This window comes from Leguminivora glycinivorella, chromosome 1, assembly GCF_023078275.1.
Source record: "Leguminivora glycinivorella isolate SPB_JAAS2020 chromosome 1, LegGlyc_1.1, whole genome shotgun sequence".
NCBI lineage: Eukaryota > Metazoa > Arthropoda > Insecta > Lepidoptera > Tortricidae > Leguminivora > Leguminivora glycinivorella.
The window spans coordinates 20,792,426-20,864,514 of NC_062971.1; the positions used below are offsets into that span (position 1 = coordinate 20,792,426).

Sequence of the window (72,089 nt, forward strand, 5' to 3'; positions counted from 1 at the left end):
AAAAAAACGACTACGAAAGGTTTTTGCGGATCATATTTTAGGATTGTGTATACAGTATAATCGCCAGGAGCCTGCTTGATATTTCAGGGTAACAATTAAGTCCCTTTATCAGATCCTTAGTTAATCATTAATCGTAATTGCATCGCAATTTTGCAATACCCTACATTTTGAGTTGTTTAGTTAACAGAGAGGTGTCAAAATCAAGCAGCTTAAATACGCTTGTAATTAGATTATTCCCTTCACACCTACTCGTAGCAGCAAAAGCGAATGTGAATTAGATACATACTGTACACTTTAGTATTCATGTAAGCAAAGGTCTGCTCAAGACAGACGTATACACGGTGGCCACTAATTAGCGCTGTCAAGGGACATTGCGGTTCATCCCTTTTGCATAACGAGTAAAGCGAGGCGACCACACGGCAAACTCATGCAAATGTGCGGTGCAATCAGAAAGTGTTATTACAAGAGGCCCTGAACCGTGCCTCGCTAACAGGAAATAAAAATTGAATTTGCTCCCTCATAAGTAAATGAGTTAAGGTTCATACGTCATGGATTCGGTTCGAAATCTGATCAAAGTATACAAACATCTAAATTCTAAGGATCGGCGCAAATCGTAACGAGAAATCCGATTATCATCGCGGGAGTACATGTTGGTACAATTACCAGTAATAATATGTTATTTAGGGGCTATCTATTATTTAGGGTGCAACATTGAAAGGTCGCTCAGTAAGTAGTTTTATTACATATGTGGTTAAGAAGTAAAATAAATTCACGAGCATTCTGGCCTAGGTAATAGTGCCCCTGCCTGCTGATGCGATATCCTGGGTTTGAATCCCGGTAAGAGCATTTATTTTTGTGATGCTGATGAGCACAGATATTTTTTTCCTCAGCCATAGGTGTTTTCTATGTATAGAAGTATTTGTATATCATACATATACCTACTCATATAGCGTCATCTGAATACTTTCAACAACATAAGCCTTATTGAGCTTACCGTGGGAATCAGTCTATCTGTGTAAGAGGTAATATACACCGTATTTTTTTTTGTTTTCCGTTAATTCGACATGTAGGTTCATTATCAGGAACCATCCTGTATATCACTTTTAGTTAAATTCGCAAAAAAATTTTTTTCGTCATTTTTATACATAATAAATGAATTTATTAGTATGAGAGACTTAAGAATACTATTCAAGTTAGTGTCAAGTGATTGGCGGTACATGTCAAAAAAAATAACATTAGGAATTGGTAAAGGCTGTCACACACGTGTTCAGTAATTATATTTTTTTAATAACTCGACGACCGTAAGAGGACGCTAGTTTCTTAGAGAAATTAATTGTATTTGATCTAAATAATCTTCCATTAAAGTTAACGGAATTCAATAAAAACAGGGTGTATATACATAGAGAGATATAAAAAGAGAAAATATTGGGCTCGTGTATTTACTCGCATTAATACGAATTAATACGTTTGTGCGATCGCAGTGTGAAATCTCATCAAACAAAACCCTTATGACATTTGCATTAATTAATTAAAAATACATTTTTAATGAACATACAGCGCGACTGAAAATTACTCGATGAATATTAAATGATTTAAATGCAGGATATTGTCACTCGGCATGGCTATGTAAAGAAAATATGTGACCATAATTAACCTGTGAAATAATTACATTTAAATGTAATCAACTGTTGATTACATTTCTGTAATGCAGATTTACTCATAAGCAGGGCCCGTAACTTTCATGCTTATGACATAAATTTGACGCTTTGACGGCACGCTGCATATAGAATGATTTAAGAATTTTTCCCCTCACTAGCTCGGAAACACGTGTTTTGTCCTTTAATACCAGCGAGTAAAAACGCATTTTATCCACTAGTGGGTAAAGTAATTTGACCTTGAATAAAGTCAAATTAACTGCTTTAAAATGGATAAAACTAGATGCCTAAAGAGCTCTCAAAAATGACCCCACGAATATTGTGCCACGGTGGGCGGGGCCTCAAAATTGTGCCACGGAGCTTGTCAGTGCGCTAATGGCGGCCAGTCGGAACAGTCGTAGTACGGCATATTTAGAATATATGTTTACAAAAAGAATATGCCGTACTGTTTTTTAATATTGCTAATCGTTCCAACAAATACGGAGAAAAATATGGGATTAAGTTTCATGTGTAATTTGGCGAGGATCATAATTATTTCGATTTATTTTGTACGAGCTACTTTTGTATGGGGATGATGTTATGCAATATTTTTAATAGCCATTGATATTTAAAAACTTTCATTTTTGTATAATTTTATTAATATCGCGCGACCATGTTTGCCTGCCTGCTGTGCGGCTGACATAGGCCAGTAAACTTGTTTAAACACACGTACGTGTCAGTGGCATAGGAGTTCGATTATTTTGATCACAGACCTTGTGTCACCGGCATAGTGGTTTAAATGGCCAATCTAAACACATTCGTGGACACGTATGGTATGGCATACGCGTAGTCATTTGTTTCCTTTGGTCTATGACAGATGACATCACTAAGCGTCCCTAAACGTGTTAATTTAGAAAGTTGTAGAAAAGAAATAGACGTGACCTGTGGTCCGGTGTCAGTACGGCGTATTATGATCTTGGAACCACTTTTCGGTTGGCATTTTGTTTGAAAGTAGTGTTCTATGTTATTATCTTTCGGTGGTGACATCTAAGTAATTACATATGTAAGGGCCGGTTTTTCAGTCGCCAGATAAATATATCTACCAGATAAAGTTATCACTATCCTTTTCATCACACGTATAAATTACAGTGACAGCTGACATTTATCTGACAGATATTATTTATCTGGCGATTGTAAAACCTGACCAGCCCTGAAAAGGTAAAATTTATAAAATGAAAGCCTACGTTTAACAACTGTTAACAATAGATGACAACTGACAACAACCTGAACATGACTGTACATTGATATACAGATATAAATTGAATTTATATAGCCATAAAAATACTTATTATAGCGGAATACGTGTACGACATAATTATTATTTTCATATGTAGGTAGGTTGTTACTTCATAACAACAAATTAATTATGTAGTTATTTTTTAATATGCATAAAGTTAAAATTATTTCTGCTTGGTTCTTTAATGTATGACATAAACCCATCCCTTTTCGTGTCAAATTTTAGTCAAATATGAACCGCGAATTCTTAGCTGCCAGGCAAGAAGGTTTTTAGCCGAATAAAATCACTGATTGGTAGTTAGTGACATTATATGCATTTCAGCTACCTTATCTGTGTGCATTAGTATAAAAGAGATGACTATTGTTTTGTTTACCAGTTTTGATTACAGGGCCTGTAAACGTATTGTCTTGTGTAAATGTAGGCGTAATTGTGTATGTGTGCTAAACGGTGCCAAGAATTTGAACGGTAATGTTCTTAAAAGCGGCTTCCATTGGGATAAAAGTAATTGAATCTAGTAATTAAGATGATTTACTACCTGTGGAACTACTGGAAGCAGTGATAAACGCATTTTTTTGCGTTGTATTTTCCTCGCTATAGTAAGGGGAAAAGTTTTGTGTTACACTCTGGTGCAAATGTATTTTACTTCTCGTGTGTTAAAAAACTCGCAAGTTCAAGATTCTATTCTCGAACCACTCGCTTCGCTCGTGGTTCAACTATAGAATCCTTTCACTTGCTCGTTTTTCAATTCCACACTCGGCGTTAAAATACAACTTTGCCCTTGTATAACAAATAACTATTATTTATTAATTAATCATTATTCATCAATCAATTTAATAATGACTTCAAAACTAATCTATTCATACGTGAAATTATTAATAGCTACTTGATAAGCGAAAAGTAAATTAAATTATTTGTTTATTTTTTATATATACATTTTATTAAATAGTTTTATTACCATATTTCAATAAATCATAATTAAACAAAACGATTTTTTTCCTTTTGTACATGATTAAATGGATTAATAAATAATTATTAATTATTACAATAAACTATTTGAATCGTCCTATATGCAGCGTGACGTCAAATTCGTTACGGGCCTTGCTCATAAGTGTATGTATAAAATGTAAGTTATATTTAATCTAAAATTAATTTGGATACAATATAAAATACTTGATTACTGTAAAAAAAGGGAATTGAAAATTTTAGTCCTTTTCAATTTCACATAGCATTCCAATAATAATTATTGAAATAACCTAGATAGGTCCCTCCCATAACGGAACAATAGTGTTCCGGACCTTCCGCAGGCGTGCTCAGGGGCGAAGCCAACACGTGGGACCCTTTTGACACTTTAATGAGATGTAATGGATACACCAAGCGGATACTACCCTTGCCCGTGTCATGGGACGCACGCAGAGGCAGCACCCGCCAGAGTGCAAGGACCATTTGAGAGTTGATGGAATCTAAGATTAACCGAGCTATTGGATTAGCAATGGATTATGGGATTAAGAACTGGACGCCTGCCTAAAAGACACAGAAATACGCACAAATAGCGGCATCCAAAAAATGGCTCAAGGACAATACCGGTGTCATTATTATGGTGCTGCCACACTGATTGTTATAAATGTTATATGTGAGAGGAAGAGCGCGATGGCGCGCCGTCCCTGTCACACCATGTTATACATATAACATCCCAGTGTGATTATGATCAATGAAGTTTCTCTTATACTCCAAAACCAAGTATCTTTTCTCCTAAATATAATTTTACCATTAAAATGAAACCTCCAAGTTTCTGAACATAAAATTAAACCGTCAACTTGTTTGCAGGTGGACAAAATTGTCCTTGTTGGATTTTGCATTTAATTCCTGATTCCCTTCAAGTTTATTACTTTCACAGACTGTTTTCAAGTTTATTTTTGAAGCCAAAAATACAGTATCCAGGGCTTTTGTTCGCCAGAGTCACGATCTAAATAGTTACGGCAATTGATTAGTTTTAGAAATTTTGCTAATTGTTTAGAAAAAACAAAAATAATATCCATTAAGCTGCAGTCTGCAAAGTATTTTTTTTCTTTACCGATATATATTATACTATATAATATATAGAACAAAATATAATAATATATATTATAATTCAGCGGTCTTTCTTTTCACACCTCCTAAATAGTTAAATTGATATGTTCAGAGACTTATTTAGCGATAAGACCACCTGTCCTGTGCCTATATGTCTCCATGTGTATTTCTTTGAACATATTATCCTCTTGAGTCCCGGACAAAAAATGAGTATGGTGCATTGGGGTAATTTCGAAAGTCGTCTAATTTCGAAAGTCCAATAAAAATCACCATTATTTCCATCCTGTCAAGATTCCCCTTTGGAAATTATCCAAGCATTTCTGTGTTTCAAAATTACACCAATGCACCCTACTTACACCCGCATAAAAGTCGAGTCCTTTGTATAGGCATGAGCGGTTGAGGCCTGATCTTTTAATCGCTTATTTTTAGGTCTAAAATTTGTCGGATTTTCATGGCATCACAACATATAAAATATAAACAACGCGCGATTTTTGTGAAATAACATTTCTTTCATTACACGCGATAAAATCCGTTTCCATAGTTTATTTCATAAATAAATTTCTTTAAAATATTTTTTCGCCCACAAACATGTAGCAAATTTCATCGAAATTATTAAGGGCCTATATTCCACGAAAATACACAGTTTTATATACAAGAACTGCTTTTTAGACATGTAAAATATCAATCTAACTTCAATCTAACTCGCGTTGTTTGTCAGGAAACGGAGTTGAACACTAAACTATTTACAATCGAACGTCATCACGTCGAATTACACGGTCTTATTTACATACCTTAAACACAATAAATACATTTTTATTTACACCATGAATTTTAATATTTTCGGATTTTTGTACAAAATTCTTGCCAAGCTACCGATAGGTGAGCCTGGTTGCCTGGTAGTAAAATTTGCACCTTCTACATGTTCTCTCCAACGAGATAAGACACGAAAGAGCAGCGCAGAATTTGTAATGTGTCTTTTGAGCTAAAATCCTGTTACGGCAGTTTTAAACTTAGACGAAGTAACTACACTACGCTTAGGGAATGCTCCCGGGAATTCCCGGTACCGAAAGTACCGGGAATTCCCGGGATTTTTGAACTCTTTGGGTACCGGTACTGATGTTGTAAAATCCCGGTTCTTCGGTACTTTTCGGTACTGAAAAATGGACAAAGATTACAAACTAAAACGAATTTAATCACTTCAAAAATTTGAACGTAAACGACGGAATATCCATTTAATGGTGTACAAATGTAATGAAAATAGTTTCAAACGCGTTAGACTCGTCCCGCTCGGTATTCATCGGCTATGATCGAACCTCGGCGTCTTTACGTAATCAAGATATAGATCCCAGATACATTCAGCTCATAACCACCATTTATCAAAATAGTACAGCCGCCATAAAACTACAGTCCTCAGGTTCCTCATTTTCTATTCAAAAAGGAGTCAAGCAAGGAGATCCGTTATCGCCAAAACTGTTTACCAGCACACTTGAACAAGTCTTCCAGAAGCTTATGCCGAGTTGGGTAGATCGGGGCCTTATCGTCGGGAATTAGAAGGCTAATCTTCGATTTGCCGACGACATTGTTCTGTTCTCCTCAACTGCCTCCGAACTACGATCAATGCTTCAAGACCTCAGCGACGCAAGCCTCGAGGTTGGACTTCAGATGAACATGTCGAAGACCAAGTTCATGACCAATAATAGCACCGCATGTAGGATTGAGATAAATGGAGAATCGGTTGCATATGTCCAGGAGTACATCTACTTGGGCCAACTAATTTCTTTCCAGGTGCGACAGGAGAAAGAAGTCGAAAGACGGACTGAAAACGCCTGGAGGAGGAGGGACACCACGCTGCGCTCTAAAAAAAATAGTCGACGTAGTTCAGAAAGCGGCAAAGCTGAAGTGGTACTGGGCCGGTCATGTCAGCCGAATGCCGAACGAGCTATGGGCCAAGATTACCACAGAGTGGCAGCCCAGGCCAAAACGGGGACCCAGCAGACCACGTATGCGATGGCGGAACGAGTTGGACTCCTTTTTGAAAGAATGGCCGAGGACTGCACAAAACCAGGAGGAATGGAAAAAGCGGTGGGAGGGCTTTGGCCAGCAGTGGGACATCGCAGGCTCTTAATAATAATAAAACATAATGAGATGTTTGTTACACCATACTCTTGAACGTAGCCTCCCGAACATGGTCACCGCTTGGCCAATCCTGCATCAAGCGAGAGATTGTTGGATACGGTCGACCTAAGGTAGCAAAACTTATCGACGACTTCCATTTTATGTTTTATTCGTAATTTTACAACAAATGTACTAGTAAACCCTCAGTACCGAAAAGTACCGAAGAACCGGGATTTCCCGGTTCTTTCCCAGTACCGGAAATCTCAGTCCAGGTTCTGGGACTGGTACCGGTTCTGCATTCCCTAACTACGCTCTACTCGTACTACTTATGACTGCTTTGACTGAGTAGGTGTAAGGTGTAACGTAATATTACTTATTGCTTAACAATATTGTTTACAGCAGTCGAATTTATCACTAAGGTGCTGTATTTTCCAGGTAATATTATAGTGTAGAGGAGACAAGTCATAAAAAATAGTTTGAGTAAGTGATGCAGTGAGATTAATAAGTTATGACAGTATTAATTCACACAATAATACGCTTTGTGTATATAGCTAACTAAACATAATATAGCACTAAGTATAAACTACATTATGCGTGAAGAAATAAAATATTGTTTTTGGAAAGATTAATGGAAAATTCTATAAATAAAAAGTTACTAGTATGTAAAATATTAAACAAATATTAAAATAAAAAGAAAGTTTTTGGAAAGAGAATAGTAGGTATACTTATTTAAAACGGAGTTAGTTAGAATACTAATATGTTTGTTTTAACTTAAATTTAATAGTTATACCTAGAACTGTTTCTTACCTCTGCATAAAAAACTGTTTGGAAAGATTACTAAGACATTTTTAACTATAAAACTCTCGTGAGACTCAGACATATTTAAAAATATATTATATGTCGAGCGTTATATCGACTTAATACGTGAGTACATACAACATACATACAATCACGCCTGTATCCCATAAGGGGGTAGGTAGAGCACATAAAATTACTAAAGCTTCAGTGCCACTCTTGGCAAATAAGGGGTCGAAAGGAAACGAAACTTTGACATCGCAGTGACAGGTTGCCAGCCTTTCGCCTACGCCACAATTTAACCCATCTCCCACAGCCTGTGCCTGTGTTGCCTGTGTGGTGCCGGGTTAAGAATTTCACCACCCCCTTTCTTCCCGTGGGTGTCGTAATACGTGAGTAACCCGCTTAAAATATATTTTTAAATATTACTAAGACATGTTCGAAAATAATCTCATCCTTGTTTGTCAGAATCAGATAAATTGCGTTGGCAAGCACATACCCGATGCACGATAAAATGCTACCTCTGAAATATCGACGAAAACAGATTTTACATGTAGCGGTTACTTACGAGATAAAAAGTGAACTTTTACACCATTATTTTTATTGCCTTAAATAAAACTTATAACGGGACTTAATCGCGTAAACACTTACATTTATAAGTATTTATGTTATGTTCAATTCTTCATGGTCAAGGGTAGACTGGCGAGGAATTGCATCAACATCTTCTAGCCGCGCGAGTTTTTCGAACTACCCGCACCCGTTCTTGATTATTCGGTTTTGCGCTAGGGTTGTCACTTTGCCTTCACAACACAACACTCACGATATCATTCGGTGTGTCCATAGGTGTTTTTTCACGCTTACATTTGCTAATATAATATAATGCCCTTTCCCTCATTCTAAAAAACACCTAACCACATACCGACTGATGAGCTACCGTACACGCTTGATGAGTTAGACGTATATTCTTAAAGATTAATAAAATTATTAACATGAGCTAGGTTTCTGTTCATCATTTATCTAATTGACTAAATATCCAAAAAATAGTATAATTTTTTGCATTTAAATTTTTTGTTTACTTCTACATATACTTTCCTAATAATGTTACATAATAATTATAACAAAAAAGTGCCTTGTAATCAGTTATTTTTGAAAATGTCGGTAAATTTTTATTCCTGCAACGAAACTATTTCGAGATTCCTGCAACGAATCTATACTAGACTCAATTCTGCGTTTCTTTCCGCACGTATGGTAAGTCTCTACCAAATTTCCAACAACCTATTTTATTTGGCTTTATTTCAGCAATGTCGATATCAATTTGGATCAAATTTTATGCGCAAATCTGAGTAAAATCATTTCTTTGTTCGAATTATGGAATGAAGAAATTTTGCATTGTTGAAAACTTTGGTTGGTAAGTTCTCAAAGTATTGTGGCGCCATATTTTGGTGAAGTTACTTTTCGTATCAGATTTCTGATTGTTTTATAAGATTTGTTAAGCCTTAACAGCAATAATATAGCTGTTACTACGAACAATGTGATCACCATGTCGATCATTTAGTAGGAACAGCTACCTATATGGATAATAATTACTTATGTGATTGCGAAAATAAACTGCATTTTTACATCATTATGTTAGTATACTTACGTTGTGTTAGTTTAGCGATTTATCGTATCAATTACAATTAAAATACATATATAAAAATAACTAGGTATATTAAAATACGTACATACAATATGTTTCAATAAACTCTAATAAGTAGCCGACAAACAGCGGATACTTTATGTTAAGATCTCGTTAACACCCTTTGAGTACTGAACCACAAAAAGCTGTAGTGTGTTGTACATTAAGGATACATTTAGCACTCTTATATAATACTCGTACACACATGGCTTCAATGTCCACACCGTGTGACGTGTTTTATTAGACAGAGATCTAAAACTACGAAAATATCCTATAATTTTTCTATCCAGGCTACTAAAATCAAACATTAAAAACCTTCAACTATTTAATTTTGATATTTATTAAATGTCGTTATTTCTTAGTCCTAGCTGTTTTTGGCCTAAGTCCCCGCCCGCCCGCAGTAGTCACAGGTGACTGACCTATCTATGCTGCGGCCATAATATGTGGCGACACTCGCATATAAGTAAAGCAAAGTAGGAAAATGTGTATATTGAGATTAATAATAGACCTCAAACTCGCTCGTAAACGGTGTTATTACATGTCTGCATACTGATACGTAATGAGCTATTTTACTGCCCTAGGGCGGTAAAGTGAATACCTGGGTGGGGCCTTCCACGACCTGTCAAAAATTACAAGATGGCGGACGAATGTTCGAAATGTCAGCGTAGGTATTTCAATACATTTAGTTTAAAATTTGGTTAGTGTTGAAAAACATTGTATATCACGGGCGGATTACAAACTCGAGTTATTAAACCAGCTTCAAACAGCCTCTCGTTCGTAATCCTTCACACAATGTAATATTCCAAACTGGTAATCCTATGACAGTTTTTTGACTGCAGCGCTTGCTAACTAATTTATTCATAAATATTGTTTTAATTTATAGGGTAGCAATACTTCAGACCATATCATGGTGCTCACTTCCAGTGACATACATCCGACTATCCATCTCCATTGGCCCATTCGTGTCACGTAACGGAACCTATTCGAAGCGGTACAAAGTACAGCTCTCCTTGTTCACGAGGCACCTAAAGGGTTTTATTTCAGCTCTGGGAAACATGTGAGCACTCAAATGTTTGTTTGTTCAAATAAAAGGAGAGAAAATGTCAAATTGTTTTTCTTTCGCCGAGAATATGGCATTCAATATTTGAAATAAATACCTAAATGCTTATATACAATACCTTACTAGATCATTAGAAATGAAAAGTAAAATAATCGCATCGAAGTGTCGGACTATTGGTGCTCTTACAGACAAAACAATTCTGCAAAACTGTATCGAACTCATGTGTGTTAACCTCTTTTGAGTTGACCTCAAATAATAAATGTGTAAATGATTTCTTGATTTTTTGATTTTGTGTTTTTGATGTGCCTTCTTGAGCTTACCGTGGGCCTCAGTCAATCTGTGTAAGAATGTCCTATAATATTTATTTATTTATTTTATTTACATTTATTTATTTATTTTATAATATGTTGTAAAAAATAGTTTTCTCAAGAAAATGATACGTGTTAAGAAACATGTCCTCAGTAAAAGTTGTACAGTTTCCAAATTGACAAATTAAGTTTTCTCTAACAATTTTGTCCATTTTAAACATAGTTAGTTATGGAATACGCTGCCTATATTTGAATTGTAAATCGGAATTTTCCCCTAAATTCGGTTTATTCCTGACAAAAGAACTCATCGCTTCCGACTAATTGCCCAAATTAATCCAATTCAGTGTCAGATTCAATAAACAAGTGAATTTAGAAATTTGAACTTTTTAGAACTTCTTCTCTTTCAGATTATTTACGATTTTTAGATCAATAAATAGCATGTATTTTATAAAACAAAATATGGCAAAAAATGCCGGATTAATAATAGTATTTTATGCAACAGGCGTTTAAAGGAGGTCAAAAAAGACGAGTGGCGTTGGGTAACAATTTGAGGCGAAGCCGAAAATTGTTATTGAGACGCCACGAGTATTTTTTGACTCAGTTAAACACCGTTGCATACAATACTTTTTCTACGACTATGCACTAGTTTTTAATAGTTTTCTTGAATAACTTTCGTGAAATTCACACTGTTTCCTCTATTTTGACTCAAAGGTTTGCACTGTCAGCTCGGCTGCCCAAAGCCTTCCCGCGCACGCCCGCAGTGTCGTTATAAGGCGTTGCCATGGTTACAGAGCCAAACAATGCGTTTTCAGTTTTTTCGATACTGCGTGCATGCGCGGAAAGCCGGCGGACGCAGGCTTTGGGGAATAGACCTTTATGTAGGGTTTTAAAGATCTGTGCACGACCCTGTAAATGACGAATAACAGTTCGGGAGTAGAAAAAACGAGTTAAAACATTACAATGATGTAACTAACGGCAACATGTGTGTCGGCCAACGTATACGATTAACTTCCGTTTTAGTGATTAAAATTTAAGTTGAACTCGTGTCAGTTTAAATCAACATACTAATAAACTGAAGACAATCATCATTATCACAGATCAGGAGTGTGTTTATTTATTATTGAATGACAAAAATAAATATAAATATTGGGGGACACCTTACACAGATCAACTTAGCCCCAAACTAAGCAAAGCTTGTACTATGGGTGCTAAGCGACGATATACATACTTATATACATAGAAAACATCCATGACTCAGGAACAAATATCTGTGCTCATCACACAAATAAATGCCCTTACTGGGATTCGAACCTGGGACCGCGGCTCAGCAGGCAGGGTCACTACCGACTGAGCCAGACCGGTCGTCTAAAATGTTCTCAAAGAAAATGAAATGCTTCTTTTACGAAAATAATATAATATAATATAATAATTTAAGTATATTTACATAATTATATAAGAAACTAAGACTAAACCTTAAAAGCTAGCTAATGTCTAAAATAGGCCCTTGAGGCATTGTACCAAGGATACTGGCGACATTTCCTCGCTGTATCGCAATGCTGATACGTTGTGCGAGGAAGTCGCCAGCTCTTCGGTCACCAGTTACCTCAACCAGACGCTTCGCGATTTCTGTGAACAACTTGTTCGCGCTGGGGCCCCATGGACCTAGAGTTTCTACACCAAAGGGTACAAAAAGGTATTCTTTGCCAAGACTTTTGTATTTATTACGTAATTCTTTTACTATGTAAATGTGATTTTCTGTATCCTCAGACGTCACATTCCAAATCTTAGAGGGAGAATGAAACCAATATTAAGTGCCGAAAATACCTCGCCTCATTTCTTTAACAAATACCCAAGTTTTCTTCAAGTGCCTTCCTGAAAGGATGTCCTAACTTACGTAGAATCAGTATATTAAATAATATTTTCTTTAACTTTGTTGGTTCTGGGTTCTTAATACGTAATTAAAAATATTTGACTACCAAATTTTTAGCATTCTTGATTTATTGAAATATGGCATAAAAATGTGGTATGTTAAAAATGTATATTTAAGTATATCCCGGTCATACTATAGACGTCATAATTAAACGACGCAACGGAGCCACGCTGTGACGTCTTCGCCCAAATCAATTGTTTAATTTTATGTTTATTGTTCTCTTTATTTTCTCTCTTACTGTAATGTCATGTAAACATGTTTTTTTTTTTTCTAATAAATAAATAAATAATGAGGAAAAGCAAGCCACTAAACTTGGAAATTATACTAAATTTACTTACCTACTTATGTTTCGGTTAGTTCTAACAAAACTGGCGCCATAATGTAAGAAAAAAAAATGTTTAAATCGGTAGAACATTTAGTAATTATGCAATAATAAGTATCGCACATACAGAAAGTAAGCTGGTGGTAGACTCAGTAAAATTTCGTATAAAGTAAAAGATATTTTAAATGACTTTTCACCTTACGAACCGCAAAACTAAAATGGCAGAGAAAATCGCTTAAACTCCCCACTATAATGTAACGTCATAACAATTTATGTCACGGCTGAGCTTCCCCTATAGTTCACACCCAAGTACGATATGAGATATGCCGCTTTCAGAGCAATGCTATCAGGAAAGGGGCGTCACCTTTAAAAATATGAACGTCGTTTATGTAAGGCTCACTCTGCTGAAGTAAGCGAAATTAGGGATTCTGAGTTGCATTAAAATAAATGATTATTTGCGTACTAGGTATTAAATACTCGTTTAAACTAAAAAGTAATGTACTTGTACGTGCCTTTTAAATCAAATAATAGTAAAAGTTCACTAAAACAAGGCATCCCTTAAAATGAAATAATACATAAATAGAAATAAGATATGTGAAAAATTGTTAATTTAATGCATACTGTCCTAATTTAATGCATTACGAACATTACACAACAGTCAGACACATATATTGATTTAAACTAACACGATCTTCACTCATATTATTAAATTAAAATCCAGTGATTAGCAAGTGTAAACGTGAGAAAACTTCCCGTCCCATACCATCGGATGTCGTGAGTGTTGTATGTAGGCAGAGTGGCAACCCTAGCGTAAAAGTGACTGATGACAATCAAGTGCGGGTAGTTCGAAAAACTCGTACAGCTAGAAGATGTTGATACAACTCACAGCCAGTCTACCCATGACCACGGACGTAATGTCATGTCCGAAACGTCGGGTTAAATATAAAACGTAAGGTTTACGCGATTAAGTCCCGTTTTAATTTAATAATATGAGTCAGACACATATCTTATTTTTAGGAGTAATTTTTGATCACCATTCAAAGATAAACCCCTGCTTATGAATTTACTCGTACTTAATAGGGTACAAAGTATTTTTACCCAAAAGTATCTGCCGGTATTTTTATTCCGCACTAGTAGGTATCCGAAATACGTGAGACTTTTGCATAATTCCGGCGCGCATTATCCGGCCTTTAGCAGGCTGGGGTGTCGGTTTGGAAAGGCGCCATGTCCTGTAATACTCGTAAGGTAAAGTACCTTATCCCAAGACATGACGCTAGCGACGTATATTCTTAAAATATCTACTTGATTTTATAAAGTGCCACTCCTCATAATTCGAGTACGAGCTTTATCTAAAAAACAAAAACGTAAGTAGCATGCGATGTATTTCATAAAGCGTATAACCTAATACCTAGGTAAGTATATTAGATAGAGGGTTGGTTGGTTTTTGGTAACACGATGATATTTAGATTTTTTTTATTTAAATACGTATTTTTGCTAGAGATTACCTAACACGAAAGAGGAACGTAAGTTTTAACACACGTGTAGGTACGTGTAATATTTAGGTACAAAGATTTTTTATTATTTTATAATGAATTACGTCCGGACGTACTATTTATCAATAAGCAAAATTTTGCTGGATGAATACAATTTTGTTATGGACTGCGCTATGACTACTGTCATTTCGAATTCAACAAAAAAAAATTGAAAAGGTAACATAAATTATATCGTCATTATCGTCATTCTTGATCAGTCAATAATCTCAGACTCATCAAATCAGCAAAGTGGTGTTAATACATCATAATTTCTACCTATGCTTATGCCCGTACTGCGCCTGTACGAATACATCTACTAATATTTCTGATAATTTGACAGTCTACGCTTATTTGAAAAGTGACAGTAGCTTTAGCATAAAAGCTTGTCATACACATTGTTCAAAATTCATGTGAAAATGTCTTGTTCCGTTGTAAAATACGTAACTATGGCGATAAAGTGCGATTTCGCAAGTCACGGCACATTAGGAGCATATTAGACTTCCGGGAAAAGGCATACTCACTTGCACAAAGATGAATAACTTTACGTCAGCTATTTTATATGGTGTTCAGTCTTAACTACGTTATAACAGCAATTTCATTCCAAGTTACTCGTTAATCCTAAACTTAAAAATCAAAATCATGAAAAGAGTGTTCAGGTTTTCCATGTAGGTTTGCAATAATTGCAATGCACAAACACCCCTTGAGTAACCGGCGTGCATGGTCTATGGTTACCGCCTACTTTAAGCGGACTATATTTACCACTTGCATCTAAAGAAGTATAAAGAATCATTATACTTGTATCGTTTTGGCTTTAGGAGATATTTAGGACGTACATAATTAAGCTACCTAGTTAAATACCGACTCGGACAAACATACATAAGGTAACTGTCAACATAATTATTTAGGGTCGTCGTACTTTCTAAAGATCATACATATACTTATCCTTATAGATAGTAAGAGGACAAAGGTCACTACGGGACATAAAACGCCGCCACTAACTTTTGCCTAACTTTATGAGGTGCAGTAATTTTATTTACTACCCGTATATTCTGGGTCTCTTTTATTTTACTTGATACAAATTGTTGAAGCTTAGATAGTAAAGAAGCTAGTTTATTTCCAGCAAAAACTGTACTCTTTTAAAACACTGGCAGTTTTTTATTGAGGTTTCTAGGTATCGTATGTATAACTTCAAGTTTAGAATAGAATATATTAGGTACTTCACTAGTCTATTAGACCAAAATTATTGTATTTCTAGTGCGTAGATAAGATACCTTATAAGAGAGATTAGACAGGTTTCCCTTATGGTGACGAGTTATGAATTTCTCTATAGGTACCCTTCCCTCCCAGGTATCATAGAAGTCGACTGTGGGATATGGGTTTAATTATGGTGTGGAAAAACTGGAACCTTAAACGAATTATGTCATTTTTTAACCGCCGCCCCAAATCACAAGCAAGGTGGTTCTCAATTCGTCTGTATGTTTTTTTTAATGTTTGTTCCACGATATCTCCGTCGTTACTGGACCGATTTTGAATTTTTTTTTGAGTGAATGTAAATGCATACAGATTGGTCTCATTTTTATCAAAACCTAGTTCTGATGATGGGATCCTGGAGAAATTGAGGGAACTCCTCAAATCTGAAAGGCATACATATGGTGATTTTTGTGTTTTTAAAGGAACAGCATGCATTTACGTACGGAACAGTGACATTTGGTGCAATGGAACTGCTGATGATGGTCTGAACGGAACTCCTCAAATCTGAACGGCACACTTATAGTGACTTTTGTATTTTTATAAGAACAGCATGCACTTACGTCCAGAACAGTGACATTTGGTGCAGTGGAACTTCTGATGATGATCAGAACGGAACTCCTCAAATTTGAACGGCACACTTATAGTGGCTTTCGTATTTTTATAAGAACAGCATGCATTTAAGTTCAAAACAGTCACATCACCAGGGGCGTCCCCCAAGGATCCATCTTAGGGCCGATTCTTTTCATTTTATACAGTGCGGACATAATAAGGCACATCAACAATTGTAAATATCACTTATATGCGGACGACTTACAAATGTACATTTCGTTTAAGCCTGAACATACTAGCATAGCTGTATCAAAATTAAATCAAGACCTAAATAGTGTTGCAAACTGGTCTAAGACAAATTGCTTGGTTCTGAATCCCTTGAAATCAAAATTCTTAGTATTAGGTACGAAACAGCAAGTGGCAAGTACAATAATGCACAACCCACAGGTCCGTACCCTGGATGAAAGCATTTCTCGTGTGTCAGAAGCCAGAAACCTGGGAGTAATTATGGACGAGAGACTGCAATTTGAAAATCACGTTCTAGAAACTGTTCGTAACTGTTTCTACCGTCTCAAAGTCCTGTATAATATTCGAAACTATTTAAGTGTAGACATGCGAATAAAGCTCTGTGATACCCTCGTATTGTCCAAATTAAACTACGCTGACACTGTAATTGGAAACTGCTTGTTATCCCGTACAAAAATCCAACTACAGAGGCTTCAAAATGCCTGTGCCAGATTCTGCTTTCCGATTCCACCAAGAACACACGTGACACCGTTTTTGAATAGTGGGAATATGCTCAAGATGGAGGCCCGTAGAAAACTACATTTTGCTTCATTGTTGTTCGGGATCATAGTTACCAAACAGCCATCTTACCTTTACGAAAAACTAACTTTTTCCAGTAAACATGTAAGGCACGCCTCCCGCCTAATCTGTCCAAGACATAGGTCGGCTAGTTTCCGTGGCAGCTTCCGTTACGCAGCCACGCGCTGCTGGAACAATCTCCCTCCACCAATCAGAAATGCCAGTTCCTTATACGTTTTCAAATGTAAGCTAAAACTGCACTTACTCAAGGAACAAGCTGACTCGGCCTAGCCGACCGACCTGTATCTACATAATATATCTTCGCCACCAGTTTTTGTAACTCCTTAGTTTTAGAGTGTATGTATATATTATATTATTTAACTATATATGTATTTATTAGTAATAATATATATATAAATATGTATATATATCAGTTTTCATACAACTATCAGCTGTTCATTATAATGTATACTGTTTCTGTTTTGCTCTCCTTTTTACGTTTTGTGTTGTTATGTGTTTGTTCTAAGTGTCACTGGGTACACTGAAAATCAGCGTCGTAACACTATCAATGTGCCGCGACAAATGCTGAGTGTTATCCTTTTCCGAAACCACCCTCAGCACTGTAACTTCATTCATTTTCCTAGATTTAAGCCTACTTTGATGTTGTTGTAAATGTGTTTCGAATAAAGTCTCATTCATTCATTCATTCATTCATTTATTTATTTGTTCTCTTTGTTATGCTTACATATTGATTTTTCAAATTTTGTCAAGCTTGATTTCTTATAATCGGATATCGGATTCATGAGGAATTGCGGAAACTCTTCAAACCTTAACGGTATACGTATATTCATTTGTGTTGCCATCAAATAATCAAAGATTTACATTAAAAGCAGTTTTAAAAAATCACATTTCTACATAACCTAACATTCGGGAGTACCTTTCACCAGAACCCCAAAAGTGGCGGTTTATTTTTCTTAAAAAATATTTTAAACCTACCCTTTGCAATGCGTTGCTTGACTTTTTGACATCTATCAATAAGGATAGTTAGATTATGTCCCATAATGACATGTCATCACCGCCATCAAAAAATAATGAGATGATTACTTTTTTATGGTACTAACTCTGAAACTAGGCGAAAACCAGGAAAGTTTACATGACAGTTTACTATTGAAAAGTGGTCAGAAATAAGCTGTAAAAATTATTTGTTGTTACAGCGTGTATGAATCACCTACTGACTCAATCACATTTCTAACCTTTAGCAGAGATAAGTACAACGCTTGGCACACAGCCAAAGATGTACCTCGCGTGTAATTAAACGCATTTTTGGTCGCTATAAAAGTCTAGTATTAAAATGAGCGCGTGAAATCATTGGCCAATGTATTGGATCGTATTCAAAAGGCACTGCGGATATTTTTTAACCACGTTATTCGGTAAGCACGTGATTGACAGGCCGCCCTAGGTGTGCGTCACATATTGCTTATTTGACAGCTGGTAGCCCCCAAATAATATGAAGGTGTCATCACAGAAATGTTCATACATATTCGCTACACATAGGGCGTTCGCTTAATTTACATTTTCTCCTCAACCAACTTCGATCATAGGAATAAATAACAAAGATGCCGATTTTGTCACAAATATTTTAGATTTAGCGTGTTTTAATAAAAGTATCTACATAACTATCGCGTTTTAATAACAGAAATTTACTGGCGTGTGTAATGTTGTGCATTATATAAGATAAGATTGACAAGGGTAAGAATTGATATAAGTCAAAGACCAACATTATTCCAAACACAATTCCGGGTAATAGGGTGTTAAGTGACTAGGCAGAAGTTAAAACAATTTAAACCTCGATTCAAAGTTTACTACTTATTACATGTGGCAGATTTTTTTTTATGTATACGTAGAATATAACTATTTTAATGTATAATCGGCCAAGTTCGAGTCAGACTCGCCCATCGAGGGTTCCGTATAAATGTAACTTACCTATATTTATGAATAAAAAAATAGCACTGTAGTACGACGATTTTATTTACCTAACCTTATACCCACTTTTTTCGGCATGAACGGATGAACATCTAAGAGATCCTATAAAAGAAAACCTTTACCCCGTTTTTCTTTTATACACAGCAGCTTTAAATTTCATGATATTTCATAATCTCAACAGTAAATATACTGCATTCAAACATAAAAAGCTCTCATAGGCTGACAATTTACTGTTAATTAAGCATGTGTTTGCCCACGCGAGCGAAACAATGTTGACAAACGATTTCATCTCATTAAAAATATCTTATGATTTTCAGTTTTTTAAAGTCATTTAAAATAAGTGATTTACACCTCATTCATTTCAGATTAATTTCTTACAGATAGTTATTAAATATAAAAATATACAGGGTTTTTTTACGCCGTCCAACATTGGGATAGGAAGACATGACATGACATAGAATTGTACTACAATATTTTATAAATAATCAGCTTTATATATATAATGCTACTGAAAGTCATCACTCAGTCCTCACGTTTTGATAAAGTTAAAAATGTAAATATCTTAAGATTTGTAGCACCACAGACACTCGAAAGTACTTCAACATTTAGTAAAAAATTTTTACTAAATATCCACCATCTAATATTTTATATTCGTTGTCTGGTTTTAAAGATATTCAGACATAACTTTTCTCCTACAAATGTATCATGTAGGGTGACCACACTATGAAACTATGTGTAAAAAATTAAATACGTAACTAGGTGATCTAAAATTTATAGAGGTAGGTTGGCATATTTTTTACTAAATGTTAGTATATAAATATTATATGTTAAATGAATACATTCACTGTTTTCGTTGGTAGTTTGTGAGAACTGAGTGAGCACATGTTAATGACTGTATCTTTTGATTTATCTTTTTACAAATTCAGAGATTCGTTTTACAATTGTTTTAGAACTTTTACTAAATGATCAGCATATTTTATTTTATTTTCGTAAGGTGCTCACTCAATCCACACGCACACAAATTTATGTTCATTTAATTTTGGCTGCCACGTGACAGGCTTAGCCTAGTGTGGGACCACAGGAAAAATAATGTACCATTGTAATAATTTCTTATTAATGATAAACTATTCTTATATATTTCTTATTCTTATATATTTTTTTGTAGTCAAAATCTAGAAGAGTACTACGAAAACGTGCGCGTGATACTCGCTGATTAGCAAAGTACTTAATCTTCAAAATTTTGAAAACCATGGATTTCCTTGCATTATCGACTGATTTCATCGATAAAATTATATTTATTTTCCGCGGAGAAATAATAAATAAAATGGCAGTTGGCAACCATAGTTTAAAATTACAAAATTGGAATAACTTTGTTTAGTGATTAATCCTAAATGGTTACTTGTTTTATCCATTACGCACCAATTTCATCCTCAGAGACAGCTGTCGGCGAGAAGTAGGTACGAGTAACGGTGGCTCATTATTTTTCCGCTACATTATTCATCGTGTCTCAGGGAAGGATACTGGGATAATACTCTTGAGGCAACGCACAATATCGTAGTAAGGTAGCTGCTGGTAACCCAAATGGCATATCTCGAGATTGTCTTTGTCTCCAGTAATTGATTGAGTTTCATAAATTATGAAGGCTATTTCTCCTGAGAACATGAAATCTGTTTGTATTTGGGTGCTCCGTGATTTTATTGGAAATAACTAGTCATTTTATATAGTAAGTAGACACTGTGCCTATTTTTTTACAAGTATTTTATAAAATAGTAAAATATAATACTTAGCACAAATAATATCGTAAATATATTTCAATATAGTTAATTGTTGCAATTATTGAAAAATTATATTACTTACTCCCGTTTTCTAAAATTACTTAGTTTATTTGAATATGATTACGTCGACACAATAATTAATAAAATTCATAGGAATTCCGAGAAAATACGATGGAAGACAATTATGCACGATTATGTCAGGGCTAATCGCACGATTAATAACATTAAAAATATATAAAAGTTCTAAAAGAAAATAAATTCGGTCATCGCACCCTTAGGGAAAGGCATCGTCGACACTTTGTAACAAATTTAAAATAAAAAGAATATGCACCTTTGGAGCATGCATAAACAAAATTACAAATTTCAAATTTTATGTTTTATTTTTAACAAGGACGACGACGAGCTAACATGTAACATGCACATATACATAAAAAAATCGATATAAATTCTTTTCGGTTTTTGTTTTCCAAAACAAAATATCTTTTTTGAAGATGTTCATATGTAACAGGTTGTACCTTTTATTATCTTTAGGGAATTTACGTTTACAAAGAAAAACGAAATAATGAGGTTGGTTCCTCTAGGTACAAACGGCTTAAATGAAACCTTAGAAGGTTTATTTCATTTTCCCGTGGTTATTTTTAAAGAAAAGCTCCTAGAAATAGAAAAAAGGTAAAATAAATACCCATTGGTCGTTAAAATTACTTAGTTCAGATTTACAATGAAAGTTCGTACAATCGACTACAAAGAGATGTATCCACTTTTTCACCTTATTACAATGCAATAAGGTGAAAAAGTGGATATACATCTCTTTGTAGTCGACTGTACACTCATAAGTCATAAGAGCTATTTTTGAAGTCGCTAATACAGTATAATCCTAAAAATCCTACTAAGAGTAGGAGGTTTCAACGTGACAAAAGGTTTACCTACCGGCATTGTCGTGAAATCCTTAAAGCAATACAAAATCATAGGTGTCCACATTGCGACTTTTGTACGGCAATATCTCCCTTCTGTCGTTACAAAAATCCTTAGGGACAGTAACGAGCACTGGGATACGTGCCTATCATTGTAACTGTGTAATCAAATCTAGTCTCCATATGTATATGTTACCTTTTTAGATACGTATAGCACGCATAGCACGATATCACACATTTACTATGGAGCTGACGACAATATTACCTAAAGACACAAAAGTAGTTTAAATATTAATATTCATACTTATCTTATACTTTTAAACGAGCAATTCTTGTATATTTATTTATTTATATATACCGACGATCTCGGAATCCGCTCTAACGATTTCGCTGTGTTATGTGGGGGTTTTCGGGGGTGAAAAATCGATCTAGCGTAGCCTTAGATCCCGGAAAACGCGAATTTTCGAGTTTTCATGAGTTTTTCTTTTGGGTTAGTAAACGTAAAATATGGTCGTTAATTTCGCCGCGCGCGTATCGATTCCGCTTAGCTCAATCGTACGAAGTCGGTCTAATGTACGCAGATAGATCGTAGATGTCAGGGTTCCGAATCCCGGCCAGAAATTAAGTTTTTGTTTTTTGTCTTTTTTTTGTTTTTATATTTCTAAGAGTGTTTTTTTATCTAAAGACGTGATATATTAAAACAGAAACGAGCGAAGCTCGGTCGCCCAGATATTTTAAATTATATTCATAAAATCAAATAACAATAACAGAACACTTAAAAATATGTATTTAAATAACTTACCAAAGTCAGTCACGGAAAAAAGTTTACATATGCCGTCACATAAAACGACCTTAAAAACTGTGACAATAAATACCTACTAAAGTACGACCACAACTTACCTATCATAACATCAAATATTAGTTCAAGAAAGTAATTTTAACTGAAGACCGATTTTTCGCAAAGTTCTCACAAAATGGCCTAGGTCAAGCGTGCTTGAGCGCACTCCAGAGAGCTACAGTGTAGCCGCGGTAAATATCGACGGCGCTAGATTGCGTAGAACATTATCACGGGCTGAAATAGGTTAGTAAGATTATATGAATATAAATATTTGGACAATTTTTATAGTAGAGATTCAATGTATGAATCTACAATGCGATTTGTGTTAGAGGTACGTTTTTTTCATCAGATTGTTATTCAACGTAAAATATCATTATTTTTGTGACTGAGGCCTTTTTGCCCCATTTCTGGGCAAAGGCCACCCACCTCTATCTCCCTTTCCACTTTTCCCCGTCCTAAGCAAGTCAAAGTCATACATACAAAATAAAATGAAATTCCTGCTCCGTCTACCTATTTAAAGGCCTTTATGTGTCTTCTGGTGCCGCTCATCCTCACGGAGTTTGCTCGGATAACTGAAATTTTATTACTTTCACTTCTAGCCAAAAAAATATTTGCGAGTAGGTATGGCCCATTTCGTGTTCAATTTAGATGCTGTTCTTTTCAAGAAACTGTTATTCAGTCCCTGAGGCTCCATCACATGAGATGACCAATGGTGAAACGAGGCTCTTAGAGGTCTCCTGCAGCTCGATGGTACCTTGCTTATTTTTAGCTCTAGTAAAAGAAAAAGCTTAAGATACGACCATTTTTTTTTTAATATTGTGACCTTAATGTAACGACAATATGTATCAAAACCATAATAAAAGGTTATTGATATATAAATAATGAATATAATGTTAATGTTAACATGGAACTGACAATATAACTAATACAAAAAATCACAGCGTGTTTATAAAAGTGTAAAATTTTCGATTTCCCCGTAATAGAAAGTTTTGTAGTGCACAGTGGGTATTTGCTGCATCGTAGTCTCTATTGAGAATGTTCGAGTAAATGTTGGAATTGTTTTGTTTCAACAAATCGCCAACTGAGTCTTACGTCGCTGTCGAAACTTGGCTCACTTGAACACTACTAACGTTGCACGGTATTTCAATTAAAAGGAGAACATGTAATTTATAAAACCTGCAACGTTAACGAAATTTACTTCTGTGCGCATTAATTGGTTCTGTTCTTCAATTTTAATTACAACACACTGTATTCGCACTGTATTCTGCTCGACATTGTAATTAATATAATAGTACATTACTACAGAGGCCGGGACAAAGGGGGTTGCCGGCCGAAGACATATACACAGCCGAGCGCAGCGAGGCCGGATAGGTCTGAGGCGGGCAACCCCATTTCCTGCCGAGGTATGTATAGTGCTTTTCTCAAACATGGTATGAAATAAATAAAGTCTACTGAAAATAGTAACTTTGGATGGCTGTATCTCCTAAACGGTGCGTCGTAGCGCAAAAATAATCGAATTTTCGTTCCCCTTTGATGCCCCGTATACGCTTATAAAAAAACAAAAAGTTAAAAAAAAACGAAAAAAAAACGAAAAAAATTTTTTTTGTATGAAAACGCACCCAAAAATCAAATATTGTCTAGGGCCCGTACCAGTTGCAGTCGGCACGTCTATAAAGCCCCTTATAGTTTTTTTTAATTGGCTAAATACCTGGATGTTATGTCACAATTATCTGTGTTTGGAAATTAAAAAAAGAAGACTTTGCCGGCCTTGGCCTGCAAGGTTTGTATGAAATTCCATTATCTATCAATCGTCCTAACCGCACCTGCAACGTCATACTTCGCTGCCAATTATATTTAAGGCACATAACATCAATATTTCATACCATGTTTGAGAAAAAGTTTTTTATCACCCGTGTGGTGACGGGCTAAGAATGTCATCACCCCCTTTTTCTCCCATGCGAGTTCTAGAAATCGATTGTCAATTTGGGTTCAATTGTGGCTTGGGCGACGGCAACAATCTATCACTGCAATATTTACAATTTCGATTTAGAATAGCTACTTAAATAAAATACTCGACTAAAAACACATAAAGATAACTACTAAATACGTAAATCTTTGCTTGTGATCATCAACAGATTATCCACATGACCTATTTTCACACTCTTCCGGCAAACCTGTGGTAAGGAATAATTAATGAACTATAATGGTATCATTTATTAAGCAAATAGGCTGCGAACATTCACGCCCCGCCTCTGCGCACGAAATTGTGTTTAAAGAACATAAATAAAGACATATTAACAAGTAATGAACATGGCCCGGCAACTACGTTAAGGGTAACATTAAATATCTGGGTATATTTTTAATATTTTTTTTGTTTTTCGGGTTTTCAGCACAGTTTTGACTTCAATTTAGTGTTGGATACTATGATTTTTTTTTAAATGGCCGTGTTTTCGTAACCTACATAAATATACGGCCTCACGTCACGTCGGTACGGCTTGACGGCATAATCGGGCCACATATTTCTGAAGGTTACTTTATACACGGCTATTTAACATTTTTGTATCTAAGGTACAGCAGGGCAAATCTCGACTGGGGGGCCATTGTAACTAATCCATTTTTTCCATTATTACAATATGATGTTGGGTTGTATATGTATCTACTGAACACGCCTACCATATATAACCGGTGGACACTCTATTTAATAATGCAAACATTGTAAAACATTAAAAAAATGGACCAGTTACATTTGTCCCCCAGTCGAGATTTGCCCCGCTGTAACTTACTCGGATCGATATCGTATCTAATTTTTTTACTTTCAATGTCATATCAAGGTTGAACAGACAGATATCTAAACAAAGTGTATTATTTCAGCTTCTATTTATACCGGGGCATTAATAATTCGCGAGATAAACCCGAGTAGTGAGTGTGCACCAACTGGCGCGTAATTTACGATGCCGCTATACCGTTATCGCCATTGGTCGAGACGCAGTTAATCTATTGGTATACTGCGATGCTGCGAATTGAGGATCAAATTTATATTACACCGTAGTAGAACTAACAAGGCTTGAGTTCTCTGGGTTATCGATATCTTGAATGCTGCTTGTAAAATGATGAACCATGGGGCTTTACTAGTGTAAACACACCTTTGTTATTTTACCGAAATCGCAGCATACCTGTGCAGGCAATTGTTAAGCCTCAATATTATTTTTACGAGGTGCCATACTGAGCAAGTTTAAGCAAAAACTTCCTTACTGTCCTGCTGCGGTAATCGTTTTTTTTTATTAGTGTAAACATAATCCATAAACTTCAATTGTAAAATAACTGAAATAATATAACTAACGAAAAACATACACGACAACGTTGTCAATGTATGCTTGAAATAGTTATTTGTTATACAAGGGAGCAAAGTTGTATTTTAACCGAGTGTGGAATTGCAACACGAACTAGCGAATGGATTCTATGGTTGAACCACGAGCGAAGCGAGTGGTTCGAAAACAGAATCCTGAGCGAAGCGAGTGGTTTAAAAATAGAATCCTGAGCGCAGAGAGTGTTACAATCACACGAGGTAAAATAACTTTGCATCCCGTGTGTAACAAATAACTTTTCACCTCACTAAATCGAGGAAACACGCAATAAAAACAACTGGAAGTAAGTCAATTTGCATTTATTTACAATTTCCACGATGCACCGACCGACACCACAAAAGTTTCAAATTAAGAATCAAGCAGAAAAATCTATTTGGGTGCGTTCCGTTTCACGCGTTTTGAGATTGCAAAGTTACTTAAGGTGCGTTCTGCATAAGTACAATGGAAGAGTCAAAAATACAATTTCTTGTACGATTTCAAGTGTTTTATGGTAAAATCATGTTATAAAATTGTTTGAATTTTATGTTTTTAACCGGATACAATTCGATATGAAATTATTTTTACGTTCGCATCACATGATTTGTTAAGACAATTTAAGCACTGGAAGAAAATTGTCCTGTCTGGGATATGCCTTTACAAGAAATTACCTCTATATTTAAAAAAGTAACTAATGTCACGTTCGGATTTCAAATATTCTTTGCACTCTTTTGGATAAAATGCGATTTTGCTATCTGTTTTTAAAGAATAAAAAAGTCCTTTCCGAGCTAGTGAGGTGAAAAGGTATGTATATTATATTTTTTAAGATTTCTGTCGTTGATTTCATTAAAATTAATGAATAGGAAATTCCATCGTGTGTCACTCGCAATGAGACGTGGCGTGAAAAGCTGACACTCGAGGTTTAGAAATAAGGTTGGTACCTACTTTTGGTCATTATTTTTTTCTTTTCATACATGGTACAAAAAGAAGTGGTTGGTTTGAAAATTGTGTATTTATTATAATATTGTATACCTAAATGAAGTGACAAGCGTATTTAATTCTTTAATATAACTCTAAAAGGCGCAGTTTGTACTTGTGTGGCCTCTGACCGATGTTGTTAGCATTGTAACATTTTTAATTTCAAACTTGGATAAATCCACTCTCCTTTTTAGGAATTAACTCGTGTAACTATAACTACTGTAAAGGCGTAAAAAGTTTAACCAGAAACTCGCCCATTTGGACGTTTTTAAAATACGCTACACGATGATGTATGTAAAAGTCATAACTTTGTAACTTTTGGTTCTAGTGAGTAACAATGAGGCACACTGACATTTCATCCTGCCAAGTGCCTAGTCATGTCACTGTCATTTATTTGTGTGTGTGTGTGTGTGAGTGTGAGTGTGAGAGAGAGAGAGAAAAAATATCATCTTCTCGCTCTCACGTATGAAATTATTTATCTGTGCAATGGACTAATAAGGTGGCGCCACCTTTGAGTGTGCCTCCCAATTCAGATGCTATTAACATTCTCCATTTCTTTTTACGCTATCGAGTAACGTTTTTAAAAACATCACACAGAATAACCTAAACCGCATCAGCAAGTTATTTATATAGGATTTACATACTTCATACTAAGAATCGTACCTCGATTTTATTCAATACTATCATAAATAACTACACTGATGATGCCTACAATTTTTTTTTTTTTCAAAATGTGCATTAAAATGATTTTGTTCACCTTCCAGGCCATCTAGTTTTAAGCCTAAAAGGCCATACAATTCAGAGGTACGCTTTTGTATGGGCTTTGTCAGTCCAGTATTAACCCTTAAATTGCCACTCTATGACCGCGCAGGATTTTTATAATGAAACTTGGTGTTTTGGGTTCAGTTAGGGTAGATTAAGGGAAAAATATGTGAAAAAAAAACATAACAAAATTGGAAATGGTTTTTTTTAAGCGTCACTTACAAATGAATTGCCAACTACTGCTTACCATAAAGACTTCACTTTGGACGGACATTGCCAACTACACATGCACATTGCTAACATAGAAAAATAAAACGTAAACTTAATAAGTTACACTCAACATTGTCTGAAACTTCACGTGCTACCTCTTTATGTCCGGCGCAATATCTCTGACGTAATCTACGTTATGAAAAATGCTCAAAACTATGTTGACTGTCCGGATCTGCTGTCAAGCTTGAAGTTCCCACTTCGTAGTCCCCTCATGCCTTGCGTCTCGCACTAAACGAATGTTTCATATCCTCGCCGCTAATACTACTTCAGAAAAAACTCCTTTATTATAAGAGCCACTAAATATTTCAATCAAACTTGATTTGATCATGACCCCATCGATCTGATCTGTGACAGTTTTACATCAGTACGCAAACTACTGACCCAAGACTTCTCCCACTGTTAACTCTCAAATAACAATATAAACAGGTTACTTTTTTTTCCTTTATTTTATTGTTTGCTCTCAATCATAGTTTAAACTAATATAGATATGTATTTTTAATTTTCTGTAATTTTGCACGCATGTACTTTGCCCAGTTTCTATCTGTGGAAACTTGTTATTGGCTGGTTGTTTCTACGTTAAATATAAGCCTTATAGTAACTTCATCTGTGAGTTTTCCTACTAAATAAAATAAAAATATAGTCCAGGAAAAAATAAACAGGTACCTACACTTTTAGCAGGAGAAGATTTACTGCTGCAGTCATCTCTAAAAAAAACTCTCTAGCAAAGATTCTCATTTTTTCTTCGTTGTCTGATTCTAAATCGGAGTCTTTAGAAGCTAGAGGTGGTAAAAAAGCTATTATCCTCTTTGCCCTCAAACGTTACCCAGCCATATTATTGTAAAAATGCAACTAATATTAACAATATACAAAAAAATATTCGTTTAGAAAAGTTGGCAATGTCCGTTCCAAGTGACAAATTGAAAAAACACAATATTTAGAACTAACTGGCAGTGTCACTTTGAAGTGACATATAGGGGTATTATTACTACAAAAATAATAATGAAATGTTTGTCATTTATTCACAATAATGACACTAAATAGTAACTTAATTACTATTTCAATAAAATTAAGTGAAAAATACGCATAAACTACTAAAATACTTACATAACAACGACATTTGTCACAAGCGCAAAATGAGCTCACGGTTGTAATTTTTAAAATGAGTATTTTTTTAAATTTTGATAAGCGAAAGCGATGCGAAAGTGCGTAAAAATAAAAGGGATAGACGCTAGACCGTGTGGATCACGCCGCCTGCGCCAGAGTGCCTAGGAATCTGAGTTAGCCTAGACTTTATAGGACGTCATTTAAAACGGACAAAAACAATTTAAGGGATCGTTCTTGCTAATACTAATACGTATGATTCGACCAAGTATCCTCTTTGTGCAATATCCATTACCGTTTGAAGTCGATGCCCAAGGAACGTAAGTGCCTACAATTGTTTAACTTAAGTAATGGTAAATCAAATAATTATCTTAATGGAGGTATAAGGTTCAAGAAGAGAGTCAGGCCTTTTTCCGGCAGTACACAAAAGGTAACAATAAGGTATCGAGTATTTGATAATAAGAGTATTTTGTTTGTCTTCGACAAACTCCACGTGGACCACGTGCAACACCTGACACAGCGATAGATTTCACTGATTGTATATAAAATAAATAAAAATACCTACTAATAAGTAAGTAGTCCAAATATAAAAATTTACTGACAACAGCTTTAATATTTTTTTACATGAACATAATTATTTATAGAAGAAGCTAAGACTAAGCTGTAAAGCCATAATAATAATAGGCATTAGGCCCTTGAGACATTGTACCAAAGATGCTGGCGGCATTTCCTCGCTGTATCGCAATGTTTATACGTTTTGCGAGGAAGTCGGCAGCTCTTCAGTCACCAGTTACCTCAACCAAACGCTTAAATTATTTAAGTACGTACATTACATTTTCTGAGACTTCCGACGATGACATCTAAATTAAGTAATTTGACATCTTCCTCTCGGGCCACCATTGATTTAAGATCTACGAATACTTTATTAAGTCCAGTCAGTAATAATAAAAATCGAAGATTCAATAATCTATTACTAGTCATTACGTACTTTACAGTACTGTAAGTTACAAATGTAAGTATAATTTAGGCGAGTTGGACCTAAAAATACGCGAAAGTTATACACAAGAAATTCAAAAGCAAAAAAGATTTATTTTGTAGAGGGAACAGCATTCCTCTTGGCGGAGTAAAGTGAGCCATTTATTCAAATAAAACCTACCACTTGGTCGCAACTTACTGAGGCTACAGATAAATCACGCTGAATATTAAATTTAATAGATTTTACACTGTGATGAGTGGTATTTTATTTAATTACTTATTTCTTAGATCAACAATAACAGTGTAAAATGATACCTATACTCGGCACGGGAATTCGAGTCCAAAAAATCTACTACGATGTTGCCATTGCAAGAAAATGTATGTAGTATAATCCTTTTTTATAAAAGCAAACGCAAAGATAATTTATTTATTGATAATTTCAATCCTTTGAATTAAATATTTAATATTATTTACTTATTTACATAAATACTAGGACGCCCGAATAAAAACAACTTTTTTGATGATATTTAGTTGCAAAGTTGGTTTTGCGCTTGTATCACTTCAGGTATTAATAACATTTGGTGCTTTATTTTACGGGATAGAAGAAACTCCGATATTGTGGTAATTTTTTTTAAATACACTTAGCTTATCAACGAAATAGTGTATATCGCGCGTTATGGTTGTTATACTTGTTATGGCCGCCATATTTTTGCGGATGCGGCCATGACACCCTGATTTGTCACTTTCTGAATGTTCGAATGCTTTATTTTGTTCCATGGTGATTTCTGCCTTGTTGAGTTTTTGTGTTTTGTTAAGTTTTTGTTTCCAGTTAAGTTATCGTGTGCCTAATTTAATACACATGGGCAGAAATAGCTCTGGTCTGAAAAATGCCATCTTAAGTGCAAAAAATTATGATTTATTCATTGAATGTCTATTGTTAATTTATAACAAAGAAAAACACAACATGATGGCAACACCAGTAGTGAATTACCTTCAAGTATGATTTTGTATTTGGAGTTTCTTACCTGATAAGGTGACGGACCCAATCATGGACAGTTTAAGAAAAAAATTCGCCTGTTCACTGATAAATGTAAAAATTCTGCGGCTAAGCGTGTTAAATCTTGAATGTCCTATCCTTCTTTTACATTTCAAGCGTATTGCAGAATAGATACTCCTATTGGTTTCTTCATAGTTAACAAATTAAAACTAGGTGTTTTTTCTCCAATTATGGACGGCAGTTCTCCAGTAATGGATCCCCCATTATGGACAGTGAAATAAGTTTAAAATTTTACTTTTAAAGCCAACTGATACGCAATGAGTCAATTTTATACACCATAAATACAATTAGTTTGGGTTATTTTACATAGGATTGTTTCTTGTAAATTTTGGTTTTGTAAATTGTTCCTTGTCCATCATAGGAGGTACGCAGTTTTTCGGGTCCAGTAATGGACACTCGCAAAATAACGTCATTTCTTTATATCTTTGGAGCAACAAACTAGTATGTTTTATACCTTATCTCATGCTTAATGCAGTAAGTAAAACGCATTCAAGGTTACACCGTGCGTTATTTTTTTATTATTTTATACATGAACTCAACTCTCTTAGCAACATTACTAAGAATCCGTCTTGATATTTTTTTCAGTAAACTGGTGAATTTTATCTTTTCGCCAAATCCTTCAGAAATAACCGAATTAATTGAAACTTCAAAATGTAACAGCTCTATAACTCTAGTTTATGGTACATAGCCGTCAGTTTTTAGAAACTTATTTTAGATACTTATTTTTAAGGATTTGTGTTTTTTTGTCCATAATGGCATCACCGTCCATTATGGGGTATTTTACCTTACATAAAAAAAATATGTTATTTAGGTTAACGAATCCTGAATGGTATTTTGACAGTGACATAAGTGACATTGACAGTTATGACATTGACGTATCTGTCGTAGGTTTTTTGGACTTGAATTCGCGTGCCGAATATAGTTAAGTTATTAACCCCAAGGAAGTAAAGATATGGAAAACATGCTACAGATGTGATTATTTACTGTCTCTTATATAATTTTTCTCTTTAGGCACATCTCGGACACTGGCGATCAAATATATGAAAGAGGCTCGTTCCTAGCACACAGTCTAAGCTCGTGTAGGTGAACGCGTACTATGCTTGTATGAGTGACATATGACAGGTCGACTGTTCGCGTTTTTGACAGGCGGTAACTGTCAGGTAACCGAGAGGGGGTGGGCGGCGATTTCAGCGGGGAGCAGGAGTGGCCATACTGTACGATAGTACTCTTTACTATACTGTGCTTTAGGTTTAAATAATTACTTACAAATACCTAAGGAAATGTATCATAGGCAGATTCTGACCTCAGAGGACGTTCGGCACTTGAGTAGGTAGGCTCTTGATTATAATTAAATAATAGTACATTGTGCAACAAGGGGAGGACGTTGAATATTACTAACGAGAGTAAGTTAAATCGCGACGGCTTGCCGGAGCGATTTAAAGACTCGAGTTAGTAATATTCATACTCCCCGAGTTACATACAATGTTTTTCATCACACTCGCAATGTAAAAAATCTGTAAATAGATGTAAAAAAGTTAAGTACGGTACGAGAAATTTAATTATGCCCTTGGGAGAACGATTTTTCTATAACTCACGCTCCGCCTGCGTGCAATAGCACATTTAAAGTGCGAGTGTGATGAAAATAAGTATTAGTATACACTTACACAGATAAACCCCGTGTTAGGCCGACGATATACATACTTATATAGATAAATACATACTCATAATATACATAGAATACATCCATGAAAAATATCTGTGGTCATCACACAGATAATATTAAATGAACCAACCAGGATTCGAACCCCGTAACGTCGGCTTAGCAGTCGTCAATCTGTTTTCTATTGCTACCCTACAAGTACACTGTCAAGTAGACTGGCAGGATCGCCATGAAATGTTGGGTGTTCCGGAGGTAAATAATAAGACAAGACTGTGGGAATTTCTGTGTATTTGACTGAAGATACATCGTGTTTATATAGTAGGGTATTATCTAATTATCTATTAATGTGGGAGTTATCATGGTATCTATTCCATGATAGTATGTGCTCATATTTCAAAGGTTAATTGGTACTTGATACTTGATACTTTATTATCTAGTACGTATGCATGGCAGCGGCTGCGCCCACGCACCCCGCGATAGGCCTATTCTTATTAAACCAGTGTGCAATTAGCTACGGTGCGTTTCACTCGTGTCCTCACATACCTACCAAGTGGCGGCGATGGCTGGGACTTTTGGGTTAATTTCGGTTTTTAATCACGAAACCCAGGAATGGAGAAGCTACAAAAATCGTCTATCTCAGTGGTTCATAGCCAACGATATTAATGACAACACAGACAAAGCCCAAGTGAAACGTCGAGCTATCTTGATAAGCGCACTCGCCGAATCTACCTACCGGCTAGCAAGCAATTTAGCATTACCGGATTCGTTAGAAGAAAAGGGATATTCGGATGTGGTGAAGATTTTAGATGCACATTTCACACCTAAACGCTGCGGGTACGTTGAGCGATTCCATTTTTATTCGGCCACCCAGCAAGCGGGCGAAGGTCACGTGCAGTGGGCTGCGCGTCTGAAAGGCCTCGCCGCGTACTGCGATTTCAAAAATATGGACGACGCTATTCTCGACAGATTTGTAATGGGCATGCTCCCAGGTCGAGAGCGTGAAAAGCTGTTCACGCAGAATGTCGGCGAGCTCACGTTGTCTAAGGCGATAGACTTGGCGGAGAGCATCAGGGTTGCTCGCACCGGTGGCGCTGCCGCCGGCCCCGCTGGAGCGCCGGTGGCCACAGAGGCCAGCGGCCAGCTGTTCCAGATTGAAAAAGCACCTGCGCGCTCGTCTGCTGCGGCGTCTGATGTACAGTGTTCGGTGTGTGGTAGATTCAAACATAGTGCTACAAAGTGTCGGTTTAGAAATTATAAGTGTAGGAAGTGTCAAACAAAAGGCCATCTAAGTAACATGTGCAAGGCTGTAAAATATATCGAGTCGGAGGAGGTGAACGAAGGTGATGACGGTGAGTTTTTTCATATTCGTACTGAAGATGGGGCACCTATGGTCGAATGTATGAAAGTGAACAACATCTCCATTAAGTTACAAATAGACAGTGGGGCAGCAGTATCGGCTATCTCAGACAAAACTTATAAATGTTATTTTAGCGACGTGCCATTGTTACCCCCAAAGAAAAAACTGTTTGGATATACGCGGGAGTCGTTTACTATTACGGGCGTAATTAATGTACCTATATGTTATGACGGCCAAGAACAATATTTAGATATATATGTGATTCCTAATGGTGGACCCCCAATCCTAGGTCGCGATTTTATTTCGAAATTCCATCTACAATTAGCACGAATTCCCGACGCACCGTTTAATTATTGTACGGATACAGATATGGTACAACAAATCCTATCTGACTATAAGGATATATTTGTAGACCGGCTGGGCTGTTTCAATAAATACAAGATAAATTTAAACTTAAAAGATAACGCAAAACCTGTATTTATTAAAGCTCGTCCGATTGCATTTGCGCTTAAGAGTAAAGTCGAGAACGAAATTGATCGGTTAGTAGGTTTAGGTATTATGCAACCTATTGAATACTCAGAATTTGCTTCGCCTATAGTGCCCGTGTTGAAGCGGGACGAGTCCGTGCGCATCTGCGCAGACTACTCGCGCACTATCAACAAACAGCTGATCGCCGAGACCTATCCGCTCCCGACAGTAGATGAGTTATTCGCAAAATTACACGGCGGAGTCCAATTTTCGAAGTTAGATATGTCTATGGCCTACAATCAGTTTCCGATAAATGACCCCGATAACATAACCTGTATAAATACCACCCGTGGTTTATATAAGTATAATAGGTTAATATTTGGGCTAACCAGTTCTCCGGCTATCTTTCAGCGTGCCTTGAATACTTTGCTAGCAGGAATAGACGGTGTTCTATGCTTTTTAGACGACGTATTGATAACGGGGCGCGATAAGACAGAACACCTACATAGATTGCACGAAGTACTTACGAGGTTTAAGGACGCCGGTTTAACACTACAACGAGAAAAATGCGAATTTTTCAAAGATGAGATATCATATTTAGGGCATGTTATCAATAAACACGGCATTTCAAAATCGCAAGAAAAGGTAGCAGCAATTAGTAAGGCACCGCGGCCTGAAAATGTGGCTCAGTTGCAGTCCTTTTTAGGTCTAGTTAACTATTATCGTAACTTTGTACCTGACGCATCTAGCATCTTAAGTCCTCTATACGACCTGATAAGGAAAAATGTTAAATGGTCCTGGACGCCTATTCATCAAAATGCATTCGAGACAATTAAGCGGCACTTGTCCTCCGACCAGGTTTTAGCGCACTTTGACCCTTCGGCTAAAATAATAGTTACAGCTGATGCGTCGCCGGTCGGCCTTCGGTGTTTGTTATCACAGATAGGTACTGACGGGATTGAACGGCCAGTGTCTTTCGCATCGCGAGTATTAAAGGATGCCGAAAAAAATTATTCCCAAATTCAGCGGGAAGCAACGGGAATAATTTTTGCTATTAAACGGTTCCATCATTACATTTATGGTAGATCACAGCCGTTTGTCCTCCGAACAGACCACAAACCGTTACTGTCTATATTCGGGCCACAAAAAGGCATTCCGGAGGTAACGGCGAATCGGCTACAGAGGTACGCAATTTTTTTATCGGCGTACAATTACGTTATTGAATATGTACGAAGTGAAAATAATAGTGCAGATTATCTCTCGCGCGCGCCGCTTGCACTTAGTAACAGCACGTTATCGCAAGGCTGTGACGTCACCAAGGGTCAGGAATTCGACGACCGCGCGGCGTATGTAAACTTTGTAGTAGATGGAGGTTTACCTTTAACAGTTGAAGATTTACGCCGCGAAACATTAAAGGATATACAACTGCAAAAGGTATGCGAATTTGTTAGGACCGGTTGGCCGAGAAAAATTAGCGATATCTATTTAAAACCGTATCATTTATGCAGAAACGAATTGTCAGTCGAAAATGGGTGCTTAATGAGAGGGCACAAAGTTGTTATACCAATGGCGCTTAGGGAACAGGTTTTACATGAAGTTCATAGTTCACATCTAGGAATAGTTAAGTGTAAATCTGAAATTCGTTCAAAATTTTGGTTTCCTGGTGTGGACCAAGCAATTGAGAGAATTGTTGGCGCTTGTAACGTATGTATCCAGCTACGTCCTTCGCCGCCGCGAGTGACGATAGCGCCTTGGCCATATCCTGAGTACGCGTTTCAAAGGTTACATATCGATTTTCTCGGTCCAATAAATAACCACTCATACTTTGTTATAGTGGATGCCTACAGCAAATGGGTCGAGTGCTTCGATATGAAATCAAACACAACAACGCATAGTGTTATTGAGAAACTCTGCGAAGTTATGTCTCGATTCGGCACCCCCCAATGTATAGTGAGTGACAATGGCACGGCGTTTACGTCAGACGATTTTAAACAATTTTGTTTGCTAAACAATATAAAACATTTAACGAGCGCACCATATCAACCAGCTAGCAATGGGCAAGTTGAGACATATGTAAAAGTGGTGAAAAAGGGTGAAATCGCTACTTATGTCAAATGTTCCCGATGCAAAAGTAAATTGTAAATTAATGAAGTATTTATTTGACTACAGAAACTCTATTCATTCGACCACCGGTACTTCACCCGCTCAATTAGTGTTCGGAAAAAAGTTAAAGTCCAGATTAGACTTATTAACCACCGCACACTCACCACCATCATCATTCACCGCCTCCGCCTCGTCCGTTAAAGATAAACAGTCCTCACAGGTTAATTATCACGGAGGCGCTGAGAGAACTGATTTTAATATCGAGGACCAGATATTATATAAAAAATATATAAATAAAAATAGATTTAATTGGATAAGAGGAAAAATAACAAAAAAACTAGGTCAAAGGTTGTACCTAATAGAAGATCAAGAAACTCGTCACGTTATAAAAAAGCATATCAACCAAATCGTTTTATACAAAGGGATGCCAACCAATTCACCCACTACAGAATGTACGGTGCCCACTAGACAGCTGGCGCCGACCGCACAGGAGCCCACCATATTCCTGCCCGTACCGGGCCCAGCAGCCTCCACGAGTGTCAGCGCGACATCCACGACGCCTCCCGGAGAACCTGATGGCTTGGATACTCTTCATCCAGCGGAGAGGGAAGAGGGTGATAGTAGGCACCCAGAGGGCCAGAACCCCCAGACATCCGAGAACGTGGATGATCATCTTGTCTTCGCCTCCCCGGAGGCCCAGTCACCTCAACAACCCGGAAACTCAGATCCTCAAGGCACGAGTGACCTAAGACCCTTGCCACCACGGCAAGCTAGACTTAATTTAGATTTTAAGAAATACTTTTAAGATATTGTTAAATAAAGGTGGAGGGATATAGTACGTATGCATGGCAGCGGCTGCGCCCGCGCACCCCGCGATAGGCCTATTCTTATTAAACCAGTGTGCAATTAGCTACGGTGCGTTTCACTCGTGTCCTCACATACCTACCATTATCTTATTGTTAATTTAATGTTCTCTAAAGGTTATATCTATGTGTGAGTGTATGACGCTGCTATGACTGTGACCTCACTACAAGGTCCTGTCTATTATTTGTAAAATAGTATGAAGAATTCTTTAAAAGCATCGCACGGCCAATAACATTATAATTCTCACTTTTTATGTACGTACCCTACAAAGAGCTTAGTTTATTCTCATGAATAATAAGTTTCGTAAAACACGCCCCAGACCCTTGGCTCGGTTTTTTCGTTGACTTCTCCCATGTGTAAAGAGCGTGACTTTGTTTTAAACCTATTTATATAAAAATATGTCCTTAACGGAAACATAAATAGTTATGGTATGGTCAGATTGGTCAGTGCACGAATATAATATGATAATGGTATACCTAATGACCTTTTTGAACATCTCGCATCGTTCCTTTTTAGGGTTCCGTACCAAAAAGGTACAAAAGGAGCTCTTATGGCGCCGCTCTGTCCGTCTGTCTGTCTGTCTGTCTATCACATTACTAAATATATCGAAAACTACTTAATTATGCTATCGATATGATATTTATTTTGGAATAGTTATGAATATTGTTAACCTCTACAAATTGAAGGTATTCTTTTTTTTAATTAATTAATATTAAATAAAGAAAACGGCCAACATGAAAGGGGGCAAAATGTAAATGTCAAGTTACTAGGTCAAGTGGAGTATCGTTTCAAAGAGCTCAAGTTGTACATATCAAAACTATTATTTATATTTTTTTATAGTGGAGAAAAAAAGAATTATGAAGGATAATGTAAAAAAAAATACCGCTCCCCTCCCTCTTATCTCCGAAATTTATCAACGAAAACATATGAAAATTTTAGGAAACATTGGTTTTGTGCTTTACAAAAAAGATAAAACCGTGGCTGATAATCTGGATAAGAATAAAGGATTAGGATCCTCAGAACACAGATAAATAAAACTTATAGGATAAATAGGTAAGTATATGGTCCGCTGATGACATTCGGAGCACTCGTTTGTTTTCAATAAAGATCAATGATAGCATGTAAACCATACAACACAAAATGGTACAAAATAATTATGCTTATGTAAACACATATTTGTCGGCATTCTCGAAATTACTCATGGGATAATGAAAATTTAATGAAACCAGGCGTACCATTTATGAGTTGCCTGAACACAGTCGCGACAACTCGCGATTTATATTGGTTAAAAAAATTCGTAGGTACCTATACGAGTATAAAAGGTTTTCATTTATAATAAATGTTAATAGCCAATCGTGATTTTATAGACATAGGTATACATATACTTAGGGGATGAATAAAACTTGAACGTTTCGTTTTTATTCTTGTTATAATTACAGTTTTTAATGTAAGGTCAGTGCAGGCAAGACTGGCATACTTTATTTGAAATAAAGTTTGAGTGGATAAAACTAGACTATTAAAGTTGTATGTATGTATTAAAGTAGTCTGGAGTGATCCGCATGGTCCCATGGGCTAGCAAATTTTATATTCTACACAGCTTTTAAAATACTTTTGTGAATTAAAAATCATTTTTTTTAAGGCTCGGCGGGTTGACCGTCCCCACGCGCTGAGTACGGAAAGACCGTCTAGTGCTCATTGTCGCGTAATTTCATATGGAAATAAGTATCAATATCATGTTCATTGTCATATTCTGTAATAACAAGGAGTAATGTGATGGATATTAAAACAAATAACGTTTATATTTTCAACATAATCAGCATTTTTTAATTTCTATTTATAAGGCAAGACCGTCATATGGCGTAAATGAGGTTGATAACCTTCTTTTTTCAGGTCCAGACAAAAGCAAAACCGAAACTTATAATTAAAATTAACCTACAACACCCGTTTAAACTCGACTTATTTCCCATAAAGCCTAAAAAATGTGCCTTACTCTTATATGTCGGTCTTTCCGACTAGGCACAATTTCGAAGTTACATATTTCAGGACATGAAAAAATAAATTGAACGCGTTTTAAGATCATTAATTGTACTAGACAGGAAGAACGGTTATTAAATTACTACGTTACATACATAATGCACGAAATATATTCAAACTGCTTCTATTTTACTTTAATTTTTTGCGTAACCTTGTTGAACTCGATGGTCGAAACACGAATCAAGTTTTTTGTTAACTAGTGTTCGTCCTAGGGATATCTATTGAAGACCAATGGATTAAGGATGAAAAACTGGTATACCTTCGGAGGTGTAATAAATGATAGATATATAAATACAAAAGTTATATTCAGTAGACGGTCTTTCTGGGAATTTAATTTTAATTCTTGTATGTTAACTTATATATACCGGCGATCACGGAAACCGCTCTAACGATTTCGCTGGAATTTGTTATGTGGGGATTTTCGGGGGTGAAAAAACAATCTAGGTTAGTCTTAACTCTTCGGATAACGCGAATTTCCGAGTTTTCGAACTCCGAACGAAGCTCGGTCGCCCATTTACTATGTGTGTAATATTATAGTAAAAATATTACATAATATTTGTGTGGAATAAGGATATTGTTTAAGACGATACAGGAGGGGTCAATTCTCCATACAAACGCTCTCGACTATTTCCTCCCTGTGTTTTGAAGATAGGGCACTGATTTTTTCAATAAAGATTATTATTTTTTTTATCTGTGTCGGACCGATTTGATTTTTTTTATATTTTTATTTTTAAAGACGCTAAAGCCCATCAAAAATTTCCAAAAATGGCCTTATTGATTATGGCGCAAAAAAGGTGTGGTATTCAAAATTAGTACCCATTAGCCAAAAAAACTAAACGGTCCGACACAGGTGATTTCATTGTTATTGAGATTATCAAATTTCGTTACGATTAATTAAGTTTTGAAGGAGGAAACAGTCGAGAGCGGAACCTCGATTTTAAAGATTTTTTCGCAATATCTTTTAACTGAGTTGTTCTCAAAGGACAATTTTTCTTCAATAAATCTAGTCAATAATACGTCTCCTTTCCATTTTCGCTCCTGAAGCGTCTTAAGTGCTACGGGTAAAGATAGCTTGTGCTGAAATGATACTTATTTTATTTGTTCTAATATTATAAGTATATCAATTATTTCAAATACTCCTGCTTCCTAATTTAGTCACAGCATAGACCTGACTATTTATCAGTACCCTTTATGACATCGTTAACTCATTAAATAGGGTCTGACGTCGCAGTTTCTATGACACGGGTCCAACCTTCCGCCCTAACTAAACCAAACTAATTGTCATTGCAAAGGCCTGGGTAACTAGCCAACGCCACAATCGCTTATGATTTGTAAGCGTACCGTAGGTATAGCTAGCTCTCCCTATCGCTTTTCTGTAGTGGCGCGACGGAGCCGCGCTGCGTCTCGATCGGCAAGTAGCGTCAACGATTGTCACTGCGGCTAGGCCGGCGAACTTAGGGTCCCCCCACATCGAGCGTCTCGCGAGCGTCGCGTCGGGCCAACTGTATGGGCAAAGCCTGACGGCGCGTCGACGTCACGTCGACGCGACGTCTTTTTCCATACAGTTGGCCCGACGCGACGCTCGCGAGACGCTAGATGTGGGGGGACCCTTAACCTTGCTTTGTCTCCTGTCTATATAATATATACCAATACAAAAATATGACTGTTTATAAACTTAGATACTTCATATAAAATTCCTTCATGTAAAATTCCTTACAATTCAGAAACAAGCATCATTAAGTAGGTACTTACAATTGAAAATTTAAAAAGCTCCTAATATAAATATACGTATTCAGTTATATTATACAGGTAATACCTAACTTTTGCCGCCGCCACTATATTTCGAACACACACGAGCATAGATATAAGTTGGACAAAAATCCCAATAAAATAACGTAACAATTTCAAATGCTTCTTTTATTTTGCCACCATTTTTTATTCACGTTCGTATGCAAAACGCTCATGCAAGGATGTTTTTATCGCGAATAAAACAGGATTATTGACGTGGTTGACGATGTTTCCGAGAATACATAACTGTACGATGGAATAGATTTCCATTATACACTACATCTGTTTGTTTTACTGACATCGATGACGTTGTCTCCATTAAAAGAATATTGTAAGTAACTATGTAGGCCAATATCTTCAGCTTTTATAAAAATTTCATTAAAAACCTCTTAAGTTCAGTCATGAAGTAATTATATAACGTTAATATTTGCACAGTAGACTGGTCAATAATTCGATTTATTTACGTTACTTTAGAGCAGCATATTACTTGTTTTTCAATGATTAAAGTTGTTTAATATCCTTTTATCGACTGCTATATTAAATATTTATATTTTCTTAAGCTTATGTACAAGTACTTAAACGTAGTATACTCGTACGTACATGAAAGTAATATTTGAGTTTTATTAAACGTATTAGGTACATAGCGTTATTTACTCGTAACACCACGTCTCAAAATCTAAATACTTAATCTAAGTTACTCATGTTTTTAGCTATACGTATTCTAATCTGTTCCTGTTTATTTACTCTTTTGCTTCTCTCTCATTGTTTTAGTTCTATATGTTCATTTCCTATTTTGTTTTTGTTCTGTTTTAGTTTTAAGTTTAGTTATAATTATGGGCCCATATAACCATAATCGGTCGCCGTTCCTACGCAAATCGTCCTATTTTGTGTACACACAGGTCTTCGGGTCTCAATGCTTAGTCGCAGTACGGTCGACGTTTAGTCGAGGCGACCCAAATGGGGACGATTGGTAACAGGCACAAATGGTCACAGATGTGACAGAAGTGTGCACTACGCGTGCACACATTGTTACCGTTTGGCGACTACTTTCCCAAAATCATTCGTTCATTTCATTCTTTTCAAATGGCGACTGTCAGAGACGTCAAAGTGAAAAAGAAATAAAATCATTTGACATTAAAATGTAATGGCGTAAGAATTTGTTAAAGATAAATATTGTTTGCATTTGTAATATAATGTGGGCTAATTACCATGGCTAATTAAATTGCTCGAGTGATTTCATAAAATAAGTCTAATTTTATCAACGCGCCATCAATTTACCTCAGTTTAACCAGTAATAATATTATTGACTACTCGGTGTTTGCGTAGTTTGCTAGTTTGGTGAAGTTTTAGTGCTCCGGTGCATATACTATACTGAAATAATAAAAATAATGCCTAGAAAACCAATAAAGTTGTTAAAATATGGATTAAGACTGGGTAATATTCCATGTAAAAAACAGTCGCCAAACGGTCACCAAACGGTCAACAAACGGTCGCAAAATGGTCGCAGCTTACACGCGTGATGGAAAGCAGTGAATATTTATTGGATTCATTTTTTCCAGGTATCCTCAAACTTTATAAACAATTAAATATGCCGTCGTACTCAGTTGTCCTCACTGAAGAAGATTAAAATAAATTGTATCGTGCGTACCGAGCTGCTGGGTTGTAAAGGATCGGGGATCATATTATTATGGTCTTCTATAGAGCAACTAGTATTTTGCGGCATTTCACAATTGACACTTGTTGAAGTAGTCGTCATTAATATTACTATCAACATTAATTTCAGCGATCTGTACTTCTTTTGTCAAGATTTTTGTAGAGATAAGTGTCCACAAATTTGTAATGTTAAAGAGACATAAATAAAACGTAGTAGAGTAAATAATGTGTTTTTTTTTGTAACCCAAACAAAATACTTGTAGATACGAGTGCGGAAAAGAGGAAAATCGATACGAGTAGCGATAAATTAATACACGAACGAAGGGAGTGTTTTAAATCGACACGAGTTGTGAATGTCCTTCTCGCACGAGTATCGTACGACGATTTTCAGTACCTAAATCTAAGCTAAGAGTTTCGACCAGACAAGAAATGAATCATTGCTTGATTTGCTCGCACTACTGCGTTAAAAAAGCAGCATCTGTACTGAAAAAAACTATCATTGCGCAACAGAAATTCTATTAATATCACAGTAAATACTCTATTTCATTTGATACCTACTTTTATTGTGTAAAGCAACACTACACATCATTTTTATCAATAAGAATTAAAAATTATATATTTAATACATTAAGTACTTAACTATAAAGTGCTTATCTATTTGTATAATCATTCTGCACTTTTCTTACCTTTCCCACATTTCTATAAAATGTCGAAGAGTGCTTAAATGGTCGTCGTTGTTTATTATTATTTAATTCGCTCATATTTAAATGATTCAAAGCAACCAGTCCACAACTTCACAAGACAGTTTGAGAAACCTTCGTATTTCAGATTGTCATTTGCGGTTACAGTGGTTTAGGAGCAGTTCGGTAATCAGACCTACACATGTGTGTACAAATTCTGTCAATGTCACTGTCAGAAACCGTTCTGACAGTGACAATGACAGCTACAAATTCGTCCACTTGTTGTTACCGTTATGTGTGCATACGTCGACTAATAAAGTGTCGTTAAAAATCGTTCTGACAGTGACATTGACAGCCACAGATTCGTACACATTTTTTTACCGTAACAAGTGCACACGCCGACTACATTTTGTTATTGTATCAATACGGTCGCATTGTTTGCACGACGTTACCACGCGTTATGTCACATTTGACAGTTCGTTACTGATTTGAAGATTTTGCGACCGAAATGGTTGTATGGGGGTGCCCTGAAAATCAGTGCCGTGTCTCTTAGATACGGTCTACGCTGAGCGGTATCCTATTTGGTATAACAGTACCTAATGATTCTTCTCTTATCTTGTTATATGTTTTATACCAAATAAATATTTTTTTCTTTCTTTCTTTCTAATCGTAAGTAGTATACATACAATAGCCCATCTTGAATGATGATTTTTTTTAAATAAATCAATAACGCAACTACACTGCGTATCAAACATCCAATAAACCCCGCTGTAACTTTAGAATCAGGCTTTTTGTTTGAATTATTCATAATTGACGGGCTTCCTCCGGGTAAGGTATGAGCCTACTTTCTTTCACTTCGTTTTGTCATCGATCCCCGAGAGGCCTCAAGCGGTTTCTGCTTGTGCGAAAATATTTTATTGCTTTTTTTCACCTGATAATACCTTTTCTGTTTGCATGGATCAAGAAAATGACAATTACAAAAAGAAAGATGAAACATTGATTTAAGCATTCAGGATTTTTAAAACATTGCTAGTCGAACGTATTCGGAACACGAGGATAGTAACGTTTAGGAAATGTTGGTGGTGAATTTCCAGTACACCACTACAGAGGCCGGGAAGTAAAGGGTTGCCTGATGAGCATGGGCGGATCGCTGGATTATAGACGGATAGGAATACGTCACCGGTAAGTCCTTTTCACGGCGAGACATGTATAGCGTTTTTCACAAACATGCAATGAAATCAATAAAAAGTTTCTGTCATAGCATCGAATTGGAAAAAAAGGCCTTTAGTTCTGTATGAAATTTCTTTCAAACCTTATTGTTTGACGTGAATGGGTGACGTAACGTGACTTGGAAGATCATTATTACGAACGTAATGACAACATTTTCATTGCAAGTTTGAAAAAAAAATGTTAGCAACGTATGGTACCCACTATACCTATGTGGCTTTTATACTCGTACTTAAATACAATAATAAATGTATGCTAAATAGATAATAAAGTACCTTCATAAATTTCTGAATGGTTAGAGTTTTTTCCTATAGAGCATGATAGGCTATCATGTATCTGTCTAAACATAAAGAGGAAGCGTAAAATATTATATGCTTTACAAAAAATATCGGAAGGTATCATTGATCTAGCCGGTTGTTTAATGTGTAAAATGATTCTTTGCAACTCCCACAGGCGTGTGGGAGAATTTACAGACTATTCTATAATATAATCAGTTATTAAGGGTTCGAACATTACTAGCATATAATACCTACATGCAAATAAGGTTGTCAGGTTGGCATACATTGGCTACCTACCTAGCAGTACCTATACCTAGCACGTTCCTGTTTCTCAAAATTACTTATAAAATAAAATAATACTTAATGCAAAGTTTGATTCACACTGTATAATGAAGAATACTTACCCCAATTTTTTGAGACGCTTCAGTGTCGAACTTGCACTACACGTAGGGTCAGCGCAAAAGTAAGGCGGTTAACAATGATGGATGACAGCATTACTATCGCCGGGCCTATTTATCTCCTTCCCTGCGATCGACGACGTGATCGGATCACAGGTAAGTGCCTAGTCTATTGTAATGTAACAAATACGGGTTCTGAGCTTATTTAGGTACTACATTGCCGTGGTGTGCGTATTTGTGTAGTAGACTTGAGTAGTACCCAATAATATTTCAGAGTTTTATAGAATTTGCCGCCGACAACAGGGTCGAGTGGAGAAAACGAGGGGAGATCTTTGCTCAGCAGCGGGGCACAAAAGAAACTAATAAAAAAAAATATAATTTGAGAACCTACTACTTGCGACTTGTGACTGGTTTGAAAATAATTGTTAAGTAAATAAATTATTATACATATTTCCGAAAATATAACTAATTTCAATGTTCTAAGGCCCACTTGCACCAACCACTTAACTCAGGATTAGTGGGCTGTCATCTGTCAAATTCCATATGAGATGGTGAGTTAACCCTCGGGTTAACCCTTCCTTTTCATTGGTGCAAGTGGCCCTTAGAAACATATACTATAGAACAGGTGCAGCAGATGGTCGCAAATTGAAAGCAAATTTTCCTAACAAAATCACTCGGTCCAAAAATTTTAACAAGCGAAGCGAGCGGTGAGTGTTAAAACTTTTATAAGCTTTTAAGCGCATGATTGCTTCCATCGCCACAACGAGCTTTGTAAATAAAGTAACGAATTTTCTGGAACATTTCCGTTCAAAAAAATAATGTTAATAAGGTGAAGAAAGTTTAATTAGTTCTTGTCTATGAGGACGGTTTTATAGAGAATATTAACTTAAATATTTATTTATTTTATTTTATATTTGCCAAGAGTGGCACTGAAGCTTTGGTAGTTTCATGTGCTCTGCCTACCCCTTTATGGGATACAGGCGTGATTGTATCTATGTATGTATTAACTTAAAGAAAACCTAAAAAAATATTTCAAAAATGAAAAACCTATTTTAAAAAATCGGTCAAGAGCGAGTCGGATTCGCCTTTCGAGGAGGGTTCCGTATCCGTACAAACCTTCAATAATTAAAATAATCTCATGTTTATCATATAACTCTAAAACCTTGCTTAGAAGTATAGGTATAGCGTCATCTCTCAGTGAATTAGCTAACTAATTTGTTCGACCTGTATAGTATGTTGGTTTTTCAGGGATAATTCTTTATAATGTTTCGACAGTTTTTATTTTATTTGAAAGAGATTTTTTTTACGTAAAACCTCGTGTGAATTTGAAGTACCTACGATATACATCCGCAAGTGTAATTAAATTGAATGTTAAAATCTAAAAAGTTTTTTTTTATTAAAAAATAAAGTTTCAAAGGTTTTATTTTTCCTGTAATATTTAGCATAAAACCAATGTTTTTTAAAATTTTCGTAATATTTCGTTGGTAAACTTCGGGGATAACAGGGGGGATATTTCTTACATTTTCCTTCTTCTTCTTGTCGAGTGACACGGCTACGGCCTCTCAGTAGATCGGCATATTACCGATTACTGAGGAGATCGTTACCTTCGACTCCTTCGAGATAAATCAGGAGCTTGGGGTATAATACACGCTCCATAACCTTACATAGGATGGAGGTGATCGCAATAGGGCGGTAATTTGACGGGTCAGCACGACTACCCTTTTTGGGTACAGGCTGTACGTACGCTAGCTTCCACGATTTTGGAACTAGACCTGCCCTCAGGGAGAGATGATACAGGCGTGTCAGTACCGGAGACAACTCAGGCGCACAGGTTTTCGACGCAATCGCTGGAACTCCCACTACTACCACTAGTTTTCACGTCTAGATTGCGCAGGGCTTTTAGTACAACCTTTTGATGGATTTTGACTTCGGGCATTGAAGTTCCAAACGCTGGTAAGGAGTTAGCGTTGCCAGCGTCCATGTTTGTTTGTTTTTCAGTGGATGTTTTGACGCAGCAAATTTGATTCCTAGTTTTCTCCAAGAAAACATAACAAAACCTGTGATGTTTCATACATAAATAAATACACTCCAGGAACAGAGTACTACCAGCAGTAAAAATATTCGTGACTATAATTTGGTACCTAACGCATTATATTATATATGTCGGCGGCCGATCGTAAAATCCGCCAGATCACGAGATTCCTAGGCATATCTTGAAACGGCGCCAAATCGGGAAATGCCTAAAAGTTGCCCAGGCATATCACGATATCTATGCCTGATAAACAACACGTCAGCTTAATTAAAGCAACGCATTCGTCGATATTCCTAGGTCTATAGCGGGCACTTCGTAGAATAGTTTCTTTCTTGGCCATTGGTGGCGCTGCGTATGCAGCGTATGCAATGGTGCGGATGGCGGCCGTGTTTGTTTACCGAGTGAAATCACGAAATGTCGGCGTTTCATGATATGCCTAGGAATTTCATGATCTGCTTAAACGTCACTGGGCAAATCGTTAACGGTGAGCTTTGAACGATATAGCGAATGTTACTAAGCCAAATCATGATTTGGCGCCATTTCACGATATGCCTAGGAATCTCGTGATCTGGCGGATTCTTCGTTCGGCCGCCGACATAGCCAACTAAATGCATAGTTCTTTCAAAATATAATATAATTATAAGTTTTATTTTTAAACATATGTCCTAGGTCAAGTTACACTTTTAAAAACTAAACTAATACAGTAAATATGGAATAACTTTTCTGATTGAATAAAATAATACATATTGTACAGTAATGCAATGAAAGTATAAAAAAATAATTCCAAATAAACATTAAAGTCGCAATGATTTAAAATACCTAGTTGTTTTACGTGATATTGCTGAAGTCACATTTACTTTGGCAACATAGCACGAAAGTGTATCATGTTTGTCATGAACGGCGAACTTCAAAACACAAACTCCATATTGCCTGGCCATAGACCCTTGAATAGCATGATCCAGTTTGTCAATATCTATATTTTTAAAATGGTAAACTTGTTTCCGTGCCATGCAATTTTTGGTCAGTCGCATTTTAAATGACTGGAGAAAAACTTTTACAAGAAAACTATTGCAGCGCTGATTACTTATTTCGTAATCCCAGTTGATTCCTTTTGATGTTACGTGCCCGTAAGAGAATGATGCTTTATAGTCTCCTTCCGGAATGTCTTCCTTTATTATAATTTCTCCGTCGATGACAGTTTTTCCCCTACTAATATTTTTTAACTCCCACCGCATTTCAACAGGATTATCCTTTTTATACGGTGGTTCCGGATTTTCACATTTCGAAAGATATATTATATTAGATGTGTACTGTTCAGACGCGTATAACACATATATTTTAAAAAATAAAACGTACAACCATATCATTGTATTCGACTTCAAAAAGGAAACATAAATAACAGTTTTATATCAAACCTTAAATATAATTACCTATACCTATGTACGTAATGTGATTTAAATTGAGTTTGAGGCCGATTATGATTACCACTGATAAGCATAGATTGTCAGGCCATGCGTCATTATCATTAAATGGTTAATGGACTTCTAACCTACAGTAAACTAGGTAATCATGGGTAGAAATATTATATTTCTTCAGCTTATTCACAAAACATCTAGTTAAAGCGATTCCCAACTTACGCCGGCGGCGGCGCTTGGATTTTGCTTTGCGTGTTTGTCAAAAACGAGTAATCATTATTTAAACACATAATTATTTGTAGGAGTCAATTTACTTCACTATTGCTGTAAACTGTAGGTACTTTTCTCATTAATATTTGAATATCAAAATAACCATTAAAGTAGCCTGTGGGCGTAAACAAGTTGATAAAAGTTACAATTCTAAACTGAAAATAGTCACTTCTAATACTTATTGCCTGCAGTACTACCTACTTACTTAACACCTTGGCAAATAAACTTTTATGAAGTGAAGGGGTTACGTTTCTCTACAGCTGATCGTACGAGTATTATTACTCGTACATGTATTATTTTTACTTGATTGTTATATAAGCATTCGTACACAACTAAATGAACGGCGGCCGTGCCGTTTTGATTTACGAATCCCCTTAACCCTAAAAACTCAAAATATAAAAAAAAAACTTGCCGCAACAAAAACACTGATCTATACTTAAGTATTTGCATGACCAAGATCTCAACTGGCCCATTTACACCACAAACCCATTAGAAATCACATTGTTATATAATTTGAGGAGTCAAACCAAACAAAAAAAACCAAAACGGTCAAAGAAAACAGAAATCATTTGGTTTATATGCCTTATGTGAAATTGTGACGTTTTTATCGCTTGTCGGCTATTCCTTGGGAGAATGTAAGACTATATTTTGCAAGCAAAAAAAAAGTGTGCTAACTTCGTAATTTAAAAAAAAAGTAAAAAAATCGGACTTTTTTTGGTTTTTATTTTTTTATTAAAAAACTATGCGTTTTTGATCAAAAGTTGCTGTGTAATGTTGAAAGCGCATTAAATTTCAAACAGTTTGACATTTTTTTTATCAATGTCCGTCAAATAGTTTTCGAGATATGAAGCGTCAAAAAGGTTAATTTTTGACGCATTTATAAAATATAGCGCTTTGCCAATATTTTTAGACAAATATCTGCAAAATACTTCATGATATGGTATATATTGCAATATAACATTGTATAAAATTTATTTTGCTTTAGTTTTAGTGCAAATAAAGGTCAGTAAGACGAAAAGTTACTTTGGTAAACAAAAAAATCTATTAATAGAGAAGCCAAGAGTCTGGTAGATTGGTTAAGGTAAAATAGTTTACGCTAAAAGTTTTAGGTTGAAAGTGCTATCTATTCGATCTTACTTTCTTTGATATCCGTTTATCTGAAAAAAATTGTCTAAGCTAACTTTGCATCGATTTGACTATTACTAATGAAGAAATAAATACAGTAAAATTTTGAAGTTTAGTAAATTAGAAAAATAAAACAGAATTTGTTACATTTTACTTTTTCCTTTTTGAGGGTCCTGGTTCTGTTCATCTTGATGGCACAACTCCTGTAGTGATAGAAAGTCCACTTGAGTTGTATTTGACCACCAATTGCTGTGGAATAAACTACGGGAAGAGAAAGCGCCCACGCCAATTATTAAGATACTGGAGAAGTGGTATTCCCAGCAGAAGAACGTAGTAAGATGGAAGTCAACTCTGTCCACAGCCAGTGGGCTAAACTGTGGCGTGAGACAAGGAGGCAGTATGTCTCCAGCTCTCTTCAGCGTGTACATGGATGGGCTGTCGCAGGCTTTGACCAGTACCGAGGTTGGCTGCTCCATCAATGGGCAAATGATAAATCACATCGCATATATTGACGACCGGTCTGGCGCAGTCGGTAGTGACCCTGCCTGCTACGCCGCGGTCCCGGGTTCGAATCCCGGTAAGGGCATTTATTAGTGTGATGAGCACAGATATTTGTTCCTGAGTCATGGATGTTTTCTATGTATATAAGTATTTATATATTATATAATTTATATATATCGTTGTCTGAGTACCCACAACACAAGCCTCCTTGAGCTTACCGTGGGCCTCAGTCAATTTGTGTAAGAATGTCCTATAATATTTATTTATTTATTTATTTATTTATATGCAGTATGCAGACGATATGGTCCTACTAGCACCATCGGTGGGAGTTATGCGTAAGTTACTTGCAGAATGCGAGAGATACGCCAGCCAGCATAACATGAGATACAATCCGGACAAGTCTGAATTTATGCTCATGGAGGCAGCACATATGCCCACACATGTACCACCTCTTTTTCTTGATGGAGTTCAATTGAGGAGAGTACACGAAGTCAAATATCTTGGCCACATCTTGTTGTCCAGTTTAAAAGACCAGGAGGACATAGAAAGGCAGAGGCGAGCCACCGCAGTAAGGGCAAACATGTTGGCTAGAAGATTCGCCAAATGTAGTGACAGCGTAAAAAGACAGCTGTTCCTCAGTTTTTGTACAAGCGTGTATACTGTCGAGTTATGGTCCGACTACACCTGCGCGGCGGTGAGAGACCTGCGCGTGCAATACAACACATGCTATGTACTGATATTTCGTTAAACGGAGAATACTATGATTCGGGCACGTCCACGACAACGCTCGTGAGATTGCATCGATGTTAAGTATTGACCCTCAGTGATATGCTTTAAAAACCAGTCCGTACAAGAACAATTTCGGAACAATCTGATTCAATTAATGAGGGTTTTCTACGCGTAAATATTTTTTTCCGCCAAGCGGCGATCCTGAGCTCTTTCTGACCATAAACTTAACTTACTAAATAAATGTTGATTTGATATACGCAAATATGTGTCTGAGTAATACTTGAACAGCCCCCAAATAATAATAATTCGTTCTCCGCTACGCCTCCTGTAAATATATGTAAACTATCCCATTTGGCCATTACCATCCACCGATTATTTCTGATCCAGTTATGATATAATCCTTTTTTTTTAATAACTGGCACTCTTTTGGTCTTAAATGAAAGCTAGTGAAATTTTCTACATTTTTATTTTACAATTTATGTAATAGCCTGAGTTGTTTTGCTGATATCAGTCTCAAAATATGAGCAAAACGAATATTTTCATAGAAAGGGGAAAAATGCTCTTTTTTTGACACTTCATATCTCAAAAAATATTTGACGGACATTGATAAAAAAGATGTCAAACTGTTTGGAATTTAATGCGCTTTCAACATTACAAAGCAACTTTTGACCAAAAATGCATAGTTTATTAATAAAACGGCAAAAACCAAAAAAAGTCTGATTTTTTTACTTTTTTTTTTAAATTACGAAGTTAGCACACCATTTTTTTGCTTGCAAAATATAGTCCTATATTCCTCCAAGGACCCCAAATAACATACCAAAAATGCAGCTTTACATCACACTTTGTTTTTTTATTTCTCTTTTTGACCAGTGTATATTTGGCTAAGATCAAAGTGTATGAGCAAGTTTTTCCGCTATCTGTCAGTGTTGAAAAGGCATCTGGTGCCTGGGAAAATAAAATGCTTAGGTAGTCGCCAACGTCGGTCGGGCGGTCGCGGCCGCAGGCGCTTGGAAATTGTGTTTCCAATCAACGGTATTGTTGTTACATTCAACACACTTTTTGTAGAAATAGAAGCAACATAGTTTCCCCAGTAGTTGTTTTTGTTTTAACTGAACATTTGAACGTACGTACTTTATCTGCAATAATTTCAGATAAAATCTAATAATACCTACGTGAGCAAGTGAAGTAAGACCCATCCCTTTCAAAAAAATTTAAATACCTAAATGAATTTTACTAGTTACTAACGTATACACGTGGCAATATCTACTTTTTTACTAAAATGCAACCTGCTTCATAAATTTCATAATAATACTTTTTTATACGATACAAGTCCGAAGTAAAATAAATACATTTCGAATGTATCTTTTCAGTACAGGTGGTGTTTTTTTTATGCACTAGTGCGAGAAGTGGTTCATTATATGCCAGGTCGAAACTTTGAAGGATCATCTGTACTGAAAAACGTCGTACCATACACGTGCAAAAAGGAAATTCGTAACTCGTGTCGATTTAACACACTCCCTTCGGTCGTGTTTTAATTTATCGCCACTCGTTTCGAACTTCCTTTTTTACACACTATTTCCGCACTTGTGTCATAGTCGTACTGTACTAATTTTGTGTCCTATAATTATTACAGTTTAACTTTTAAGCTTAATTTACATACTTCTCCAATACTGATATCCATACAGTCTTAAAAGTCCAGATGTCTAAAACTCGAGTTAATTTAGCGTCATAATTATTAAATTTAAAAAATACCTAACTACATATAAGAAAATTATTTGCAACAAACTTTTTTCACAAGTAGAGAACGACAACAAGCCTTTTGCAAGACCTTTGATAATTCGTCGGTAGGAACAAAGTAGCAATCTCCTTCGAAGCAAAGTCTTAAACAGTTTGGGGCTATCCATTGGTCTTGTAATTAGGGTCGCTACTTAAAAGTTATTCCCGCACGCAGTAACGAAACACACAACCGGAACAGATTATCTTAGTTGAAACTATATGAATATTTTCTGTATATGTATCGCAAAGGTTGTGCCGCACATTTATCATCGTATTTGACAAAACCAAGGCTGAGATGAATATTAAATTAGTTAAACCTAAAAAAGTGATTATTTGTCATAGATAGAAATGTTTCTTTTTTTAAAGCGCGCAAGTAGGTAATTTTTAACCGCCGCACCCAAATCTCAAGGAAGGTGGTTCTCAATTCGTCTGTATTTTTTATGGTTGTTCCTCGATATCTCCGTTGTTACTGGACCGATTTTGAATTTTTTTTTTGATCGAATGTATGTGCATACAGATAGGTCCCATTTTTATCAGAACCCAGTTCTGATGATGGGATCCTGGAGAAATCGAGGGAACTCCTCAAATCTGAAAGGCATACATATAGTGATGTTTGTGTTTTTATGAGAACAGCATGCATTTACGTACGGAACAGTGACATTTGGTGCAGTGGATCTGCTGATGATGGTCAGAACGGAACTCCTCAAATCTGAATGGCACACTTATTAGTGACTTTGGTATTTTTATAAGAACAGCTTGCATTTACTTTCAGCACAGTGACATTTGGTGCAGTGGAACTTCTGATGATGGTCAGAACGGAACTCCTCAAATCTGAACGGCACACATATAGTGACTTTGGTATTTTTATAAAAACAGCATGCACTTACATCCAGGACAGTGACATTTGGTGCAGTGGAACTGCTGATGAAGATCAGAACGGAACTCCTCAAATCTGAACGGCACGCTTATAATGATTTTGGTATTTTTATAAGAACCGTTCGGCTTGCGTTTACTTTCAGAACAGTGACATTTGGTGCAGTGGAACTTCTGATGATGATCAGAACGGAACTCCTCAAATAACAGCATGTATTTAAGTTCAGAATAGTGACATTTATTTGTTAGGAGATTTGTTCTCTTTGTTATGCTTACATATTGAGTTTTCAAGTCAAATTCTGTCAAGATCGATTTCTTATATGTTATCGGATATCGGATTCATGAGAAATTGAAGAAACTCCTCAAACCTCAACGGTAGGGTGGACATTTGTATGGAAGAAAAATAAATATGACTAATCCTTTCTCCACATGGTTCCCTTTGTTATATTATGAATTAGTAGTCTATGTACCAAATTTTAACCCATTTGCTCATTATTTACAGGTCGCTCAAGATACATTTAAAATTGGATATCTCCTATAATAAAATAAAAACCGAAATAATTAAAACATTGCAAACTGCCCGGTTCATGTTTTATTTAGCTCTAATGAAATAGGGAAAAATATAATTAAACCATTAAAATACCTCCCTATGTAAGATTTTTTCTTTAGTCAAGTTCATTTCATACATTTCAGTATGGCATTATTGCTTTATTTTGAGCGACCTCTAAATAAAGTCTGATTGTTCTCAAAATTGGTTGACATGATTTTAATAAGTTTTCGTGTAGAAATAACCATGTGGAGCTCCAACAATAAAATTTTTTTTTTTTGGACCACCCTACTCAACTGTATACGTATATTCAATAAATTTGTGTTTCCATCAAACAATCAAAGATTTATATTAAAAGCAGTTTTAAAATTACCTACATATTTCTACATAATCCAACATTCGCAAGTATCTTTCACCAGAACCCCAAAAGCGGCGGTTTTTTTTTCCTTAAAAATTATTCAAGTTACGATTCAACTTTATTTTATTAAAAAATTTGTAATTTATTTGAATTATTTAAAATTCAAATTAAGTAAGTATTTCTAGTATGATTTCCTATTATTTACTTGGCAACCGTACCCTATCTCTGACCGGAATATATTTTAAAATAAATTGCGTCAGTAATAAGAATTTTACTTCGTAATTTCAAGCGAAATTCCCGCTTGTGGCAAAACAGACGCTCCCTGGTGGTGTTTTGAATTCTGCCCTTAATTTTAATTTCATTGCCTTGGTCTAATTAAAATATGGCAATGAAACAATCGCCGACTAAAGCAATACAAGCTTGAGCAGGCTCGAAATTTAAGAAGTATTTTCTATCCATTTATTTAATAAAACCAAAATTTAATTTAAATGAAGAAAAATGACTCCTAGTTTCCACTTTTAAATTTATGCTACTTTGTCAGTTCCGTCCATTATAGTTGAATTAGACCCATATAATAAGTTCAACCTCCTCTTATCGCTTTCGGAAGGAGCTAATTTTGAAAACTATTGTTATAGTTGTTATAGTAAATTTTAATTTTGTGGTTAGGTTAGTTGAAAGCTTTTCGCTGTGGTGGCGAACAACTTTTGTCGATTTTAAAATCATACGCACAGAAACGGTTAATTGCGATACCAATGCAGTTGCAATTTGCGAATGTCACTCATTTTATCAAGGAAATAGGTGCAGTGATTTATCGCAACGCGGCTTGAGTAAAATCTCAAGTATACAACAATAACACAGCTGTTGACATCCTAATCCCTTTTTTCGTATTATTGAGGTGTTATTTTTGCCTCCGCTATTTCTGTCAAATTTTGACAATTTGAGCTTGCGGAATAAATGGGAACGGGTATCAGGCATGAAAATACGATAACAGAAAATATTTCAAGCGTCTTGTAATGTAGTATTAGATTATCTCTGTCCCAGAATCACAATAACCGTGTTACAAATAGCTAAGCGGCCACAGGCAATCTCGAAAATTGGCTCACTGGGACTCTGGCGGAAAATCCTGTGAAGGATAGCTTTTAACTTCGTTGCAGAAATTAGTTGGCACAAGCTGTGCATACTCCTGGCCTTTTCCAATCTGTGTATTATAAACAAGATTTATTTTTAATTTACCTTAAAACCAAAAGGCACAGTTTCTGTTCATTTTATTAGAACTGGTGGCAACTTATTTTATTGGTAGATTTTATTTTATTTGTAATATAGGTATAGCTACCACCAGCTTATTTACGTCGAGTGTAAAATCGACATTATATTAAATGCGAACTCCGAACTATTATAGCAGTAGGTAAGCTAAGTTAAAAGTTTTATTTAACGATTATCGATCCAAAAGTTGCTACAACGATGAAGGACCCCAGTTTCTTCGGAATAGAATGAAAATAAATGAAAATCCATACATATTGGAGCTTTATAACATTTCTAAGAATATTTCAAATGTAAACAACTAAACATCTCTGTCAATACTTGTTAATAAATCCACTTCATTTGTAGCTTCCATAGGGTATATCCATCCAGTAAATGTCAATAAACTAGCAATTACATTAGTCTTAAATCTTCAGACAACCTTAAAGAATGAACTCCGAACCGGTGTTATAGTATTTTGCACAAGGTCTCAAAATATTGAGCTCACGCTTGTCCCAAGTAATCATTCCATTGTCAAAAAAAGGTTGGTCCTTCCAGCTTGCGAGTTTTACTAGTTTCCTTTACCCGACGGTAATATTCCTTATCTCTTAGGTATTGTCGAGCGTTTTAGGGAAATGAAAATTTAACTGAAAATATTTTCCGCACCCTTCGCCGTAAAACTTTTTACAGTTCTCATACAGATAAAAGTATTTACAAATTTTGGGTTCTGTCGTTCCAAACAAACTTAAATGTAAAATCTGTTATGTTTACCATGTTAAAAAAAACCGGCCAAGTGCGAGTCGGACTCGCCCACCGAGGGTTCCGTACAAACTTTCTTTCAAACTACCTACTAAAAATAATCTCATATTTTCATATAACTCTAATGACTTGACTAGAAGACAAAAGTATAGGCACTAATGAGTATTATAGTGTATAGCGCCATCTCCCGGTCAATTTGCTAACTAATTTGCGCGACCTGGTTATTCAGGGATAATTCTTTATAATGTTAACCGATTTAAACAGTTTTTACTTTATTGGACAGAAGATGGTTTACGTAACACCTCGTATTAATTTGAAGTACGATATACATCCGCAAGGGTGGGTAAATTGAAAGTAAAAATCTGAAAAGTTTTTTGTGAATTAAAAAAAAAATATTCGAAATACAAACACGATTATATTTTTCCTGTAATATATAGCATAAAACCAATGTTTACTAAAATTTTCATAATTTTTAGTTGGTAAACTTCGGAGATAAGGGGGGGAACGGTATTTTTTTTACATTTCCCTTCAAAATTCATTTTTTTTCCACAACAAAAAAATTATAAAAATTTCTTATTTACGTTCAATTTGAGCTCTTTCCAACGATACCCCACTTGACCTAGTAACTTGAAAATTACAGTTTGCCCCCCTTTCATTTTGGCCATTTTCTACAATTAAAATTAATATATTTAAAACAATAATACTTTCTATTTGTAGAGGTTTACAATTTTCACAACTATTCCAAATTTCAAGTTGATAGCATTAGTAGTCCTCGAGATATTTAGGAATGTGACAGACGGACAGACAGACGGACAGAGTCGCACCATAAGGGTTCCTGTTGTACCTTTTTGGTACGGAACCCTAAAAAGTACCTTCATGTAATTATTCTAACTTTAAACATAAATTGTCTATTAGAACATATTGATCATATCATACATCATTTTACAAGAACGGTGCCAAAGGCCAGAGCTGTTTCAAAGCTGATCCTAATTGATAATATATAATTAATCAATGCACTTCTACTCGAGCAAAGTTTAAAAGCAGTCAACTGCAGACACAGTGGAACCCAAGAATTCCATCTATAAATCGTACTCGTTCTTTCCAGAGTTTCAAGGTTTAGCAGTAAAATCGTTGGTTTTATGTTATGGACATTCAACATTAGGCACTTTATGTAAATTACGTAGGGGTAGTATCTCGAGGGAAATAACCGCGCATCACTAGAGCCCTGTGATATCCTAACGTGTTTTATTATCTTTTTCGGTCTCTCCTTTGTTTACGTCTGCACTTTTGAAGTTTGTGATTGGTGGTAGCCGTAGCCTAGATAATATTTTAAATAAATCTTTATTTACATAATTATATGTATAAGAACCACCGCTGAAATGCAATCTATCTCTATCGCTCTTGGGTATTGGCGCGACAAAGCCAGACTACATGCGGCGTTTCGCGTCGCAGAAATGGGGTACGTAGCACAATGTCGAAAATCAAATGTCCGAAGTACGAAATTCCGAAAGACATGATATCGAAAATCAAAATTACTAATGTACGAAATTCCTACAGATGCATGTCCTATGGTTATTTGGCATATTTTTAGAATGCCGAAAGGACAATACTGCTAATGCACGAAAATACTATCGACATTTTTCCTACGTTTAGTTGACCTAAGTTTAAAATTTATTAATTACGAAATTTCGAAAGATGTTTGTCGTATGTCCAGTAGGACATGCATCTTTAGGAATTTTGTACATTAGCAATTTTGAGTTTCGATATCATGTCTTTCGGCATTTCGTACTTCGGACATTTGATTTTCGACATTGTGCTACGTAGCCAAGAAATGCCATTCGGCTACGGGGCCAGGGACAGACAAATTTAATTATGACAAATACAATAGTCAAATTATGTCAAATGCAATGAAAAAGTTAAGAGTACCTCGCGGCGACCTAATCCCGCGCCTATCAAGAACATAATTTAAAAGTCATTAAATGTATGAATGGCGGTTTATTTGCTAAATGTCATTATCTAACAATAAGTGCCTACTCGTATTACCTAGTTAACCATAAGGATAAGTTAGGTATAATATGATTTTCGATAGCCACGATTACCACATTTTTCCTAAACAACTTGCACGTGAAATTGAACCCAATCAGACTGAATTTTTAAAGAAGAAGAAATTAACAAAGTATTTAGTTTGTATTTTCTAGTTTATACTAAAATTGCTTTGCTTTCTCATGAGTTTTTGAGCAATCAAAGAGGGCCTTTACGAGCTGGTAAGTTGAGTTGAGTTGTGATATAAATCTTATATATAAATCTTGTATATTTGTGTGTAAATAGGTAATGAAGTAAATACATTTTTAATAAGTCTACTAAATTTATAAAGGGAATCAAATGTTTATTGTCTATAAAATTAGCAATAAGATGTAAGTAGTAACAATAGTGTGAATTTATATAAAATAGCGTTGGCTCGTTAAGCACTACTTAAGTTGTCTCAGCCTAATGATATAAATGTTTATTTTAATTTTAGCCTTCAACAAACTACGTCACAAATTATGTATTATGGGTTTTGATATAACTCAATGAAAACCACTTTTATACGCGTGACGTCATAAAAGACCTTGCTTACTATGATTCTCGCCAAGCTTTATAGCAGTTTATGATTTTTTTATATTCTATCCAGTAGGTACATAAATAAAAATATCACACAATTAGTTTTATCACACCAATATAACGAGCGAGAGTAAATTGCACAGTCTATAGCGAATGTTGTAGTCTACTGTAGCTCTCAAACGGATGCACCGATCGATTTGTAATGGAAATGCTTGTCTCGCAAAATAGTTGCAGTTTCGTAAAATGTGTAGCTGTATTTTGATTTTTTTAGTTATATAAATAACTAAAACGAAGGGAAGAAAAAAATTTAAGCAACAACGTATGTAAAAGGAATGAACAATTTTAAACGAGTGCAGTTAAGCTTTTTTATAGTTACTCGTGTATAAACAGAGAAGACGCAATAAAATTCTCGTACCCAAATCAAAAACAAAAAAGGTTGACGACCGGCGAGCAATTTGGCAGAAGTCGAAACGCGTGGAGTATAGATAGCACTTTGATTGTCTCTGATGTAAGGACGTTGGCCTGAACCTTTAGATTGTTTTTAAATGAAACCCTTTTGTTGAGTATGACATACCAGAATAAAAGGACAAATAAATTCTTAACTTTTTTTTTTAATACTACGTCGGTGGCAAACAAGTATACGGTCCGCCTGATGTAAAGCGGTCACCGTAACCTATGGACGCCTGCAACTCAAACAGTGTCACATGCGCGTTGCCACCCCATTAGAAACTTGTACACTTGTTTGCTCTGTGTGTGTGTATAACTGTGCGTAATTGTGCGATATTTATTTAAAAATCATAAAGTATACGTTGTATAAAAATATACGTATCCTATTATGTATCTGCTACTCAATAGACAAGAATTGATATATGAATTATATGTAATGTTCTCCAGCAACCCCGTTTTGCTTTTTGGCATTATTTATTTTATAAGAATTTAGTACAGATAGGTACAGATATAGACTTAATTTTATTGGTACTGCATGAAATAATAATTTCTACTTCTTAACATGCATAACAGCAACTTGCGAAAAAAGGCCGAAATAAAACGAATTGCTTAACTCTTTGCTCAAAAGACAACGTTCAAAAGAATTTTGATTGACGAGTCATGTCAATCAATAAACAAACATGTGATATTTCATATTAAATACTTTCATTTAGGTACGTGAATTTAAATAATAAAAATAAAACTAGGAAACGAAGGAGATCAAGAAAGTAAGTTTGTAGATGGCTCAGAATCGCAAGCAGCATTCGAGTATTATGTAAGTGAATTTAGGACCAAAGTAATAAAAGCAAGAATTAAAATTACAGGTTACAAGGAGTAATTTGGCAAACAATAAAGTTTAAGAGAAGGCATTACGAATATAAATAAAAGAATAAGGAATATGAAAGCACATCGGAGATAGTAATTTTAGAACCACCAGTCCTTGGAAACGGAAACATAGCACCCAAGGTATGAAGCATAATCACATAATCACAGATGTCATATACCTATACCATAGATCAAGCAAACGTATTTACTTAGCGTGTCAAATGTCAAAAAATCCACTGAGTTGTCCGTCTTTTGAAGTGAAGTTAACAAAAACATTAAAAATGCCTCGTTACGTAATATTTAATTGCAACAACACAAAAATTATGAACATTCATGGGCCTGAGACATATTTAAAATCACAGGCAAGTAACAACTTCAGTACAAAATGTGACACGCTTGGCCCCTATATAAATAGATGAACTTGTTTCTTCTATCCAAATCTAGTTCTGTGCACATAATGTTATTTTAATATAATAATAATTATTATAAGGAATAATGTACATTTGATGACACTGTTGATTCATGTACATATTTTATATTTTTATATATTTAGATATTATGGCCCTTATGGTTATTATGGTCCTCTCAGAATTTGCTTCTTTCCGTTCCGTCGTCCTCGTCTAAATTCTATAACAACTCCTTTACATTTCAAGCTGTGCGCCTTTGGAATTCCCTACCCCTAAATATTAGACGCGCTCAATCTCCTACTTCTTTTAAGATACTTCTCAAGCTTCACTTTTTATCTGATCATTGATCAATGATACCTTGATAGACTTATGTCCCCTATAGCTGGCATGTAATTTGTTATATATATATATATGTATTTGTATGTTTATGTATTGTATTTTATTTTTATGTGTGTAGTATATTGTTTTGCGTAGTATAGTTTGTGCTAGATTTCCTCTAAGTCTACATTTAGTACACCTACTTACAAGGTTAAATTTATTATTCTCCACTACCTAGGTTGTCTGGAAGAGATCGCTCTTTAGCGATAAGACCGCCTCTTGTTTTACCTCTTAAGTTGTTGTTTATACTTGCTATGTTGTTTTGTTTCGTGTATTGAGGTGTGCAATAAAGAGTATTTGTATTGTATTGTATTGTATTGTATTATGAAGGCGAATAAGGGTTTTTAAAATAATAATAAGTACCTACCTAATCGTTTTCTTTTAGCAGCAAAGAGGGACACTGAAACTTACAGTTTCACGTGCTCTGTCTACCCTATTTGAGAAGATGGGCATGAGTAAAAATAATTCATCAGGATTTTACATGATCTTACTTATGATTAGTTTAGTCTTTTTGTTCAACAGTGTTTTTTAATCCGCTAAACAGAAACTTTCATTTTTCACGGTGGAAAAATTCTAATGGGAAAGATAATTATTTCACAGATAACTACACTGCAGCTAGTAAAGAGGGTAAATGATATATGTACCTACATAAGTGCTCTTTGCGACTCACACTGCATTCGTTATGTAAGAGTTAGTTACCTAAAGCTGCGTTGCACGTTGTGCTGCATTGGAGCTAAAAGGCCAGTAGGGTCTGTGCAAAATTATGAAAATTAGGATTACATGACAATATTTTTGATAAAAAAATGATTTTTACCTGCACATTGTGATACTGATATCGTATAGTAGGTATATCATCGTTAACGTTACATTTTTATGAAGAATACTGATAACGTTAACAAAAATTATAAAGATATACATAATACATATACATCTCTACGGACATTCCTTCTAGTGTCCTTGTGAAGGTTTCATTTACGTTTATCGTATTAATCGCTTCTTTGACAGTACTACAGCACGGTTAATTACAATTTCTTGCAGAATAGTCAATAGTCATTGCATCTAAGGTCGGTGTATATGTGACTTTTGACCCTTCCTAATTTGACACTGCGGCAGGGGCGGCTCACTCCGCGATCCTTTCGCCGCGCTACAAGTACATGCCGGCGGCCGCGAGTTCGCGGCCCATTCAGTGGCGACGACCTTCGCGCGGCGTAATAGAATTCAATGTCGTCTGCACGCGTGCGGTCCGTTTGTTAATGTAGGTAAGAATTTAGAATGGCGGCGTTTTGTGAACATCAAAGGAGTGAGCCTTCTGTACTTGTACTATTATATATTCTGTGACTGCGGTATCAGTCCAATATTAGTAATTACTTCAGTGTCCTACTTCTGAGGCTTTCAAACGGTAAGAAAAACTTCTGTGTTCGTCATCGACTTCGACGACATCGACAACGACGCAGCACAGTCGCGTGATAATAACCTATCGCATCAGTGCGTTCCTTTTGAAAGTTTAGCATCGTCGCGATAGGTAGGCTATAGGTATTCCGGGCCACGCTCAGTGTAGGGTTCCGTAGTTTTCCGTATTTTTCTCAAATACTACTGAACCTATCAAGTTCAAAACAATTTTCCTAGAAAGTCTTTATAACGTTCTACTTTTGTGATTTATTTCATATTTTTTAAACATATGGTCCAAAAGTTAGAGGGGGGGGACACACTTTTTTTTCCTTTAGGAGCGATTATTTCCGAAAATATTAATATTATCAAGAAACAATTTTACTAAACCCTTATTCGTTTTTTTGTGTGAAATACCTATCCAACAATATATCACACGTTGGGGTTGGAATGAATAAAATTTATTTATTTATTAAAGTCCCAACAATATATCACACTTTTGGACATGTCCCCACTTTACATGTAGGGGGGGTACCCTAACAAAACATTTTTTTCCACTTTTTATTTTACCACTTTGTCGGCGTGATTGATATACATATTGGTACCAAATTTCAGCTTTCTAGAGCTAACGGTCACTGAGATTATCCGCGGACGGACGGACGAACGGACGGACAGACAGACAGACAGACGTGGCGAAACTATAAAGGTTCCTAGTTGACTACGGAACCCTAATAAAAAAGTGTGCTAGGCCCGCTGGAAAAGCCTCCGAGAACATGATAACTAGGTACCAGCTCTGAGAATAGTACGTACGTAAGTTACAGTTCTGGTGGTCTTCTGTAAGTTCCCACATTAGTTTGAAACGCATGGTCGCCCGACGCGCTATGGCTCGGACTGAGTGCAACGTGGCATGCATCACAGTAAATGTATCTAAGCCACAGGTACCTACGGAAAAGCCGAACTCATTTACGTTTGAGCAAAAATAGGTTTAGTAAAATTTAATACATCGTCTATCAGGTAAGGTCCATTAGAGCGTTCATAATGCCCCTTACTGGCAAGTACGATGAGGTTGGTAACTTGTATTAGCCTCTCGAAACAGTGCATCATAAAGGCATTAATTGAGTATTTAATTCAAAAATACTTATATACAAATAACTGATCACTCGCAGGTTATTTTCTAATCGCTAATGACGAAAATGTAACATAAACAAATCATAACATATACAATTCATAGCAAGTAGTTATAGCATAACCTAATGTTAAAATGCTACTGCACTGAGTACTGGTTTCTGTATGGCCCAATGGTTGACTGGTATAGAATGCATTCAATTTGCCATTTGTAAATTATCTTAAATAAATAAATGTTATATGCCATATCCGTCTAAACTAACTGTGCACTGACTTTACCGTCTTTACCACAGATAATTGTAACGAGCTAACGACTCTCGGCAAATAATGAGCAATATGTTTAATCAAATTAAGATAAAATTCTTTGTTTCTCGATAATTTAGACTCAGCTTTACATTTCCTCATAGATAAATAGATTTACAATTCTTCGTGGTTCGATGATCGAACTAACGCCGCGTCTTGCGTGAGCGACGAACCCGCGACGGCGACGTGATGCGATGCGATGCGACGAAATCAAACCTTCTATCTCTATGGACGTGTCTTAGGTGGGCGACGGAACGCGACGGCGATGCGACGCGACGAACTAGCGATGAACATGCGAATGTAAAGCGACGCGATGCGATCAAACCGCTGTGTTCATATGGGAGTGTCTTGCGGAAGCGACGGCCCGCGACGGCGATGCGACGCGATGCGATGGCGATGGGCACGCGATCAAGCTATTTGATTTTTAGAAGCAAATTCAATACGCAGAGAAGTCGGACTAGAGAAATAATGATTGATTACTAGTCTCACATTTCATTCTTTATATTTTCTTATAATAAAACCGGCCAAGAGCGTGTCGGGCCACGCTCAGTGTAGGGTTCCGTAGTTTTCCGTATTTTTCTCAAAAACTACTAAACCTATCAAGTTCAAAACAATTTTCCTAGAAAGTCTTTATAAAGTTCTACTTTTGCGATTTTTTTCATATTTTTAAACATATGGTTCAAAAGTTAGAGGGGGGGGGACGCACTTTTTTTTCCTTTAGGAGCGATTATTTCCGAAAATATTCATATTATCAAAAAACAATCTTAGTAAACCCTTATTCATTTTTAAATACCTATCTAACAATATATCACACGTTGGGGTTGAAATGAAAAAAAATATCAGCCCCCACTTTACATGTAGGGGGGGTACCCTAATAAAACATCTTTTTCCATTTTTTATTTTTGCACTTTGTTGGCGTGATTGATATACATATTGGTACCAAATTTCAGCATTCTAGTGCTTACGGTTACTGAGATTATCCGCGGACGGACGGACGGACGGACGGACAGACAGACATGGCGAAACTATAAGGGTTCCTAGTTGACTACGGAACCCTAAAAATGCAAAATTTTCAAATTAACATAAGTTGACCAAAGGAGTAATGTGCCTAAAAAGTAAGGAAATTACAACTTTTGTAACTTGTATTGACAGCCTTTGACTATGTGCACGGTGATACGTGATTGTCTGCGTAAAATATTAAAATTTAAGTGTGAACTAAAAATATGAAACACTAGTGCGATGACCTTGCGATATTATGTACTAGCACTTAACTTTGGTCAATAGGATCACAAAATTAACTAGTTATTACAACGGGCTCGTAGCCTAGCGGTTTCGACGTCTGGACGCCGCGCCAGCGGTGTGAGTTCGAACCTTGGCTGAAGCGTGCTTTTGCAGTTTTATTTTTGTTTCTTTTATTTTCTATTATTTGATTGTTTAATTATTTTTTCTGTAAGAATCTACATTCTTATTTTTATTTTATTTTTAATAACTCCGGCTTTTATACTAACAAGGAAAGGTACCCATACAAAAAAAATATAATTAGACTACTCTTTAAGGGGCGTTCATTGTAATTCCTGCGATTCCTGCATTTATTGTAACTCTTATATAATAATATTATCCTAAACCAGAACTTCTTGTTGCCATATAAAAAAAAAACACATATATAAGACATACCTTTGTGTCGATAGATATTTTTCAGTACAGATGGTCGTTTTTTTACGCACTAGTTCGAGAAGTGGTTCATTATATGCCAGGTCGTAACTTCGGAGGCTCATCTGGCCCCGTAGCCGAATGGCATTTCTCCGACGCCAAACGAAAAAGCGATACGCCGCTGGCTCTGTCGCGCCAATACGCAAGCGCGATAGAGATAGATATCTACTAGCGCTTCGTTTCGTGAGCGTTTCGTGAGCGATTGTGCCATTCGGCTAGCCACCCTGTACTGAAAAACGTCGTACGATACACGTGCGAAAAGGAAATTCGAAACTCGTGTCGATTTAAAACACTCCCTTCGGTCGTGTTTTAATTTATCGCCACTCGTTTCGACCTTCCTATTTTACGCACTTGTATCGTAATGTACTATTTTAAAAGCACATAAAATTCGAATAAAATACACTGCTGACACGGGCCCGCTCACTGCTCAGTCTGCGCCCAGCGCTCATAGACAGTGGACTTACGTTCGATCGTCCGGCGCACCGTGCTCTCGCAAGCATAAGCAGCTAGATAGTTCCGAGAAGTGCTGTATAGGTACTGCGACTAAACAAATCTTGATCCTGTTGGTGGCAAACAGGCATACGGTCCGCCTGATTTTTACACATGCAATTTTATCCAAGAAATTTTACTTGAAATCTGATGAGAGTTTGAATTATTATTATATTTCGGGACCAGGGGACCGATTTTTGAGTCTCACGCGTTCGAATTCAGAAAATTGTCACTGAAAATACTAAGCAATTCACTGTTTTCAACCGGTATTTTAGTGACAAATCCCATATGTGAGATTCAAAAATCGGCCCCCAGGATGAGGTTCTGGTTCTCATGGTGGAGTCAGGATATGGTCAACTAAACTGCTATTTTACTCATCACTATGTCTAGGCTCATTACATTTGGGCTGATGAGCAGCGTCGATCTCGATGATGTCCAAGGTCACATGATCGAGTCAGGAAATGGATAACAGAACTGCTATTCTACTTATCGTAACTCGACCATGTTTGATCTCATTAGCCGGGCCAATAACACATGTAATTTTTTGCACACAGCTCAGCTCTTTGAAACTGTTTATTTTAAGTTACTTACAATTTAAGTAGGTACCATATAATAATAATATATTCTTATCTCTTGTAAACTTTACAAAAAAGTTAACACATAAAACCAAAAGAATTGTTACTAGCAATTAAATTCAAAACTATCAAGATTATTCTTGCCTGTGTGTTGCGTTACCGGTGGCTCGCGTACCGAGCGCCAACGCCATCTATCAATGGCTATTTCACGAAATTGATGAACGCTCTAAGGAATAAGGGCTCTTAGTGTAGTGGTTATGCCAGTCGACACTAGATGGCAGCATTAAAAAACACTGGGTTACACTGTATGACATTTTTTCATTTCAACATTAAGTAAATAGCATTCGGTGCACGTGGAATTAGGTACAAATTATAATAATTTTATTGATAACACTGGTTTGTTTGAGTCTGGACTATTTATTTGATGATCCCGTGTTCACGAGTTTTTGTTTTGTGTGTAAATAATGTCGGACACTGAATTGTTTATTAGTGCCGTGCAGGAACGTCCTACACTGTGGGATAAGCGAAATAAAAACTACCACAACAGATTAATGTCGCATCGTGGATGGGTGGATGTGGCCAGAATTGTTGGAACTACAAGTAAGTACTACTAAAAACATTTATTAATTTAATATCCTGTATTTATTATCATGTTTACACTCGCTGTATAGGACACTTTCCCGTTTATAATATTAGTATGGATTAAAATAAACATTAAGTTAATAAAAACAAAATGCAGTATTATTGTGTGCTACTTAAAACTTTCCTTGTTAGTATAAAACCCGGAGTTCTTAAAAAAAAAAGAAAGTAGAATCTTAGAGAAAGAAATAAGCAGGTAAACAAAATCAAATAATCCATACTGATTAAATTGGAAAGTGTGTGTGTGTCTGTTTGTTTGTCCGTCTTTCAAGAGAAGCCGCGGGCAAAAGCTAGTAGAACATAAAAGAAAAAAGTAAATAAAAATGCAAAAAGATTGCGTGAGCCGAGATACGAACTCACGACACTCATGGCGCAAACGATTCCACCTATAAGTCAAACCCGCTAGACCATTTGCACATTGTGAAAGACGGCGAATCTTGTGATTCTAATCACCAAATTCCAACGCTAGTGCGGCGCAAGGTCATCGCGCGATGGATACGCGATGACCTTGAGCCATCGCCGTCGCATCGCGTCGCATCGCGTCGCGTCGCGTCGCGTCGCCCGTCGCTCACGCAAGACAGAGCGTAGGGTAATATAAAATTCTTTACAGTCAGAATGGATTTTAATTGCTCGTGTAAATTTCCCCTCTGGATGGAGAACATTTTATCGTTTGAAGAATGACCCAAGTTGATTGAGTTTATTTCCGATATCTTATTTTTCTTTTCTACGTCTAATATCTCGTTTTCACATAAATCGAAAAACTTATTTAAAGCTTGACCGAAATATATGACTATTGTCAAGAGGGCGCTGTTATTTTAAATATCCTATCCATATCTTTAATCCAGTCGGAGGTACTTATTGTAATAGTGACCATGACCTTCAAATCCATGCGTACTCACCTTCTAATTAGCAAACAGTTTATATATTTTTGCTTTATAATAAATTGCAGTCAAATGATTACTTTTTAAAGGCGATGATGAATCAATAATTATCGAATGGATACACAATAAAAAAATACAACGGAGTATAAAACTGGAGAATATAGCAAATCGTGACCAAAAACATCGTAACGTGAATTCCATGATTTCCATGGCTTTTTAACCGTCGCCTCATATCTCTCAAAAAGGACGATTATCAAAGTCGTATGTATGTTTTTTTTTTTATTTTTTTTTATTTTTTATGTTTGTTCCTCGATATCTCCGTCGTTACTGGACCGATTTTGAAAATTTTTTTTTTTTTATTGAATGTATATGCATACAGATTGGTCCCATTTTTGTCAGAACCCAGTTCTGATGATGGGATACTGGAGAAATCGAGGGAACTCCTCAAATCTGAAAGGCATACATATGGTGATTTTTGTGTTTTTAAAGGAACAGCATGCATTTAGGTACGGAACAGTGACATTTGGTGCAGTGGATCTGCTGATGATGGCCAGAACGGAACTCTTCAAATCTGAACTGCACGCTTATAGTGACTTTGGTATTTTTATAGGAACAGCATGCACTTTCGTCCAGAACAGTGACATTTGATGCAGTGGAACTGCTGATGATGGCCAGAACCAAACTCCTCAAATCTGAACGGCACGCTTATAGTGACTTTGTCATTTTTATAAGAACAGCATGCGCTTACGTCCAGAACAGTGACATTTGGTGCAGTGGAACTGCTGATGATAGTCAGAACCGAACTCCTCAAATCTGAACGGCACACTCATAGTGATCTTGGTATTTTTGTAAGAAAAGCATGCGTTTAAGTTCAGTTATTTAGTTATGTTTGTTAAGCATATTGAGTTTTCAAGTCAAAGTTTGTCAAGCTTCGATTTCTTATAATATAAACGGATTCATGAGGAATTGAGGAAACTCCTCAAACCTTAACGTTATACGTATATTCATTTGTGTTGCCATCTAATAATTAAAGCATTAAAAGCAGTTTTAAAAATACTTACACATTTCTACATAATCCAACATTCGCAAGTAGCTTTCACCAGAATCCGAAAACGACGGTTTTTTTTTTCTTAAAAATTATGTTATATTCCTAATGAAGATTTTAACGTGGACACAGTTTTCTTTCTTAAATCTAATAATATATTTAAATACAACATTTTTAAATGCATGTAAAGTGAGGTGCTACATCAAATAATAGTGATTTCTATAGATGTATAGATAACAATAATGCGCATGCAATTGATGAGATTACCACGTCGGTGATTGTAAGCAATTAATGGTCATAGTCATGACAGGTCACAAGTTATGGTTACTAAGATTCCGTGATCTTGCATAATACATACGTATTATGTTCCTACATGATGCAAATTATTATGAAGGTCCATTAAAATATTTAAAATAATGATAATTACACCGAGTGATAAAAACAAAGTGATATATTAAACTTATTTTAGCCAGCAATACTATACATATTTTTAATTTATAGGAAAATTTAAAAAATCTCACCTCCGTTCCGGAAGAACTCGAACCACCTTCTTGATTCTGATGTCGCTATACGCCACCCTAAGGCGTTTGATAATTAAGGAAAGCCATGAAAAAGATTCGCACACATCCTACAGGCCTCCGTGGCTTAGTTGGTCAGAGCGGCTGGACCGGCAATGTCGCAACACTGCCGGAGGTGATATTTTTTGAATTTTTCCTATTTATAATTTATAAATATACATATAGTGCTATATTACTTTTGAATTTCTTAACAGCACTGATGAGTTAAGGAAATCTATAAAGTTGAATTCAACCGAAATTATTAATTATCAAAGGTAAACTACATATATTGGGTTGGTAAGAAAGTAATGAGCGATCGATTGAATTAAACATAAAATTTTTGAGAGAGTTCTAGAATCTTCTATGGACGAAAGAATATAAAGGGCGAGTCGCACAGTTTCTCGTCAGTCATTCACTAGCTGTCGCCGAGCTAATATAAGGAAGAAAATGGACGAATTAAAAGTGCATGTAAGGCATTGCTTACTATATGAATTTCAGTCTGGCCATTCAGCCGCCGAAGCAGTGCGTAATATATGTCAGCGTGTTGCTCCTGAAGTTGTGTCTGAGGCCACGGCGAAACGATGGTTCCAGCGGTTTCGTAGTGGCGACTTTTCATTATCAGATCAACCTAAGTCTGGTCGACCGGTGAAGATTGATGTAGCCAAATTAAAAACCTTAATTGAAGGAGATCCGAGGCTAACGAGTCGTACTCTTGCTACCTAGTTAGGCTGCTCTCATGTCACCATAGAAACACATTTACACGAGTTGGGAAAAAACTACAAATACAGTGTTTGGATACCGCACGAACTTGATAGAGATCAACTAAACCGCCGTGCCGATATCTGCATACAACTTCTGTCTTTTCGCCGCACATTCAACTGGTTGGACCATCTTATCACTGGAGATGAAAAATGGGTCTTATATATAAATCACACACGCAAACGTCAGTGGCTAGCTCCAAACGAAAAAGGAATAGAGGCACCAAAAACAGAGCCTCACCCGAAAAAAGTTATGCTGTCCGTTTGGTGGGATATTCATGGTATTATTCACTGGGAACTCCTACCAAGTGGAATGACTGTTACCGCATCAGTATACTGTAATCAGCTTGAAAATTTAAACCAAAAAGTCTGTCAGAATCGTCCACAGCATGCTAAAGTTTTTTTCTTACACGACAATGCTCGCCCACACATTGCAAAAGTGACTCGGCTAAAGCTA

At 36.0% G+C, this 72,089-nt stretch overlaps 1 protein-coding gene across 1 annotated transcript; it reads left to right on the forward strand.

Moving 5' to 3' along the window:
• Nucleotides 1-33,490: 33,490 nt before the first annotated feature.
• Nucleotides 33,491-37,832, forward strand: LOC125233385. The gene is made up of 2 exons (XM_048139383.1): nucleotides 33,491-34,342; nucleotides 37,142-37,832. The coding sequence occupies exons 1-2, from the start codon at nucleotides 33,553-33,555 to the stop codon at nucleotides 37,144-37,146; spliced, it is 795 nt and encodes a 264-aa protein (XP_047995340.1). The 5' UTR covers nucleotides 33,491-33,552; the 3' UTR covers nucleotides 37,147-37,832.
• Nucleotides 37,833-72,089: the final 34,257 nt, after the last annotated feature.

What these genes read in the sequence shown, in the direction of transcription:
- LOC125233385 (XM_048139383.1), top strand. Translation starts at nt 33,553, where the DNA reads ATGGCTGGGACTTTTGGGTTAATTTCGGTTTTTAATCACGAAACCCAG.